Source organism: Hordeum vulgare, chromosome 7H (assembly GCF_904849725.1).
Source record: "Hordeum vulgare subsp. vulgare chromosome 7H, MorexV3_pseudomolecules_assembly, whole genome shotgun sequence".
Classification (NCBI taxonomy): Eukaryota; Viridiplantae; Streptophyta; class Magnoliopsida; order Poales; family Poaceae; genus Hordeum; species Hordeum vulgare.
In genome coordinates this window covers 336353092-336425180 of record NC_058524.1, presented here as the reverse complement: position 1 = coordinate 336425180, position 72089 = coordinate 336353092, and the positions used below count along the sequence as shown (strand labels likewise).

General features: G+C 46.6%; 1 pseudogene; it reads right to left on the bottom strand.

Annotated features, from left to right (window-relative positions):
- Window positions 1-33862: 33862 nt before the first annotated feature.
- On the bottom strand, window positions 33863-58592 carry LOC123408845 (annotated as a pseudogene).
- Window positions 58593-72089: the final 13497 nt, after the last annotated feature.

Genomic DNA, 72089 nt, shown 5'->3' with positions numbered 1-72089 from the left:
TGAAGCGGCTTGGACCGACATTACTCGTACGCTTACGAGAGACTGGTTTCATCGCTACGAGTAACCCCGTTGCTCAAAGATGACTGGCAAGTGTAGGTTTCTCCAACTTTAGTTGAATCGGATTTGACCGAGGATGTCCTTGGATGAGGTTAAATAGCAACTCATATATCTCCGTTGTGGTGTTTGCGTAAGTAAGATGCGATCCTACTAGATACCCGTGGTCACCACGTAAAACATGCAACAACAAAATTAGAGGACGTCTAACTTGTTTTTGCAGGGTATGCTTGCGATGTGATATGGCCAACGATGTGATGTGATATATTGGATGTATGAGATGATCATGTTGTAATATATAATATCGACTTGCACGTCGATGGTACAGCAACCGGCAGGAGCCATAGGGTTGTCTTTATACTAATGTTTGTCCTTGCAGATGCGTTTATTATTTTGCTAGGATGTAGCTTTAGTAGTAATAGCATGAGTAGCACGACAACCTCGATGGAAACACGTTGATGGAGATCATGGTGTGGCGCCGGTGACAAGAAGATCATGCCGGTGCTTTTGGTGATGGAGATCAAGAAGCACACAATGATGGCCATATCATGTCACTTATGAATTGCATGTGATGTTAATCCTTTTATGCACCTTATTTTGCTTAGAACGACGGTAGCATTATGAGGTGATCTCTCACTAAAATTTCAAGACGAAATTGTGTTCTCCCCGACTATGCACCGTTGCTACAGTTCGTCGTTTCGAGACACCACGTGATGATCGGGTGTGATAGACTCAACGTTCACATACAACGGGTGCAAAACAGTTGCGCACGCGGAACACTCGGGTTAAGCTTGACGAGCCTAGCATGTGCAGACATGGCCTCGGAACACATGAGACCGAAAGGTCGATCATGAATCATATAGATGCTTACCACTGAAACTATGCTCAACTCACGTGATGATCGGACTTGAGCTAGTGTAAGTGGATCATGAACCACTCAAATGACTAGAGAGATGTACTTTTTGAGTGGGAGTTTAGCGAATAATTTGATTAAGTTAAACTCTAATTATCTTGAACATAGTCTAAGTCCACTTTGAATATATTTGTGTTGTAGATCATGGCTCACGCGACAGTCACCCTGAATTTTAATACGTTCCTAGAGAAAGCTAAGTTGAAAGATGATGGAAGAAACTTTGTAGACTGGGCTCGTAATCTTAAGCTAATCTTACAAGATGGGAAGAAGGATTATGTCCTTAATGCAGCGCTAGGAGATGAACCACCCGCTACGGCTGATCAGGATGTTAAGAACGCTTGGTTAGCATGTAAGGAGGACTACTCAGTAGTTCAATGTGCAGTCTTGTATGGCTTAGAACCGGGACTTCAACGTCCCTTTCAGCGTCATGGAGCATTTGAGATGTTCCAGGAGTTGAAGTTTATCTTTGAGAAGAACACCCGGATCGAGAGGTATGAGACCTCCTATAAATTCTATGCTTGCAAGATGGAGGAGAACTCGTTTGTTAGTGAACATGTGCTCAAAATGTCTGGGTACTCAAACCGTCTAGCTGAGCTAGGGATTGAACTCCCGCAAGAGGCTATCACTGACACAATCCTTCAATCGCTGCCGCCAAGCTATAAAGGCTTTGTGTTGAACTACAACATGCAAGGGATGAACAAGTCTCCCGGCAAGTTGTTAGCGATGCTGAAAGTCGCAGAGTCTGAACTCCGTAAAGAGCATCAAGTGTTGATGGTGAATAAGACCACTAGTTTCAAGAGAAACGGCAAAGGCAAGAAGGGTAATTCAAATAAGAGCGGCAAGCCTGTTGCCAATCCGACGAAGAAACCCAAAGTTGGACCTAAGCCTGAAACAGAGTGTTACTATTGCAAGGGTATGGGTCACTGGAAGCGCAATTGCCCCAAGTATCTGGCAGATAAGAAGGCGGCCAAAGAAAAATCAGGTATATTTGATATACATGTTATTGATGTGTACTTAACCGGCTCTCGTAGTAGTGCCTGGGTATTCGATACCGGTTCTATTGCTCATATTTGCAACTCGAAACAGGAACTGCGGAATAGACGAAGGCTGGCGAAAGATGAAGTGACGATGCGCGTAGGAAATGGTTCCAAGGTTGATGCAATCGCCGTCGGCACAGTTTCACTTCAGTTACCATCAGGATTAGTTATGAACTTGAATCATTGTTATTTAGTGCCTGCGTTGAGCATGAACATTATATCTGGATCTTTTTTATTGCGAGACGGTTACTCTTTTAAGTTAGAGAATAATGGTTGTTCTATTTCTATGAGTAACATCTTTTATGGTCATGCACCCAATGTGAGAGGATTGTTCATATTGAATCTTGATAGCGATACACACATACATAACATTGAGACCAAAAGAGTTAGAGTTAACAATGATAGCGCCATATTTTTGTGGCACTGCCGCTTAGGTCATATTGGTGTAAAGCGCATGAAGAAACTCCATGCCGATGGACTTTTGGAGTCACTTGACTTTGATTCACTTGACACGTGTGAACCATGCCTCATGGGCAAGATGACTAAGACTCCGTTCTCCGGAATAATGGAGCGTGCAAGTGACTTGTTGGAAATCATACATACTGATGTGTGTGGTCCGATGAGCGTGGAGGCACGCGGCGGATATCGTTATTTTCTCACCTTCACTGACGATTTAAGAAGATATGGTTATGTCTACTTGATGAAGCACAAGTCTGAAACATTTGAAAAGTTCAAGCAATTTCAGAGTGAAGTTGAAAATCATAGTAACAAGAAGATCAAGTTCCTACGGTCTCATCGTGGGGGTGAATATCTGAGTTTCGAGTTTGGTGCTCACTTAAGACAATGTGGGATTGTTTCATAGTTGACACCGTCTGGAACACGACAGCGTAATATTGTGTCCGAATGTCGTAATCGTACTGTATTAGAGATGGTGCGATCTATGATGTCTCTTACCGATTTGCCGTTATCGTTTTGGGGTTATGCATTAGAAACAACTGCATTCACTTTAAATAGGGCACCATCAAAATCCGTTGAGACGATGCCATACGAACTGTGGTATGGCAAAAGGCCAAAGTTGTCGTTTCTTAAAGTTTGGGGATGTGATGCTTGTGTCAAAAAAGCTTCACCCTGAAAAGTTGGAACCCAAAGCGGAAAAGTGCGTCTTCATAGGTTACCCAAAAGAGCCAGTTGGGTACACCTTCTATCTCAAATCCGAGGGCAAAGTGTTTGTTGCTAAAAATGGAGCTTTTCTTGAGAAGGAGTTTCTCTCGAGAGAATTGAGTGGGAGGAAGATAGAACTTGACGAGGTTATCGAACCTCTCATCCCTCTGGATGGTGGCGCAGGGCAAGGGGAAACCTCTGTCGTTGCGACGCCGGTTGAGGAGGAAGTTAATGATGATGATCATGAAACTCCGGTTCAAGTTTCTGTCGAACCACGTAGGTCGACGAGACCACGTGCTGCTACAGAGTGGTACTGTAATCCCGTCTTGTCAATCATGTTGTTGGACAACAATGAACCTGCAAATTATTAAGAAGCGATGGTGGGCCCAGATTCCAACAAATGGCTAGAAGCCATGAAGTCCGAGATAGGATCCATGTATGAGAACAAAGTGTGGACTTTGGAGGTACTGCCTGAGGGCCGCAAGGCTATTCAGAACAAATGGATCTATAAGAGGAAGACGGACGCTGACGGCAATGTGACCGTTTATAAAGCTCGACTTTTGGCAAAGGGTTTTTCACAAGTTCAAGGAGTTGACTACGATGAGACATCCTCACCCGTAGCGATGCTTAAGTCCGTCAGAATCATGTTAGCAATAGCTGCATTTTTCGATTATGAAATCTGGCAGATGGATGTCAAAACGGCATTCCTTAACGGTTTCCTTAAGGAAGAATTGTATATGATGCAACCCGAAGGTTTTGTCGATCCTAAGAATGCTAACAAGGTGTGCAAGCTCCAGCGATCCATTTATGGACTGGTGCAAGCATCTCGGAGTTGGAACAAACGCTTTGATAAGGTGATCAAAGCATTTGGGTTTATACAAGTGGTTGGAGAATCTTGTATTTACAAGAAAGTGAGTGGGAGCTCTGTGGTGTTTCTAATATTATATGTGGATGACATATTGCTGATTGGAAACAACGTGGAGTTTTTGGAGAGCATAAAGGATTACTTGAATAAAAGTTTCTCTATGAAGGACCTAGGAGAAGCTGCTTACATTCTAGGCATTAAGATCTACAGGGATAGATCAAAACGCCTGATAGAACTATCAGAAAGCACATACCTTGATAAAGTTTTGAAGAGGTTCAAAATGGAACAGTCCAAGAAAGGGTTCTTGCCAGTTTTACAAGGTACGAGATTGAGTAAGACTCAGTGCCCAGCAACTGATGAAGATAGAGAGCATATGCGCTCCGTCCCCTATGCTTCAGCCATAGGTTCTATCATGTATGCAATGTTGTGCACTAGACCGGACGTTAGCCTGGCCATAAGTATGGCAGGTATGTTCCAGAGTAATCCAGGAGTGGATCACTGGACAGCGGTCAAGAATATCCTGAAGTACCTGAAAAGGACTAAGGAGATGTTTCTCGTGTATGGAGGTGACGAAGAGCTCGTCGTACATCGATGCAAGCTTTGACAAAGATCCGGACGACTCTAAGTCGCAAACCGGATACGTATTTATTCTTAATGGGGGTGCGGTAAGCTGGTGCAGTTCCAAGCAAAGCGTCGTAGCAGATTCTACATGTGAAGCGGAGTACATGGCTGCCTCGGAGGCGGCTAAGGAGGGTGTCTGGATGAAGCAATTCATGACGGATATTGGATTGGTGCCGAGCGCATTGAATCCAATAACCTTGTTCTGTGACAACTCGGGTGCCATTGCCTTAGCAAAGGAACCATGGTTTCACAAGAAGTCCAGACACATCAAACGACGCTTCAACCTCATCCGCGACTACGTCGAAGGGGAGGACGTAAATATATGCAGAGCCGCTGACTAAACCTCTTCCACGGGCTAAGCATGATCAACACCAGAACTGTATGGGTGTTAGATTTATTACAATGTAATTCGCATGATGATGTGAGGACTAGATTATTGACTCTAGTGCAAGTGGGAGATTGTTGGAATTATGCCCTAGAGGCAATAATAAATATAGTTACTATTATAATTCCTCTATCAAGATAATCGTTTATTATCCATGTTATAATTGTATTGCCTGAAGACTCATTTACATGTGTGGATACATAGACAAAACACTGTCCCTAGCAAGCCTCTAGTTGGCTAGCCAGTTGATCAAAGATAGTTAGTGTCTTCTGATTATGAACAAGGTGTTGTTGCTTGATAACTGGATCACGTCATTAGGAGAATCACGTGATGGACTAGACCCAAGCTAATAGACGTAGCATGTTGATCGTGTCATTTTGTTGCTACTGTTTTCTGCGTGTCAAGTATTTGTTCCTATGACCATGAGATCATATAACTCACTAACACCGGAGGAATACTTTGTGTGTATCAAACGTCGCAACGTAACTGGGTGACTATAAAGATGCTCTACAGGTATCTCCGAAGGTGTTCGTTGAGTTAGTATGGATCAAGACTGGGATTTGTCACTCCGTGTGACGGAGAGGTATCTCAGGGACCACTCGGTAATACAACATCACACACAAGCCTTGCAAGCAATGTAACTTAGTGTAAGTTGCGGGATCTTGTATTACGGGACGAGTACAGAGACTTGCCGGTAAGCGAGATTGAAATAGGTATGCGGATACTGACGATCGAATCTCGGGCAAGTAACATACCGAAGGACAAAAGGAATGACATACGTGATTATATGAATCCTTGGCACTGAGGTTCAAACAAATAAGATCTTCGTAGAATATGTAGAATCCAATATGGGCATCCAGGTGCCGCTATTGGATATTGACCGAGGAGTCTCTCGGGTCATGTCTACATAGTTCTCGAACCCGCAGGGTCTGCAAACTTAAGGTTCGACGTGGTTTTATGCGTATTTGAGTTATATGGTTGGTTACCGAATGTTGTTCGGAGTACTGGATGAGATCACGGACATCACGAGGGTTTCCGGAATGGTCCGGAAACGAAGATTGATATATAGGATGACCTCATTTAGTTACCGGAAGGTTTTCGGAGTTATCGGGAATGTACCGGGAATGACGAATGGGTTCCGGGAGTTCACCGGGGGGGCAACCCACCCCGGGGAAGCCCGTAGGCCTTGAGGGTGGTGCACCATCCCTTAGTGGGCTGGTGGGACAACCCAAAAGGGCCCTATGCGCATTGGAAGAAAAACCAAAAAAAGGAGGTGGGAAGGGAAGGAAGGACTCCCACCCACCAAACCAAGTCCAACTCGGTTTGGCGGGGAGACCTTCCCCGCTTGGCTCGGACGACCCCCTTGGGGCTCCTTGAGCCCCAAGGCAAGGTCCCCTCTCTCCCACCTATATATACGGAGGTTTTAGGGCTGATTGGAGACGACTTTTCCACGGCAGCCCGACCACATACCTCCACGGTTTTTCCTCTAGATCGCGTTTCTGCGGAGCTCGGGCGGAGCCCTGCTGAGACGAGATCATCACCAACCTCCCGAGCGCTGTCACACTGCCGGAGAACTCTTCTACCTCTCCGTCTCTCTTGCTGGATCAAGAAGGCCGAGATCATCGTCGAGCTGTATGTGTGCTGAACGCGGAGGTGCCGTCCGTTTGGTACTAGATCGTGGGACTGATCGCGGTATTGTTCGCGGGGCGGATCGAGGGACGTGAGGACGTTCCACTACATCAACCGCGTTCACTAACGCTTCTGTTGTACGGTCTACAAGGGTACGTAGATCACTCATCCCCTCTCGTCGATGGACATCACCATGATAGGTCTTTGTGCGCGTAGGAATTTTTTTTGTTTCCCATGCGACGTTCCCCAACATTATTTTCCTCAATAGAATGACCTGTAGATCCGTGAACTTTGTCTTGGCATTAGAAACATGTTTATCCTCGGTTAGGAATATCCTAAGGAAATTTTAGAATCGCACCCCGCCCTTAATGTTGTGACAAGTCACAAATCCCCTTTAGACATGCTCTCAGCTGCTGGGCGGCGAGTCACCATTTCGTAGGTCCTGACGACCCGCCAATCCTTCTTATGCAAATATCCGTCCCCCTCCTTTTAAGCTTGCAATCCTGGGTTTCATCTCCAAGTGCAACTGGTTGCCAACAGAAGTTGATGACGCCTACCTTGCGAACTTTGTGAATGTGGGCAATCTTGCACCTAAAGAAATGATCGGCTGGCGAATCGCCCTAGGAGAGCAATGTCCACAACCCGCCAAATGGGAAGTAGTCGTTTTTGCTGATCACCACGAGCGAGGCTTCACACCGCCCGACTCAAAGTTTTTCAGGGATGCCTTGCATTTCTTCCACCTCCATCCCCAAGACTTAGGCCCAAACTCCATCAGCAACCTTTGCAAGTTCCAAGCGTTTCACGAGGCTTACTAGCAAATATAGCCTACTGTACTTTTGTTCCGGAAGTTCTTTTATGTGAACCGCCAAACAGAGTTTGCCAAAGGGCCTTGTCTAGGGCTAGGGGGAGTCAACATTCAACGACGACGAGAATGCGGCTTCCTCGCTGTTACATTGCCAAATGATCCCAAGGGTTGGGCAAAAACTTGGTTTTACTGCCACGACATTTCTCCACCCAAGGACAACCCCTTACCAGGTTTCAGGGAGGAACGTTTGCCCAAGGATTACAAGTTGTGTGAAAAGCTAACCGAAGAGGAAGTAGCTTCGTTTTTCCTTGTCTTTGCAAAGTTCAGGGCTAATCCGCTGCTGGGTGGAGTAGAGAATCATGCCTTTGAGTCGCCGAAACGGCTTAATGTGTGAACTCAATGCTTCTATAACCTGTGGCTTGAAGAAGAAGATATCATTGAAATTGTGAAGAGGGTAAGTGGCGAGCCTGTTGAGAACTACTCCAAAATCGGGCTAAAGCCTTTGTGCGTTTCTAACCTGGCTCCAAAGGAAAAACATCCCAACTCTCCCTTCTAGCTTTTTAATATACTCAGGCTTGTTTCTGATCTAGGCTTTAATTATGTCAAGAAGAGGGGTTCAACCTTCTGGAACCGAAGGCCCAAGACAGTCATCACGAAAACGACCAAACCTGCCCCCAAAAAAAACAAAGGCAAGGCCACTCCAAAGGAGTCATCCGCTGTGGGTGAGTCTTGGGTCGCCGAAGAACCATCAGAGGTAAATGCTCTTTGTCTTTACTGCTTTAATCCGACTTGTACTCATGCTTTGTTTCTTATATTTATAGGATGATGACTTTGAAAGCCAAGATGAAGACGTCGAGGTAATTTCCATTTCTTCCGACTCAAACTCTTCTCCTCCCAAGCCGGCAAGGTGAAACTGTTGGGAAGTTTCCCTTCCTCACGTGGATGCTCATCTGGATCCCAATTTCCTTTTGAAGAAGGCGAGTTTTACGCCCAAATGTCATACTCGAAGCCACTCTAGGGACCTCTTGTCTGGCTTGCCCGAGAAAACAACTAGTCACAAACTATTCTCGCGATTTACCCAATCTTTCAATCCGTCACCCGAGATGTTTCACCTCCTTCATCTCGCGACTCACCTGCCTCAACTCTTCCCCCATTGATCCGTCTTCAGGGGTAAGTTCCTTCATTAACATGTTCCTTCGGGTGTTAATGTTTCTATTTTAACATTTGTACCATCGTTCCTTAGGGCTCAAGCAAAGAAGAGGAAAACCGGCGAGTCATCTTCTGTTCCCAAGACGGCTTAAATGTTTGGAATGAGTACCTCCATCCCAAAATCTCATGACGAGCTAGCTGAGACTCACGCCAATGCCTTTTATGAATTCCCTGACATCCGGGAGGAGCTTCCAAGTCCTCAAAAGGATTTAACTGAAGACCTCAATCCGCCCAGTTCTCATAAGGCGACTGAGGATGTCATACCTGACCCGGATCCAGTCGTTGTCACTGGTAACGGTTATTCTAAGCCTGCAACCGTGGTTTTTACCAAGCATGCACCAGAAGACGCCCAAGTCTTTGCAGAAAAGGACATAACCACACTGAAGCTTCCCAATTATGAGAAATTGGAGTTTGATGAACTGTACTCTGGTTTTGTGAGCCGCATGGAGACAAGCCATGAAATGCAAAAGAGCTTGGTTAACATGATGCAAAGAAAACATGCGGTATGATACCTTTTAACCTTCTTGACATGTCCTCCCATTAGCCCTCCAAAGGATGAGTCATCCATGACGAATCGTGCTTTGTGTAACCATTCAACCTGTAGCCCCCAAGGGCCGGGTCATCTTTTTAAAGATGAACCGGGTCTTTAGTTTGTACTTGAAACAAAAGCTTCAACATGTAGCCCCCAAGGGCCGGGTCATCTTTTTAAAGATGAGCCGGGTCTTTAGCTTATACTTGAGGAAAAGCTTCAACCTGTAGCCCCCAAGGGCCGGGTCATCTTTTAAAAGATGAGCCGGGTCTTTATCTTATACTTGAAGAAGAGCTTCAACTTGTAGCCCCCAAGGGCCGGGTCATCTTTTTAAAGATGAGCCGGGTCTTTAGCTTATACTTGAAGAAAAGCTTTAACTTGTAGCCCCCAAGGGTCGGGTCATATTTTTAAAGATGAGCCGGGTCTTTGGCTTATACTTGAAGAAAAGCTTCAACCTATAGCCCCCATGGGCCGGATCAACTTTTTAAACATGAGTCGGGTCTTGCTTAAAGGTATTACCTTAGAAAAAATGAATTGTACATTGGCCCCCAAGTGTTAGGGATGTTGTTTGCATTGGTCCTGAAACTTGCTTTCCCTGATGTTTTTGCAGGAATCATTGACTCGGGCCGACTCAACCATGGTTGGCTTGAAACAAAGCCTGGCTGAACATCAGGATGCTTGAGCTAAATTTGAAGAGAGGCTTCGCCTTGAACTGGCTGACGTGGAAAATATGAAGGCAGAGCACAAAAAGTTTGAAGACACGGCCCACACTGAGCAAGCTACCTTACTCAAAAGGGCAGAACAAGCCAAAGAGAAAATAAAGGTCGCCGTGCAAGAGTTCTTCGGATTAAAACATCATATCTCAAAGATTCCCCATGCTGTGTTCGGTAAGTATCGATTATTCCCTTCTGAAGGCGTGTTGTACGACTTCCGGCGACTTATGATCGTGCCTCTTTATTGCGGGTCCTCGAGCCACCACTCTTCAGAATGATTGTATTTTGAATCTCAAGGCAATCTATACTTCGACGGAGTAGTTGTACACTGGTGGCGTGATGACTATGAAGGCCGTCATGGGTAACAAAGAGCCCGTAACATCCAACAAGCATATGTTGGGCTGTCTGTCCATGATGCCAACCTAAATAGAGGAGCTGAAGAGGTTAGCCGCCCGCAAAGGAATGCTAACCGCCTTAAGCTGGTGCTTGGCCTATGCTCCAGAGCTTAAGCCGGAAGAAATATCTCGGGGATTTCCACAACTGAAAGATGATGGGTCAGAATTTACCGAAGAGGATTACCAGCGCCGTGTAAAAGAATCTCGCTTCGCGGCGACTCAACGGGCAGCCGGCCTGGATTTAGGTAAATATCAGGCGGCTTAAAATGAGCACAGCAAACGGGTTACTCCTCCTTCATATGAAATCATTGTCTTGACTCCGCAACGCCGTAAACATCCTTTTGTCTCTCATGCCGCTCCGTCCACCATCTTGACTGACGAGGACGAGTTACATGCCTTGACCAATTGCAATTGGAAATTAGGTGACTTACAGACCCAAGATGGCGAAAGCTCGAGGCAGGATAATCCGGACGCGGCTTGAGTCAGGAGTGATGTGAAGCTCACCCGCGGAATTTTTTTTGATCATCCAAGGTCGGGTTATGTCACCTGATATGGCCTTTTAAGCCATGCAATAGGCTAGAGATTGAAACAATATTATGATATAACTGTACCTTGTGCTGACTTTGAAGTCTCACCCTTTCATTAATATGAATCGCCTTGCGAGGTGCTTTTCCATGTTTGATATATAATCTCTTTCCCTGTTTATCAGAGAAGAGAAAATAAGCTGGCTCAATGAGTCGTGGTGGTTTAGAATGGAGTTTTTATGGAACTCTTTGGCTATGCTTGCAAAGATACTTTGTAGTCATAAAGGTTGTTGGCTCAACGAGCCATGACAGGGTAGGACGAGTTTGCAAGACTCTATTGCTACTCCAAGAAGGTTTTTGCAACAGCCTGAGTAGTTTTGACCAGCTGATCAGGCGTGAGTCAAGCTTCAGTGAAGCAGGTTCAGTGAACCCATGGTTTGTCTATTTTCCATATGCCGACTCCTGCTAGCACCCTTCATGTTTTAACCTACACAAGTTCAGGGTCCAAAAAGTGGATTGACTCGCCAAGAGTACATGGGACCATAGGGCGAGTCGCCAAACACACAGTCCAGTATAACCATTGTAATGCGTTAATTTTTCGCTAGCCAAGAGGGTATTCAGGCTGAACTCAATGAGCAGAAGCCCCCAAGTGACCTATGATTAGGGAAAAGCCACACATAGGATTACAGAACCGTTTACGCTCTTACTCGAAAACAACTTGGGAGCTAGTAGCGCCCAAGTAAGTCGGCTTAATTATCGAAAGAATATAGAGTGCCTATTTTTGAACCGTGCAACATGGCAACTTTGGTCCTCTTTGGCGTACCAGCATCTAGTTTTGAAATAATCGCAGCATGGCAACTTATGCTCTTTGATGCTGATAGCGCCTATGCTTGGACGACTTATGAAACAATAAAGACTCGTGCTCTCAAGAGGCTGAAATGGTAGAGACCCCAAAGTTCGTGCGTGCGGACTTTATTTCTTTATATATATAAAAAGAGATTACAATGACTAAATTCTGTACACGTATAAGGAGCTAGTGGCTCTAAGTGTAGTAAGGCCGTAAGTGGGCAATGTCCCAAGGCCGGGTTGTTTCAATATCTCTGTTTGGTCTACCTGGGCGAAGATCCACCGGGTAATAGGAACCATTGTGAAGATTCTTGCTGACGACAAAAGGTCCGTCCCACGGAGGGGACAACTTATGCATACAAGTATGGTCCTGAATCAACTGGACCACCATGTCGCTTTCCTGAAAGACTCGGGTTTTGACTCGGCGGCTATGATAGCGTCGCAAGTCTTGTTGGTAAATCGCCTATTGTGATGCTACCTTGTCGCGTTCCTCCTCCAAGGTATCCAACGAATCTTGACGCGCTAGCTCATTGCCTTTCTCTACATAAGCGGCAACTCGTGGCGAGTCGTGGCTGATGTCACTTGGTAACAGCGCCTAAGCTCCATAGACCAAGAAAAAGGGCGTGTAACCAGTAGATCAATTATTGGTAGTCCTGATGCTCCATAAAACCAAAGGCAGCTCTTCAACCAAACATCCTAGAGTACGTTCCATAGGCACCATAAGACGGGGCTTGATCCCCTACCAAATTTGTTGATTCGCCCTTTCCGCCTGTCCGTTAGATTGGGGGTGTGCAACTGCAGAGACATCAAGCCGGATGTGCTCTTTCTCGCAAAATTCTTGCATGGCGCCTTTGGATAGATTAGTACCATTATCAGTAATAATACTATAAGGATACCCGAAGCGAAATATCAACTTCTTGAGGAACTTGACGGCCGTGTCTGCATCGCAGCTGCTGACTGGCTCTACTTCAACCCACTTGGTAAACATGTCAACCGCCACCAATAGGTGAGTCTTTTGTTAGATGACATCTTGAAGGGGCCAACCATGTCCAGTCCTCATACCGCAAAAGACCATGTAATTGGGATCATCGCAGTTCCTAAGCCGGCACATGCATCTGACGCCCAAATTTTTGGCATTCGTCACATCTGCGTACCATGTCCTCAACATATGCATGGGCTATTAACCAGTAAAATTCATGCCTGAAGGCTTTGGATACAAAAGAGCGTGACCCGGCGTGATGACCACAATCACCTAAAGGCTTTGGATACCAAAGAATCGCACACCCTTCTTCAGAGGAGATGCACCTTTGAAAGATTCCAGAATTGCTTCGCTTGTGCAACTCACCTTTATATATAACCATGGATTTGCATCGCCGGATAATATGGCGGGCCAGCAACTCATCAGTAGGTAACTCGCCTCGCGCCACATATGCCACGTAAGGGACCGCCCAATCCAGAGTGGCACGGAGAGCGGCCAGAAGTTCAGACTCGGGGTCAGGAACCGCTATATCCTCCTTTAAAGGCAATTTCACGGATGGGTTATGCAAAATATCCAAAATGACGTTAGGGGGAACCGGCTTACCTTGCGACCCGAGTCGTGAAAGAGCATCAGCTGCCTCATTGAGTCGACGATCAATATGATCAACCTAAAAACCATGAAAGTGACCCGCCACGTCTGACATGGCACGCGTGTAAGCCGCCATCAAAGGGTCTCTGGAATCCCATGTGCGAGAGACTTGTTGTGCCACCAGATCTGAGTCGCCCAAGCATCCGACTAGACTGATATTCATCCCTTTGGCGATTCTAAGCCCATGGAGAAAATCCTCGTATTCCACCGCATTGTTGGTACACGAGAACATGAGTCATAGGACATAGCAAAACTTGACACCGTGAGTCGAGGTTACTACCGCGCCAGCCCCCGAGCCTTCCAGCTGCCTAGACCCGTCAAAATGGATAGTCCAATATGTGTGGTCAGGTTTGTCTTCTGGAATTTGCAGCTCGGTCCAATCATTGATGAAATCCACTAAGGCCTGAGACTTGATGGACGTGCGGGGCGTATATTTCACATCATGGGGACCAAGCTCAATACCCACTTAGCAATCCGCCCAGTTGCTTCACGATTTTGTATGATGTTGCTGAGCGGCGCGGAGCTGACTACCATGATCGGATGCTCCTAGAAATAGTGCTTTAGTTTCCGACTCGCCATGAAGATCCCAAAAACCAACTTCTGCCAATGCGGATAACGCAGTTTGGAGAGGGTCAAGACTTCGCTGACAAAGTATACCGGCCTTTGGACCGGATATTCCTTTCTTTCTTCCCTGCGCTCGACGACCACTTCTATGCTTACTGCATTAAAGTTGGCAGCAATGTACAGGAGCATAGGCTCTTTGTTAACACGAGCAGCTAAGACAAGCGGCTCAACAGTTGTTTCTTCAAGGCCTCGAAAGCTTCATTGGCTTCACCCGTCCAGATGAAACATTTTGTTTTCTTGAGCAGTTGATAAAGAGGAATGGCCTTCTCCCCAAGGCGACTTATGAAACGGCTTAGATCCGCAATATGACCCGCCATGCGCTGAACTTGGTTGACGTTAGACGGCTTGCCAAGTGAAGAAACGCCTTGATTTTGTCCGGGTTAGCCTCAATGCCTCGTTCCGACATCAAGAAGCCAAATAACTTCCCCGCAGGAACTCCAAAAACACATTTGGTCGGGTTAAGCCTCATCTGATATACGCGAAGCTTGTCAAAAGTCTTCTTATGGTCCTCCAAGAGTGACTCTTTATTCTGGGATTTCACCTCTATGTCATCAACGTAGGCATGAACATTGCACCCAATTTGACTGTGCAGACAATTCAAGATGCAGCGTTTATAAGTCGCCCCCGCGCTCTTGAGCCCGAACGGCATGGATACATAGCAAAATAACCGAAAGGGAGTTATAAATGACGTCTTCTCCTAATCCTCCAATGCCATTTTAATCTGGTGATATCCTGAGTAAGCATCCAAGAGACACAGTCGCTCGCAACCCGACGTAGAGTCAATGATTTGATCAATACGAGGGAGGGCGAAAGGATCTTTCGGACAGGCCTTGTTGAGGTCAGTGTAGTCAATGCACATGCGGAAGGTACCATTCTTCTTGAGTACGAGAACCGGATTGGCCAACCACACAGGATGAAAAACCTCAACAATGAATTCGGCAGCCAAAAGCTGGGCGACATCCTCCCCAATCGCTTTACAACTTTCTTCATTAAACTGGCAAAGATACTACCGAACCGGCTTCATCTTATGATCAATGTTAAGGTGGTGCTCAACGAATTCTATCAGCACACCCAGCATATCATAAGGTTTCCATGCAAAGATGTCCCGATTCTCACGGATGAATTCAGTGAGCGCACTTTCCTATTTGGGATCGAGACCTGTCCCAATGGTGAATTGCTTGGAAGAGTCACCGGGCGTGAAATCCACCAACTTAGTGTCATCTGTCAGCTTGAACTTGAGGGGCATCTCTCAATCAATCGTGGGTTTATTGGCCGGTGTCTTATCCGCCGGGTCAACATTGGCCTGATGAAACTTGAGTTCCTTAGGTGCCCAATTTGACTCAGCATAAGTTGCGTCTCCCTCTTCGCATTCTTGAGCTATCTTCTGATCTCCACTGATTGTGATAGTTCCTTTAGGGACCGACATCTTGAGCTTGAGGTAGACATAACATGGGCGGACCAAAAAGCGTGTGGTAAGGACTCTTGATCTTGACCACCTCAAACATGAGGGACTCGCTCCAGTAGTTAGACTCTGTGCCAAAGGACACATTAAGCTTGATCTGCCCAACAAGGTATGCCAACTTACCCGGGACAATGCCGTGGAAAACCGTGGAGGATGGCATCAAATCCCCTTCCGAAAAATTCATCCGTCGAAAAGTATCGAAGTATAAGATGTTGATGCTGCTGCCTCCGTCCATGAGAACTTTGGAGAGGGTATAGCCCCCCACCTGTTGCGCCACGACCAAAGCTAAGTTGCCAGGGACATCAACCCGTGGCCGGTGATCCTCCCTACTCCAAATAATGGGTTGCTCGGCCCAGTTGAGGTATCTGGGGAGCGCCGGCTCAATAACGCTGAAAGTTTTGTGCGTGACTTTTTGGTCCCTTTTGCAAGTACTGGTGGTAAACACGTGATACTACCCGCCGTACAACTGCTGAGGATTGTTCTGAAAACCGCCATTGTTATTCTGCTGTTGGGAGTGTCCTTGTGGAAGTTGCTGCTGAAAAACGACCTGCGCATTATATTGTTGACTGTTTTGGACCTGATACTGCCCAACATTAGTGTGCGACCCCCCGTGCAGGCCTGGGTTAGGAAAACCACAAACGGGTTTCTCTGTGAGCCACCCATACCGAACTGATCCGGGTGTCCGCCATGATTGTCTCCTTGCCCTTTTTGAGCGCTTCGGCACGAAACTCCTGCATCACATAACAATCTTCCCAAGAATGGTGGAAGAACCTTCTGCGGTGGTATGTTGTGGGCAGGGTCCCTTGAGCATCTCATGATAGTTGTGTGGCTTTTTCCCGCTGAAGCCCCTTTTCTTCTAACACTGGTTCCCGTTCCCAACGTTAGTATTGGCAACAAAATCAGTGGCGCCTTCCTGCTTCCTTTTCTTCCCTTGTCCCGCGGGGTTATATTTGCCTCACCCCTGGAACTGAGGGTGGCCTTTGGATGACTCGCCCCTCCTGGAGGTGCTGATTTTGTCATCATCCTTCCCGGGATCCTTGGTATCGTTTGACTCGGCATACCTAGTCAGAGTGTCCATCAATTCCCCCATGTCTTGCACCATGCGCTTGAGTCGCCCAAGTTTCAACACCAGAGGCTCGTAATGGCAGTTTTTCTCCAACATCAGCACGTCCTGAGCTGCCGAAATGCCATCTGATGAGTGGATCACCTCTGCAACCCGCAGCGTCTAGTGATGGTATGACTCACCTGGGCGCTGGACACACTGTTGCAAGTCGACGATAGTCATCGGGCGCTTGCAAGTCCCTCAGAAGTTTTTAACAAAACGTTCCTTTAACTCGGCCCAGGTGTTGATGGAGTTGGGCAGCGGGTTCTTCAGCCAAGTGCGCGCCGTCCCTTCAAGCATCAATGTAAAATACTTGGCACACACTGCCTCATTCACATCAAGCATATCCATTGCAAGCTCATACCTTTCAATCCATGCCCCCAGCTCTAGATCCGGCGTGTAATTGGGAACTTTGCATGTGCCTTTGAAATCCTTCGGCATACGCCCGTTGCGGAATGCGGATGATAGACAAGGTATCCCAATGTTCCTGCCACCTGACTCGGCCTGCGTGGGGGAAGGCAACACATAAGCCGGATAACCTTGACCCACCGCGGCCGCCGTCTCCATCAGGCGGGCGGCTCAAGATGCATCCACGAGGTCTTGAGCCCGTGTGTTGGGTATTCCGGGCGGATTGATCAGCGGAGGATGCCATTGTTCACTACTAGACATTGCGGTTGGTTCATGATGACGACTCCTGGTGTGACTTGCCTGGGTGTGGAGTGTAGCTGCTCATGGCTATATGAATACTTTGCCTTTTGGACTACCACCATTTTCAACATCTCAATGGCGTTCCTTGCCACTACCTCAGTCGGAGAATTTTCGTGGATGGGGAGAGATTCAAGGTTACGGGTTGCTACTAACACGTTGTCAACGGGGTTTGAGAAGTGACCCAGTGGCGTCTGGAAGCGCGGTGCTTGAGCCGGCGCTGGCTGAGTTGCCTGTGGGTTGGGCGGCGGCTGAGCCAGGTCAACACGCTGGGAGACTTGCCACGGCCGGTTAGGCTCCATCCTAGGCGTATGTGCTCTACCGTAGAGTCGAGTTGGATTCAGATCGGCTGCCAGACGGTTGTGATGCCTCCTCTGGTGAATCGCATCAGAATCCCGCTGTTGTCGTTCAAGCCGTGTGGGGACCCCGACTAGCAAGTCGAGTTCGCCGTGCCAAGTGACCCCAAGGATCAATGTTCACTGAACACAGATACTGAATAATAGAGTCTTACATCCAAGTACCGAAATTATTACATCAAACTACCAGAAGGTCGGGTTCAAGAGCGAGGCCTAAATCCAAATTAAACAGATACATCGAGTAGCGGAAACTCGTAAGGGGCTAAGCGGTGCCCATGCCATCAAGCCTACACCGATAGGCATTCTGACTTGGAAGCGTCCTAGATCGCAGGTTCGTCTCCGATGGCGTACTCGTCACCAAACTCCGGTCCTTCCATGTCTGGTCAATAATATAACTAGTGGCAAGCCAATGAGTACTTTGAATGTACTCGCAAACAGCCCATGATATGAACAAGGAAAGTGGAGGATAACAATATCATGCATCTTTAGTGTAACTCATCTGGGTGGAATGATTATGTATATGCAACAAGTTAAAGAATTACTCTTGAAGAACAGGTTACAGATATCAACATATCTGCTAAGGGTTGAAGACACCGGGTTCACCCTATATGCCAAGTCACTGAACTTAGTCATATCAATTCCTCAAGTAACTCCGGTTATTAACATCATTCACCGAACTCACACACACACACTTGGTTTATGCGGAAACGCTGGACGTAGTTTAAGCAGCACCACCCAACTATCCTTGACCGTGGACACGGCTATTCGAATAGTTTGACACTCTGCAGAGGTAGTACGCTGGAGCCACGAGAAACAGGAAACTTCCGTGTCATCCACGACTCGCGGTATATCACATATACCCGAGGTAAGTACCCGATCATCATCTTTCCCCTGACGATACTAGACAAAGAGGTCCACTGGATTGGTACCCAGCCCACATGTTGTACGTCTTACAAGCACCGACTCTGGACCGTATCAACCATGCAGGGACCAACGGTGTGCCTGGAACTCATAATAATGGCATAGTCGTCCTACCTGGCATGACCCCATCACGAGAGTGACACCGATCACTCTCGCCACTAGTAATGTGGCTCTTTGCTAGTACCGACCAGAGTAATCAACAAAGCCACGTCCCATAAAAGGGGTATCGTGGTCGTACTGGTAAGGTTGGGACGGTCGACACATCATAAATCTAATCCATTTCCGAAACCATACTCACACAAAAACACCGGTGCATCACTTCACCAAAAGTGATCACCAACTCATCATCACCCTCAGGCATTAGTCGCACCAGACGGGGTTTTTATAAACTCTTTATTTAACTCATCGTCATGCTTGTGATAATATGCTCTATCTTTTCTTGTCAACATGGTAATAACATGACCCTCAAGGGGTAGGGTCAAGCTCAATGCAATGATCTTACTCTACTAGTCAACATGACAGTAGCATGATCCTCATAAGTGGTAGGGTCAAGCTCATCATGTTTGTGCTCCGAGGAGCCACATGAATAACATCATCAACTTGCAAGGGCTTTGAAGAAGCCTCCGGTGCCATCACCACAATGATGAACCAGCATCGTGATCACATGCAACGGGAAAATACCAACTATACTAGCATGCAACAATACTTGTGCTCAAGCCATGGTCAAAGGGCTGCTTGCCTTGGTCAGCTAGGTATCCGGGGTCTTCGAGGTCTTCGGCTCCGGATCCTCCGTCACTCGGTAACTCTATCGTCGAGAAAGGAATAAATAAATAATAGCTCACACCAAAACAGGTCTCAAGGTGCTTTTAAAACATGTTGCAAAGCTTAAATAAATTCAGTTTATTATTTTGGAAAATGTTTCCTATGGTTTTTATTAGCTAAGCATATTTATTTAAAAGCAAACAGGAGCAAACAAATGCTTTTAATATCATTTGATTATACCAAAACAGATTCTGTTTTTGATAAATGTCAAACTCTACAGAATCAATTACTACAAATTTTTAGAAAAATTGTTGGTGGAAGAATCATATTTTTCTACTAGCTAAATATTTTTATAAAAATCATTTAAGCTGCAGGTTAAAAAATAAAAGAAAAAGGCCAGGGGGTAGACCCAGTCGGTCCAGCGAGCAGACCGGCCACCAGGCGCGCGCGGGCCAGGTTCAAACCTGACCTACGGGCCCCTGGGGTCAGTGTCAACGGCTGCGCGCGCTGGCTGCCCCAGGACACCGACAGGTGGGCTCCACCTATCGGGTCCTTCTCCTACCTCCAGCCAGAGAGGTGGAGACGAACGCCGGCGAGGCTACCGTTGCCCTCAGGCCAATCTAGGAGCGGGAATGGGTCCCTCATTCCTCCGCCTACCTGCTCGTGGTCGGGACGTCACCGGAGGTGGTCTGGGTCGCCGGCGACGAGGTGATCGTGGCGGAAAGGTTTCGGGTTGGCGTCGAGCTAGTGGCTAGGGGCACGGATTCGCTCGGGGAAGTTGGGGGAAATGGTCCTGGCGTCAAGGGGAGTGCAATGGGAGGTCGGGCGATGCAGGAGCCGGCGTGTAGCCGGAGATCGACCGGAGCTCCGAGGCGGAGGGGCCTCGGTCGATCTCGAGCACCGGGGCTCTGCGAGCTCGATTGGGCGGCTAGTGGGAGTCTGGTGGTTGTGCTGAAACTGCCTGGGGGGTGCTGGGGTGCCGGGGGACCTATTTATAGTCCAGCGGCGGTGAGCCAACTCGGGCGCGCCGGTGCCTCACCGTGGCGCGCGTGCGAGCACAGTGAGGTGCTGGCCGTGAAACCACGGGTTTGGGACGTGGTTTAGGACCTCCTGGTGCATGGGCCACAGAGGGAAAGCGAGTGGGGTCGAGCCGCACCGACCGTCCAAGCTCGGCCGCGTCGGGAGCGCGCAGGCACGCGTTCCCTGAGCTCTTGCGCGAGGAGAGGGGGCCCCTGATGGTAGCTTTGCACAGAGTGGGTGTCGGGGGAGCGTTTGGACATTACTGGGGGGTTGGAACTGGCCGGGGCAACGTCCCCTTGCTGGAGGTTCTCTGTAGCGCGTCCAGAGCGTGCTTTTGACATGCCACGGCATGCTGGGGCGCTCTGGGGCCCTTTGGACGTGTCCTCCATGTCCTGAGTGTTGCTGGGAGTGTGCCTAGCCGTTGTGTGTTAGTGGGAGCACGAGCTGGTCAAAGGAGGCAAGGAACACGAGTGTTGCCAGCACTGGCCTGCGGCTCAAATTGAAGATCTTGCCACTAGTGCTTGGAGTTGGGGAGGGGCTGGTTGACTGGGTGCTCAGGGTGTTCTGGGGCTCTAACTCACCAAGTTTGGGGCTTTGACATTGCGTAAAACAGTGGCTAGGAGGGTTTTTACCTTCCTGTCAGTAGGTGTTCGACAGTGATTTGGGGTGCTTCCACTCCACCACTGGAACTGAAACTTAACAGGTTTTCTCTTGGGGTAAAAACATGGGGTTTTACCAAATTTAGGCTCCATTGAACAAGTTTAGCTTTGTAAACTTGAAAATGCTTCAAAATGACCTGTACTGTCCTTTACAAAGGAACCGTGGCCAAACAGAGTCTCACAAATCCCATCTTTGGTGTGGAGTCCTCATTTGGGGTGTCAAACACCTCTACAAAGTTTCAGCTCCATTGGAGAAATTTTGCAATGTAGAGTTGTTCCAACTCTTCTCTGGACAGGGAGGGTTTTGGGCTCATTAGGTGCACTTCCCCACCTTGGATCAAGGTGAGATTTTATGTGAGCAACTAATATGTCTTGGGAGGGCTCCTATAATTTTATGGGAATTTATTGAGATCATTTCCTTTGGAAACATCTCAAAAAGCTAAAACAGACAGAAATGGTTTTCAGGGTTTTACTCAAATAATATTAATATAAAATAGGGTTGAAAATCTTATATATGGAAAATATATGTCCTTCTGAGCTTCCATGAATTTACTCAGAATTTTCCAAGGCAGGAAAGCAATTTTCCTTGTGGGAATATCATTCCTGGACTTAGAAACAAACATAAATATAAAATAGGAAAATAATATTTTAAATCACAAATTGATGTTTTTAATGAATGAAAATAATATTAGGATCAGATCACCAACTTTGGTTGGAAGTGCCACTTCGCTTCATGACCTAGTAGTGTATCCCAACATGATGAAGGTGATCTTGATATAAAGGGAAAAGGGGTTTTGAAGAGAGCAAAATAATAAGTTTTTCATGGGTTGAGTCATCAAGCAAGCAAGCATTCACTCATACAACGGCTGACATTGCACCCACAACATTATTTGAAAAAGTTTTAACAAGCTCTGATTTTTGCAATATAAAATACTTGTGACGAAAAACAGGGTGTGACAAGCCGTCGTCCCTCAACACTTAGCCGCTGTGTCTCCGCCGTGATCTGGGCCCATTGGGTTGCCATCCTGGCGGCTTCACCTGGAATGTCACGCTGGATTTTGGCCATCTCCTCCCTTAGTTTTGCTAACTCGGCGTTGACTTGTTCCTGACTCTCTGCCGTTACAATGATTACCGTGAGCTTGGCCATCTCTGCTACTAAATCCGCCATGGCTTGAGTTGGGGTCTTCCCTGATCCGCTGGCTTTGTTGTTACCAGCCGCGTTTGGCACAGGGGCCGCCGCTCCCGCGATGTAAATGGCGACTTGACGATGGGGTCCTTCAACGTCCTCAGAAATTGCTGCCTCGGGCAATCCCCTGAGTTGTCCTTCATGGGGAGGATAGATAGAATCTGTGTCGCCCATGGATGACTCGTCGTCCGAGTTGACAGGGGTGTTCTCGTGGATTACCGGCTCGTCCTGGAGGTCGATTCCTTTAGCTGACCTGATGCTTGGCAGGATGGGCGTCCTGGGCCGGTTCGACGGTGTCAGTGAAGGTGTCCGGCTCAGGTACGGGAGCCCCGAACTTGCCAATGAAGACGTGAATCTTGCCGAAGGGGACCCTGTATCTAGATTTGATTTAATCGGCCTCAGGCCCCAACTAGGAGGTGTCGATGTAGTACTTCCAGCGACGACTCTTAGTAATGATGCCGACTGCGTAGCTTCCAAACCCTGGAAGGGCTCCCCTTGAGAACTCAACTCCACATTGCGCAAGCCCCACGGTGGGCGCCAACTGTCGTGGTTTTGTCACGACAGATGTCCTAGTGAAAGGACTTAGTGATGGAGCCATCGCACCTTGGTGGCGACTCAAAGGGGTGAGCGGAAGCGAGACTCAGATTTACCTAGTTTCGGCCCCTCGTATGGAGGTAAAAGCCCGCGTCTTGCTTTTTGTATATTGTTGGTGGATTATATATATATATATATATATATATATATATATATATATATATATAGACTGAGATTTCAATGTCCTCAACAACATTCACTTATAGCTCTATATTCAATTTGATATTTCATCTAAGTGAATGTGATCTCACCCGACTCCCCTCTATGCTAAACTTAACCCACTCTATTCATTTCTTCATATGCGTTCTACTTGAAACTTGTTCAAAATCCTCACTTTGTCCTTGACAGCTGAGGACTTTGCAACGAAATCCTCAAAACTTAAAAAATGAATTTTTATAACGTTACACAGTAACTGGACCCACTTCCCATGATCGGATAACCACGATCTCCACCGCTTCAATCATGGGCTCCACGTGCCGTGCGTAGACGAATATGCAAGGGCAGTTCGGTCCTAAAGTTTCGGCCGAACAGGGCTATAAATAGGCCCTTACCCCCCACCCTCAGTCAAAACTCTTCGTCCTCTCACCTTCTCTCCGCTAGCGCCACCGCTAGCAATATCGTCGCCGGTGAGGAAAAGCTTCACTGGCTCGCCCTCGCCGTCGCTGAACTCATGGCAGAAGCGCAATCTCTCCCTCCGCCAACGTCGTAGCTGATTTCTGCCGCCAAGTAAGGGCGCACAAGATCTGAACCGAAGAGCTTTTCTCTTTTCTGCTCCTGTTCTTTGTTTTCTTCGCTCAGGGTAATTAAAATTTTATTTTACTACCTGTGTTGATCTATTATTTCACTTTAGACTCGCGAAATCTGTTTTTTCCTGAGAGTGTGTGTCAGCCACGCACACTCATTCCTCAAACACTTGATAAATTTCACTAAGCCACTCAAATTCTTCATAAGATTCCCCAATTGCGTAAATTCTCGAATCTGCACAACTCTGGAACCCATGATCAAAACGCTTAGTCAAATTTCTCAACCCACTGGTCAAATTCCTCAAACTTCTAAAAAATTACAATTTCTCCAACTCTGCGAACGCATATGACCTCTCCAAATTCTTCGCACCCATACTCTGTTCACAGGTACAAAATATCAGTTGATGAATCACTAGGTTCTCATCAACTTAACTCATTTGCAGCGTTCCTCGGAAAAACTTTACCAGTGTCATCAGAATCTTCATGAGTGCATATTCCGTAGCAAAAGCCTCAGTTAAAGAAAATGGAAGATGGCAGGAAGCAAAAGGGAGGAAAGAAGCTTGAAGAGAACACTTCTTTTGATATTCCTGAAGAAATATATGCTAACTACTACACTCCTGATGAGGAAATATATGGCAAAGAAACCATGGCGAAGTGCAAGATAAGGCTTCAAAAAATCGAACACAGGTGGTTTAAGGAGTGGAAGGAATACCGTTATGTAACTCCAAAATATGCAAAGAAATTCTCCCTTAAGCCACCTTGCAAGAGGCCTCCTCAGGGTGATCAACAAGCTGCTCATCCCTCAAGCGTTGAAACAATTGAGAAGTACCCTGACTAGAAAGACAAATATTTGTCTAAGCTACAGAAGAAAGTAGAAGCAGTCGTGAAGAAATTCAACGATGACTCTGTTGCAGCTGCCACTGCCGCCACCTCTTCAGCTGCTGAGGCCTTCGGTACAGCTATACCTCAGAAGAAGACTCTGCCAAAGAAATCAAAGGCCTCAGTGCCAAAAGAGAAATTGCCTCAGAAGGCTGCACCAGTGCCAAAACCTTCAACAGCACCACGGTCATCACAGGCTCAACAGCAGCAGATGATTAAGCATCAGCCTGCTCATTCAAGTTCCTCAGTGCCATCTGCGATGAGTTCTGCTACAAAGTCTTCACCACCGCTCTTGAAAACTAAAATGACTGCTGGAAGAGGCATCAAACCAAGTCCTAGCAAAGTCATCAACGTTCCTTCCGCATCAGAAGGAAGTGAATAATTTGATGATGAAACTCTTCAAGCTATCATCAGAAACAAGCATGAACGAGTTGCTCAAGTCTCTGGCAGCTCTATTCCTATTACCATGGACCCAACGGTTCTACTGGACTTCATCAACGTCTGGTATGAAGATCCAAATACTCCTATTGATGACTTGAAGCTTTCCCCTGGTGTAAGCCACATGGTTGCAACTTCCATCAATGAAGCGCAATGGAAAGAATAACAAGCCAAGCAAGCAAAGGCTGCTAAACTCAAGAAGGAGAAATTTCTCAAGCAAAATCTCCTCAAGCTGACGCCTGAAGCTCTTGTATCAACTCAGGCTGAACTGAAAACCTTGATAGATGAGTACACAATTCTATTTGATCATCAAAGTGTCAAGGTCAATTTCATCAGGGCTGCAACTGTTGTAGTTGATGAATACAACAAGAAGGCTATTCCTCCTATGCAGCAAAACCTACCTGAGTCTAGCTACACGGTTCAACTCATAGAAGAAGATGAAGCTGATGAACCTGCTGCTGAGGAAATTCCTCAAGATACTCCAGCTGAAGAATCTGCTCTAGCCGACGAAACTGTTCCAACTGAAGAAAATGCTTCAACTGAGGAAACTGCCAGGACTGTGTCTGCACCAGCTCCTGATGAAACTATTCCTTCACCTCAACCCTCAAAGGTGAAGAATATTATTCTGACTACATCAGAGATGAAGAAGACCAAAGCTGCTGAGAAAGAAGCAAACAAGAGAAAAGCTTCAATGACCTCAGAATCCTGAGCGGCCAAGCGCCCAAAGGTCACTCAAACAATGTCTTTAACTGCCCCTGTGGATGCTACACCTCTGAATGTAGCTCCATCCTACTCACTGGTTCCCTTTAGAGTTGACTATGTTATTCCTGAAGATGATGAGGAAATGGAGGATGCTGAAGCTGAAGAAATCATGGATGAGGAAATACAAATTGATGATATTCCTCAACCTACCAACCTCAAAAGACCTTTGATGAAATTGTGGGTGATGATGAAACTGGGTGGACCATTCCAGTTATTCATGATGACTTCTGGGAAGAAACTCATCGCTCACCAAGGTCAACTCAAATCCCTCGTACTCCTGCTACAATAGAAATCCTCACAGGATCTGATGGGAAGATCTTCCATGAGGAATCTCCTCAAGAATCAGCTGCATCAGGTGAAGATAATGCAACGACTAATGCTACAACTTCCTCCTCCAACAAGAAAATTACTCAAGGTGAGGAAAATCCTCAACCTGATGAAAATGCTCAGAATGAAGAAAATGCTCCTGCCCCAAATACTAAAACTGCTATTGTTGTGGTAAACACAGAAACTGCAATGATAGTAGCTCCTCCTCAACTGCCACAGAATCAGCCTTTCTCCAAAAGTCGAAAGTTTCAAAAGGAGGTATTTTATGAAAAACGTATGTACTTCACTGGTGCAAATCCTTATGATATGCTTCGCATCAGGCACCGGAAGTTCTGGACGAGGAACCAGCTCAACTACTATGCTTCGGTGCTCCGTGGGAGGAACAAGATATTTCAGCACAAGCATATTCCTCACTGTGACATGGAAGAAATTCCTTGCTTCAGTCCAATCCTCAACGTTCTTCACGAAGCTGGATTACTGCCTCTCTACACTGACATTGGTGACTGGAACTGTGACATCATTCTTCTGTTCTACACGACACTGCACATCTCTGGAGACCCAAAGGATGTCAACACATGGGTTTTGGATTGGATGACTCAGCGCATGGACTACAAAGCACCTGCCACTGAACTGCTTCAAGCTCTTCCAGTCCCAATTCCCTCAGAGAATGCGGTGTTGATGTATGATGAACGTGAGCTGCCAAACAGACTGATTAAAGTCCTCATGAAGCCTTTGTCCAAGGACCAACCTCCAAGGACTCGCTTTTTGGTTCAAGACTTGAAGTATGAACCACGAACAGTCTAGAGAATCCTGGCCAATGTCATCGCTCCCATCAAAGGGCATGACGATGAAGAAGATGTCGTAGGCATCGTGAAGAATATCCTTTTCAATGTCATCCATGGCATACCTATGAATCTTCATGACTTCTTCCTGAGGACTTTGGCTAATAATGCACCGTCGCCGGTTGAAATGAAGATTTATGCCCTATGGATCATGAGATTCATCAGAAGAAGGTCAGGCATCAAGTACCATGTTGATTTTCCTAATCACATCGGATATCTGCCGCCAATCAAAGTCATCAAGCAAACATTTGAGCCTGTTGAAGGCAAAGGAAAATATGTGATTGATGAAGGAAATTGGCTCCTTGATGGCCAGTTCCGCCAAGCAGAGTCATATTCTTCATATGATGACACTTCTGCCCAATATCCACCAAGCCCAACTTCCCCAAGAGTGATGAATAACAGAGAGCTACTCCTTAGTCTTCATCAGAAGGTCGATCGCAATCACAAATGGGTGAAATGTCAATTCAGTACCATTGTGAAAACCCTCAACGAGACTCAGAATGAAGTGATGAAACATCACTATTATCTTCATGAGGTGTTTGATCGTACCTGGGCCACCTTGGCTCATCTGAAGACTCAAGAGGAACTTGAGGAATTGGAGTTTACTCAGGACTTTGACTGGTCGTAGCCTCCCAAGAAGAAATTCAAGCCAATTCCACTTCCTGACCTTGAGGACAGTTCCTTTTCTTCATTCCGCACTGCTAAGTCAGATGAAGAACCAAAAGACACTTCAACTGGTCCAAGGAAGAATCCTGTCGCCAAGAATCGTCATGCCTCTTCATCAGCCAAGAAGTGAAAGTCTTCATGGGGTGTTAGTCCTTAGTTTTGTCCCTTTTCGTCACTTGATGACAATGGGGGAGAAATTTGAGTTAGTCTTCAAACGGGATCTATTTTGGGGCTTATGAACATTATTAATTTACAAACTATTGGTTCTTCTGAAGTGTTTTATGTAATGAGTTGTAACTTAAGCCCGATTGTACTCTGACTCTTTTGAACGTTTTTCTTCGCATGCTTAATTCCTCGAAATATATTAATGTAGGCATGTTGAAATTCATGAGATACCACTTCTCATCATGCATTCTCAAATTCCTCATTTTATATGTCAAACGTATGCATGATTTACAAGATACAGGGGGAGATCTCCATGATATAAATCATCAATGTGCATCTGTTGTGAAAAGCAAAATTCACCAAAATATGCACATCTTGTGGGGGAGTCTCTCAGTATCTTGATTTCAAATTCCTCAAACTCAGTATTTACACTTCATATTTTTATCCCCGTTGAAAACATAACCTTATTGTCATCAACCACCAAAAAGGGGGAGAATGTAAGTGCATCTAGTGGCCTTAGTGATTTTGGTGGTTTGTATACTTATAGGTTAAGTAACTAATGTGTTTATAAGTGTACACATGCTCTATAAGTCCCTGAGGAGTTCGAGTTATACGATGAATATCGACCCCTAAAAATGTATGTCTTCGTCTGAAGAAATTGGTCTAAGTTTGAAGACTTCGATCGCGTAAAAGTTGCGATGAAATTGATATTCCTCATGAAGATATTGAAGATGAGGAATTTCGTGTGTCCCGAAGAAAAACTACCTGAAGACATCGAAGCGTGAAGACTTACTCTTTTTGTTTCATTTTCTTTACTCTTGAATCTTAGGAATGCCATACTGTTAAAGGGGGTCGAGGTAATACTACGAAATGTATTTCCTCATGATGGTCAACCCAAGCCTAAACCTACAAAAGACTCAAAGTGAGGAATATGAGAGACATGAGGACTTTCACAGTTGAAAGTTCCGATCATTGCCGCTATACGCGCCACCTCACCGATCTTATCCACTCCAACGGTCACAATATTTAAGGGCATTTATGTCAAATCATGTCGGGATGCTCCCAAGCTATAAATAGCCACCCCCACAACCACTAGTTGGTTGTTGCTCCGCGAGAAACTGATACTTGTCATTTAGAGCAACCCAAATTCCTCAGAGGCTTCGAGAGTAAATCATCAAGTGAGGAAATACCCCAAACACCAAACCACAAAACAAAAACAAAGTGATTGAGCATCACTGAAGAAATTGTTCCTGTGTGGAACTAAAGCCTTTTACCTTTGAGGAGTGTGCATCCTCGAGACGGTTAGGCGTCATGGTCTAGAGCAATCTAGCAGTCAATTGTTGATCGCCGGGTGACCGGGTTTGTGAGGGTTTGAAAGTCTGCCCTGAAGACTTACCACGAGTTTTGGGCGAGGACTGTGTGTCCTTAGCTCAAGGAGAATACGGTAGGGACTGTGTGCCCGGGAGTGTGTGTCCTTTGGTTTCAATGCCAAACTTCTCCAAACTAGACATACGACTGTCACAACAGTTGGAACTGGGTCATCAACAACTGTCTTCATCGTGATACGGGTTCTATTTCTTCAATTCTTTGAATTCCTCAATATTGTATATTGAAGACTTTCATTCTCACTGTTCAAAGAATTTGCTGAAGACTTTCTCTGAATTTCCCCAACCTCAAATTCTTCATACGAGTTAATCTTCACCTGCTTATTCCGTGTTCGCATACTGTGTAAACCGATTCTCATAATCTTCATCAAGTAAACTGCTGCTATAATCGTTGCACCTCTGATCCTGTGCTATTTTTGATGCACGTTATTGAGCAGTGAGGGATTTCCTCAATAGGAATTTCCTTAGTGATGAAATTCTAGAAATCATCTATTCACCCCCCTCTAGTCTATATAATGCACTTTCACTTTTGATCTTGAGTACCTCAAACGTCAATGAATGGCTTCTGTAATTGGAATCATCATCGAAAGCCACATTCACCTTAATCCGCCCAATAGGGTACGCCGACTTGCCCGAAACAATGCCGTGGAAGACCGTGGTTGTGGGCATTAAGCCCTTTTCATCGAAATTCATCCGCCGGAAGCTGTCATAGTATGAAATGATGATACTGCTACCTCCGTCCATGAGGCCCTTAGAAAGCGTGTACCCACCAACGTGAGGTGCCACCACTAACGCCAAGTCGCCAGTGTTATCAATTTGGGGTAGGTGATCGGCCTTGCTCCATGTTACAGGCTGCTCTGGACAATTTAAGTATTTGGGAACTGTTGGTTCAGCCATACTGATAGTCCTCTGCCATAGCTTCTTGTCCCTCTTGCAAGTGCTTAGGTTTGCTCTGAAACCCGCGCTGATTGTTCGGCTGCTGGAACTCGCCCCGGTCATTATACTATTGTCCACGTGGGCCTGATGACTGTCCACCATTACGATGTGAGTCACCTCGCCCATGAGCCATTGGGTTAGGAAAATCACCGATCGAAGAGCCACGTGACCCTCCCTGGCCAAATTGATCCTGTTGGGCGCCTTCACCGCCTCCTTGGTGAACCCGAGACGCCTGAAGGCGAAAATCCTCCATCACAAAACAGTTTTCCAAAGAACGAGTAGACGGGGCACCTGGGGTACTGTGGTCGGGTCAAGGTCCCTTGAGAAGCTCCTCGTAATTGTACGGCTTCCTCCCGATAAAGCCTCGGTCTTGAAAACTGCCCTCATACATGTTCCGTCGTTGATTTCCTGACCCGACATTGGTGTTAGCAACAAAGTTGGAGATGTCATCCTGCTGCCTCCTCTTTCCTTGACCTCCTTGGTTATTATTGCATCCAGAATGTTGGAAGTGGACCTTGCCTCCATCTCCTCTTTTAGCTTCATTGACCTTCTCGTCGTTAGAGACGGCGTTCTTCATTCCGTCCGACTCAGCATACGTAGTGAGGGTGTTCATCAACTCACCCTTATCCTGCACCTTTCGCTTGAGGCGGCCAAGCTTCAATACCAGGGGCTGGAAAAGAAAATTCTTTTCCAAGATCAACATGGCCTGAGCCACCGTAATGTCATCTGAGGAATTGACGATTTTTCCAACCCGCCGGGTCCAATGGTGGGAGGATTCATCGGCCCGCTGAACACAGTGTTGGAGATCTACAATGGTCATCGGGCACTTGCAAGTTCCTCGAAAGTTCTTGCCGAAGCGCTCCTTGAGCTCCGCCCAAGTGTTGATGGAGTTGGCTCGAAGGTTCTTCAACCACGTGCGAGCCGGCACTTCCAACATCACGGTGAAGTACTTGGCGCAGATCGCAACACTAGCATCGAGCATGTCCATAGCCAGCTCATAACTCTCAACCCACGCCCCCGGTTCAAGATCAGGAGTATAGTTAGGCACCTTACGGGGAACTTTGAAGTCTTTGGGCATGCGCTCATTGCGCAAAGTGAAATATAGGCAAGCGACCCCGACATTCCTTCCTTGTCCACCGTATCTCGGAGCTGGTTGAGCATAAGCCAAAACTCCTTGACCCGCCAGGGCCGCTGCTGCCTCCACCTCGGCCCGACGGGCGGCTCGGGCAGCGTTGATATGCGCATGTGCATTGGATGCTGGCGGCTCTAATAGATTGATCTGAGGTTGGTGTCGACGAGCGTCGTTGGAAACCGCCGGAGGGTTATCTGGGTGACTCTTCGTGTATCTAGCATGTGGCTTGGAGTGCAGGCGATCACTATTGTTCGAGAACTGAGCCTACTGGACTACAAAGTCTTTAACATCTCTATGGTGTTTCGCGCTTCCACCTCTAGGGTGGTATTCCAACGAATAGGGAGAGACTCCAAGTGGCGGATCGCAGCCAGCACGTTATCCACCGGATTGGAGAAGTGGCCCTTAGGTGTGTGGAAGTGCTGAGCCGCCTGCGGGTTCAACGGAGGTTGCATCGGGTGCTCGACGATCTCCCCATGTGGATCGCAGTCTCCTGGCGGGTTACGATCCGCGCGGTCGTTTGCGGGCTGCTGAACAGGTGGGTTGGATTGATGTTGGGTGGGATGCGACTCTGGCGCCTCCTCCCATAAACGGCTTTCCACGTCACTCGCCGGTGCTCAAGTCGCGATGCCTCCAATTTCATACGCTCATCCTCTTCGTCGATCTGGCTTGTCGATCCATCACCCGGGTCTTCTCCGCATTGACCTGGCACTGTATCTGGGCCATGTCTTCACGAAGTTTAGCCAATTCGGTGTTAACTTCCGCTTGGTTGTCAGTCGTCATGACTACCACCATGAGTTTTGACATCTCATCCATCAGATCTGACATGGCCTGAGATGGGGTCTTGCCTGACCCGATGGTCCTAATTGCGTTTGCCGCATTTGGCTAGTCCTGAGCCATCGTGGCTCCTGCGATATAGATGGAGACTTAGCGGGGGGGTTCATGTGGTCCTTCGGAGATCGCCACCTTAGGAAAATCACCCAGCCGTCCTTCTTAGAGAGGGAAAATTGAATCGGTATCTCCAATCGACGACTCGTCGTCAGAGTTGACACGGGTGTCACCGCTAGCTTCCGGCTCCTCCAGGAGCGTGGCTCCTTGCATGAAGCTGACGAAGACACGATTCTGACTGATTTGACACATACCGGGTTGGGCGAGCCGAGCCGGCTCGACGATGTCGGTGTAGATGTCCATCTCGGGAACCGGTGTTCCGATCTTGCTGATGAAGACGTGGATATTGCGAAAGGGGATGCGGTATCCGGATTCGATTGAACCGACCTAGGGACCCCAGCTTGAATTGTCGATGTAGTACTTTCCGCAGCGACTCTTTGTCATGAGGCCGACCGCATAGCTCCCGAACCCTGGAAGGGTTCCATTCGAGAACTCAACTCCACCGTGTCTAGGCCCCAAGGTGGGCGCCAAGTGTCATGGTTTAGTCACGGCAGATGTCCCCATAAAAGGACTTAGTGGTGAAGCCATCGCAACCATGTGGCGACTCAAAGGGGTTGATCGGGAAACGGTAGACGAGTTTACCCAGGTTCAGCCCCTCAGATTGAGGTAAAAGCCCACGTACTGCTATGTGTGTCTTGTTTTGGGAATCGATTACAAGGGGGCAGATTCCCCTGACCTAGCTCTCGATCAATGTTAACTTAACCCTCTCAACCCTAAAGACTCGCCTTTATATACAGGTCGAGGATCTAGGTTTACAAGAGTCCAACTCTCATTACAATTCATGAGTTGGTCTACCTCTAACTCACCTTGTCTCTTACGCAAGGAAACTTTAGGTGACTCTTTCCTAATGTGGGCTGCAAGTTCCCTTCGTCGAGTCTTGGGCCAACCGTCCCTTCGTAGCGTACGTGTGGTGCCTTCCGCTTCTCAGATAACGACCCATCTTGATCATCGAGATAGATTCGCCATTATTCTGACCCAGCCTCATAGGGCGGGTCTTATAACGGGATAAGATCCCCAACACAGTAGGTTGATGGAATGTCCTTTCATCATCTTTTCATCTTCGGGGTTAGGCATCAGGGTGTGTCTGAGAATTGAGTTTGTAGTAGGAATGCCTTCTTGCAGAAAGTACACCGAACCCATCTTGTGACTAGCGAAGTACTTGTGTGGAATTGTATTTTACATATTGGCCATTGAGTTTTGACTCTGCTTCACTTCTGAGAACACATCTATATCTCGATCTTCCTGCTTGGGGCACCAATGATAGTAGCCCATTCATCAATTGTGGCTTCATACTTGTAACCATCAGTCATCCAGACTAAAGAACCATCTCCATAGAAATGGACAGTTGCATAGAATTGCATGATCAAGTTGTCATTCCATGGGGTCATCTCTTTGCCAACAAACCTTTTAATGTCCACTAGCCTGAAGTTTTCTTGGACATAGGGAAATAAATTCTGATTTTCCTTGATATATGCCCAGTCGACATAGCTCATATCATTGACATCAGGACTATTGTCAAACATGAAAGCCTCATAAAAATCTTGTTGTTCCTTGGTGTGAAACCTTGGATCAACAATAGTTCTTCTCCTAACAGCATATGGATCATTAGCTCACCACTTTCTTCGCCCGACATCCTTCCTCTTCTTCATATCTTCTGCTATTGGATGAGCAGCATTATGAATAAGCAGGGTTGGTCTGAGCTTCCTAAGAATTGGCGCATTCTCATCTTCTACCTCCTCTGGAGCATGGGCACTGGATGCAGGGCCTTTGCTCTTGGCAGCTACATTTATGTCCTTGGTAGTCCTTCTGGGATCTACAACCTTCTTTGCTTTGGCAAGAGGCTTAGGAGCATATTTCATAGCATAATCCATTAGCTTCTTCTTCTTGGGAGGAACTTGCATCTCCTCAGGAGCTTCTTCCTCAGCAGCTTTTGGGTTTTCATACATTGAAGTCTTTCTCCCCAACAACATGAACACTTCTCTTCCTGCGCCTCTTCACACCATCGTTCTTGCCACGTACATCACTGGTCTGAGCTTTGCTCTTCCTGGCGTATTCGGTTGCTCTCAGATCAGTAGGGGTAGCCGTTACTTTCCTGTCAGCCTTCCATGGAGGAGCTGAAGTTTCCTTTGGCATACAGTTTGAGTCCTCTTCATCATAATTTAGCTTGTTCCTTTGCGTGATGGCAACCATAGGCAAACCATGGGAGCTAGGAGAAGTTGGGTTAGAGGCATACTTCTCAAGACTAGTGCGTGAGTCCATCTCTACTCTCTGCTCTATGAAGTCATTTTGACTATCTTTTGAACCACACATATCTGACACGCAAGCAGAAACTCAGCAGCAAACAGCAAAACCTCTGAAGTTGATATAGGAAAGACAAAAAAGATGAGCATCACAAAAATTCAGATGGTTTTGAAAATTTGAACACATAAATCCTTAGTTTAAACTTTCTGAAGAACACATATCGGTGGAACCGGGTTTGAACTTTTCGAGTCACTCAGACACATGAACTACTTAACGGACACTTGGTCATCATTTCGGTGGAACCAAAAACGAGAACTCAGTCTCATCGAGTTCATTCTCAGTATCCCTAGGTGCCAAATCGGTAGCACCGAGTTCTCAAACTCGGAAGCACTGAGCTTGGGTCTGTGGACGGTTAACCCTAAAAATTTCTTAGGTGTCTAATATATGGATTCATCTGGTGTATGGAGAGGATGGACACGGTGGCTTCTGGATAAATCTTCCCATTTCGTAAGAATTAGATGGAGGAATGCAAAGGAGATATGAACAATACCCTAACTCGGTGGTGGACTGGCTACGACGGCGACAACGGTCAGGAATACGTCGGCGGCGGCGATTCCCAGCGACGGAGACGCTCGGGAATTCAAGGGCGGCGACCAAGGGTCTAGAGGAAGCGTAGGATTTTGGGATGAAACGACTTTCTTGAAGTGAAATCAAAGGTTCGGTCCACTGGAATATATACCCATTCGTTGTCAGTGTCACCGGGATTATGAAATCAGCGTCACCGAGTTCCTCTACTGTAAGTTGACAGGGAAACTCGATGGAACCGAATTCATGATTCCATAGTACCGTGATGGAAAACCTAGATCAATTCTGGAATTATGTGGAACTGAGTTTGTGAAGTTGGTTTCACCGAGTTCATTCACACATAGGTTTTGGAGGTCAACCATTGACGATACATTACTCTAAGTGCACCTTCAGACAGAGGGATCGACAACTGCGTGTTCATGTTTTGTGATGAATCAAGAATAGAACTTGAGATGAGATAGCATAGATAGCTAGAGAAGGGTTCTAGGCATTCTTGTCCATCCAATTGGCAAAAGATAAATCAAGAGCCAAATAACAACAATTGGATGTCCTCGGATGATCAAACACAGGCAGACCAACATGCTCACAGAATAAGAATGATAGAGAAAAACATGTTGAGCATGCACAAACATCCTAGCAGCTATAAAGCACTTGGGAGACGACAAAGTCATCTATATATGAGAATATTGACATCAGAGCCAAGTAAGAGTACTTGATCATAGGTCATACTCATCATTAATAACAAGTGGGGTTACCACTTTTACATAAGCATTGATGTGTTCATATCTTTCGGAGATGCTTATACTCAAGTCTCAGAGTAAAGCTCCCCCTTTATATGACATCCCCACTCAGAGGGATCAACTAACCTTGGGTTTTCTTGTAGAAGACTTCAAGTAGATGAAGTAGTGGTGGATGCTCAATGATGATGAACATCATCTTGAGTTGGGAGAAATCCTTGTTGTTTTCATAATCTTCTCACCTACATGGGTTAGTCCCAAAGGAAGAGGAACATATGCAAGAATATCTATGGACATGGAGTGAAACACAAATGGTATGATGTCCAAAGATGTATTAATTACCTTGTCGCTTGCTTACCTTTGAGGGAATGTGTGACTCCTTGAACTAATAAATATGGTTGAGGTTGACTGCAAATACTTCTTGCCAAAATAAATAAGAGCGAAATTCATTGGCGGAATCACCCCTCAAGAACATCCCTTGTTCTTCCTCTTGGGCATCCACATAAAATTGATGGGAATTCTTGGAGTTGTGGTAGCACTTATTCAGGAAGAGCTAGTAGTGTCCTTGGGAACCCACCTTGGCTTGGGGTTCTTCTTCAAATATGTCAATGTCATCTTGAAGCTTTCCCTTGCCGTTGGGGACTTGTGGTAGAAGGCCATCTTGTGAGCTTGTTCCTTTGGGAGGAGTGGGATCACACTTCTCTTCTTGGAGAACAAACTCAGGAGTAGGATATGGACCTTCTTCCCAATCATCTCCGTTGACATTGAAGTAGCCAACACCTTGTTTCTACCGATGTCCTAGTTGCTTGCGGACAATTTCCTCGAATTGTTTACTTCCGACAAGGCTCTTGAAGACACCTTTCTCTATAATCCATTTCAATATATCATTTTCTTGCTCAAGTCTGGCTAAGAGAATCGTTAGTGGAATCACTAGAGCTACTATCAACAACATTATTGGGTTTAGCTTTAGCATAGTTGTTACTAGATGAAGTAACCTTCTTGCCTTTATTACTAGTGTTCCTAGGTTTAACTTGTTGAGCAAAGTTGGACAAGAGTAATCATTTGTCTAGATAAGAAGAACTCGTCTTTCAAAGATCATCATTGATCACTTTTAAGAACTCATGCTCTTGTTCCATGTTGAGGTTCTCGAAGCATATCTTCTCATGGGTTCTTGCAAGCTCTCTATGATCTTATAGAGTAGTCTCATGAGCTAACTTAACAGTTACTAATTCTTGATATAGTCGATCAATTTCTTTCTTATCATCATCATTCGATTTCTCTTCACTAGCATGATAATTAGCAAGTTCATTTCAAGTGTAATCACTAGTTTTATCAAGAAGCAAGTCATCTTCTCCTGAAGAGTCATCCTCATCACTATTAATATTAAGATACTCAGATGTGATAACTTTGCGCCTTTAGACATGTAGCAATTTCCGACTCCCTCATTTGGTGAATCAAATAAGTTATAGGAGTTGGTGGAAACAAGTGCAATGCAGGCAACACCTTCATCTTGATTACTATTGGAGTTGGAGTGATAGCTTCTCTCGGAGTGGTCATCATACTCAGTGCCAGACACCCATTCACGAACATGAGCTTGATGTCTTCTTCTTGAACTACACTTGGTGTATTTTTCCTTCTTCTCTGATTCCTTACCTCTCCGGGAGTGTCTTCGTTCATAGTGATCTTCTCTCTCTATGAGGTGACTCATATCTTGAACTTTGTCTTCGAGGTGAATCTTCCCTTCTTTTGGAGGGAGCCGAGCACTCATTTGAGTAGTCTCCGGGCTTCCCACAATTGTAGAAGTTTCGTTCCCAACTAGAAAAATTCTTCTCTTCATGTCTCGGACTTGAGCTTCCCTCTTTGCCTCTACTCTTGTAGAACTTGTTGAACTTACTGACCATGAGGCTTGTCTCTTCACCAGTGACAAGATTATCCTTTGAAGTAGCGGGAGCATCACATGAAGCTTTATAAGCACCACTTGACTTGTTGTGCAGCTCATCTTTGTCCTTGAGTGACATCTCATGAGCAACAATCCTACCAATACCTTCAGTTGGCTTGAGATATTTGTAATTTGGCATCATTTGGATCAATTTGCACACTATGTCATACTTGCCATCGAGAGCTCTAAGTATCTTCTCGATGATGAATTTGTCGGTCATCTCTTCGCTTCCTAAGCCGGCAGTCTCATTGGTGATGAGAGCTAGCCTAGAGTACATTTCAATGACACCTTCACCATCCTTCATCTTGAACTTGTCAAGCTGACTCTGAAGCACATCCAACTTAGATTCTCTAACAAAATCAGTACCTTCGTGCATATAACCAAAGTATCCCAAATTTCTTTTGCATTCTCAAGACAACTCATTTTGTTGAATTCTTTGGGGCATAGGCAGTTGAAGATCATGTCGCAGGCTGGAGCATTAAGTTGCAACATCTTCAATTCATTAGTTGTTGCATCACAATATTCAATCAAAAGAGGTTACCTTGCATGCTAACACGAATAACAGCCCAAAAATAAGAATTAAAGCCAAAAATATGCATTTTCATTTTATGCTTCCAACTAGCAAAATTAGTGTCATCGAAATATGGACATCTATGATGATAATTTCCATCAGTAGATGCCACACTCTCCTAGGTTGTTAAACCAATGAAATGGAGACCAAACCTCTCATACCACTTGTAGGATCGAAAGTATGTCTACAGGGGGTGATTAGACTACTTGACAAGATAATTTTTTTGCCTTTTCCCAATTTTACTTGAGAGGCAACTACAATAGTTATAACCAGTAAAGTACACCCTACACATGCTATTCCAATAGTATAGTAGCAGAAAGTAAAACATGCAAGTGTTAAGTAGAGAAGTAAGGTAGGGAGATCAAACGCGGGAGGTTGACACGGCGATTTTTGGCATGGTTCCGATAGGTGGCACTATCATACGTCCATGTTAGTGGAGACTTCAACCCACAGAGGGTAACGACTGCGAGAGTCCACGGAGGGCTCCACCCACGGAGGGTCCACAAAGAAGCGGACTTGTCAATTCCACCATGGCTTTCGTCCATGGAGGACTAGATTTACTCATCATAGATCTTCATGAAGTAGACGATCTCCTAGCCCTTACAAGCATCTTAGTTCAAATCCACAACACAAAGTAGGAGGCTCCCAAGAGACACATAACCAATCTAGGAGGCACCACCCTTCAAAAGTTAATAGATGTGGTAGATCAATCAACTCCTTGCTCTTGTGCTTGTAAAGATAGTCTCCTCAACACAAATCACTCTCTCACAGAATATGCATGAGTAGGAGAGATTGATTTGGTGGAAAGTAGTTTGGGGATTGTAGAGATGAAGTTTCAAATGATAGGATTGCAATATCTTGGTCTCAACACATGATTAGGTGGTTCTCTCTTAGAAAATTGATCTGGCAATGAAGTGTCTGTTCTGAGTGCTTCACCCACGAATGAGAGGTGTATGAAAGGGTATATATAGGCAGCACCCAAAATCCAGCCGGTACACATAAAAGGGAAAACTCGTTGACACTAAAGTTGAAAACTCGGTGGTACCGATTAGCACTAAAAGTGTGAACTTTTGAGTCTCGGTGAGACCGATATACGAAATTCGGTGGCAACGAAAAGGTGACTAATGGTGAGATGGACAAACTCGGTGGCATCGATATTCGAACTCGGAAATTCCAATTTTGTGTATCTTGGCAACAGAATGTTTGTCACACTGAACTCGGTAGCACCGACTTGGTTTCTGTTGCACCGATTTGTGGGAATGGCTAGGGTTTCTATCTAAGGTCAAACTCGGTGTGTGCGATATGGAAATGTTGTTGACACTGAATTTTGCGTATATGGATCTTGACAGAGTGGATATGTGGGAAAATGACTGAGTGTTTTAGTGGCTAACTTTGAGCATTTGAGCAATCAGTTCATTTTACTATATCACCCATTTTAATGGTATTGGCTTTCCCATGGACTCAAAAGTGATTTCTCACAAATATAAAATGAAGAGTCTTCTAGCTTGATGCTTGAGCCAATATTTTTCCTTTCTAGCATCCAGGTCCATCTCCACATAAACCTTAAGCTATAGCATCTTTTGAACTTTTTCTAAAATATGCTTGGAAAACATATTAGTCCAATGATGCATATGTTGTGATCAATTATCAAAAGCCAATATTGCATTTTGGGGCCTTTCCAAAGGAACTAGCATTTTGGTAGCTAGGAAAAATTCCAAATAATTTGTGGAGCTTGTAATATCCATATATTCATCATTTCCATCAAAATATCAAGTTGCCCAATTCAAAAATTAAGAACAACATCCCGTTGCAAATTTTGTCCAGATTTCCTGTTTGCAAAGGAAGTGCTTGATTCCTTGTTTCTCTTGAGCTGAAATTTTGCAGGGTAGTTCATTATGATAAATTACCCTTGTCCACCAAAATATAGCCCATTCCATAAATCCATACTTCCTCAGCAAATTATCTAATTTTCTGTCCAGATTGGAGCACTCTGAAGGAAGTACCATTTATACTTATGCAAATGGTATTAACCTTTTACAGTGACTCCATATGCCTAAATCATTAATATCCTCCAAATTTCAGCCACTACCATCTAGCCAATTGACCCCAGCATCACCTTCTTCATTTCTGGTCAGATTGCCAAGTTAATAAGGAAGTACACCCTAGACTTATTTGTTTGTGCTGAATTTTGGCCAGGATAGTGACCTTAGTGAGTGGTCAACCTCAGCCAAGGATCATGCCAAGAGGAGCATTGTGGTGGCCACTTCATAGATCAAACACTTGTTGTTGGATTCTTGTTGAGCAAGGAGTGGTCACACCATTGCTCCTTAGTGATGTCTAGATGCATAGGTCAACTCAGAGCAGTGTGGAGAAGACCCTAGACATCCTTTGGCAGGAAGTGTGGCGTGGCAATGCCATGGACACATGGTGACCACGTGTAGAGCGTGCCAAATCCGAGCTCTATGCATTTGAGTTGTCGGGAGCGCGTCTCCAGCGGGTTCTAGCTTGTCTCGAGGTGCCGGCAAGCTCACCACTGCCTCGCGCACCCTCTAGAGCCATCCCCCCACGTCCCCTTGCTCCTGGAGGTGAGTCCCGTCGAAATCTCGCCATGGTTCCCGGAGCTTCTCCAGGCGTCGTGAGAACCTCTCCCCGGATCTATTTAAGAGCGTTCCCCGAGCCTCTGCCGTGAACCAGCAAGTTCTCAAATGCATCCCCAAGCTCCTGGAGATCCATAGCCCTCCAATGGTCGAGGTATCTACTGCCGATTCCCGTGACCAATTTCGGCGCCCTGGCCCTTTCCCTCCTCTCCACCCTCGCCCCTGGCCTCCCCTAAGCTGCCGTGATCCAGCACCTCCCTCCACTTCCCCAGGGAAGCCCACCGGAGCAATTCCTGTGCGGCCCGTCAGCCGCTGTATAATGGTGAGTGGCAACGACGCCACAAGCCGCTCCGCGAGACCTGGCAGCTACCACTAGGCGTGGTGAGGCTCGACCAAGCTCCTTCGCTTGTCGGCCGGCCTTCGAGAGCGATGAGGCAACAGCTACGCCGGCGCCGACCTATCGCTGCTACTGCCCCGATCAAGGGAGGAAGAAGGAGAGGTAAGGAGGAGAGAGGGAGGTCCGACGGGGCCCACTTGTAAGCCGCACAACGAGGAGGTATGTGTCGCCGACAGCTGGGCCCAATCCCTTTAAGTGGAAGCATATTTGGTAGAGTGTGCTTTCGGTTTACCGAAAGCATATATTCGGAAGTACGCCTTCTGGTTTAGCCAAGCCGGCCGAAGCCATTAAATAGTGAACGCTCACCCGTTAAGCGCTGAAATGGACAGATTTTGTTTGTTTTATAGCTTAACGAATGAACGCTCATAACTCTGCGTCCATAGTCCGATTGAGGTAAAACCAATGCCCACGCTTTCGTCTCGGTGAGCACGTTTCGATAGTATGATTTTCATAATGTGTTTGCACAGTAAAAATGACTATTCTGCCCTTTTCCCCTTATTGAGCCCTCCGAGATTTGCCGATATGGGACGGCCTTGACTTGGTATGATTGCATGCTCTTTCACCGGTACCTCCAAATACGGATGGTTATGCACGCGTGCTACCCTGATCAGGTAGGCGGTGATAACCCTGTGAGCGAGTTAAGTTGTTTGTGCCGGCGTCCCTGTTTGGGACGGTTTAGTTTGGCCACGACAGTGGCAGGTGTCATGTGGACGCAGGGACATCCAGGGCAGGACTCCTGGGCAGGATGAATGCCGGTGGTACGATGGAAGAGTAACGGGTCAGGCAAGTTTCGTTGGAGCAACACTGGTCCACTCGAACGAGATTACAGGGTCAGTGCTCCATAGTGTGGGTAAAGTGTGCAACCTCTACAGAGTGTGAAACCTATTCGAATAGCCGAGTCCACAGTATTGGACGGCCCGACTATACCTCAGTAGGTGGTCAACCATATCAATGTTAGTAATGATGGAAGAACTCATCCTATGTGAACAACGGAGGATGTCGATAACATGATATGTTAGCCAAGAGATGGCTACATGATGAGTAGTCATATAAATATGTGATTTGGAGGTGATTTTAATCCATTCAGGTTGGATTACGAGTATATCGAGGGTTGTGGAACAACCTAGAAGAGAGTAAGTTGGTATCTAGTAACCCTAAGTAATTTAAGCACCTGTTGTGATCTTTGCCATGCTAGTTAGGTAGATTACATGTTTAATCCACGCCATACTATACGTTATTCATGTTTTCCTATTAATTCCAGGCCATGCCTAGAATCATTATTATATAATTGTAGGTATAACTTTGTTATCTGCTTGTTTGGATGCTATGCATTTGGTTGTCTTGCCAGTACATTCAAAGTACTCACCTGGCCTTGCACGTGGCCAGTTGGAGGAGAAGACTCGTTGTTCTAGATCGTAACCCAGCCAGTCCTGCGAGTTATGGTGCCCAACCAAAGATGTTGTTGTCGTTGATTCAAGACCTCTAATGCCATTTAGTTAGATTTGGAGTTGTGTAATATTGTTGTAAGCAAAAATATTGTAATACTCCATTATATTAATAAAGACATTTTTGCCTGGAATTGTTGTATCATGTCTTTGGCGTGCGTCCGGTCTTATCCTGGGACGGGTGTGCGTCGGTGCTCTATCGGGGTGCCACCAAAAGCACCCATTGGAGCAATTGTGCTTCAAATGATCGTTGTTCATTTTCCTCGAGTACTATACCTATGCCCTTCTATTCGTATTGTGTTGCATGTTTTCGTCACATGGGGTTCCTGTCCGGGTTGGCGCAAGGCGCAAGTGTCGAAGGGGGAGCGAGCCCCTCGGCGACAGACGATCATCGCCCCAGGCAAGGCCTCTCATCGGTATCGGTGCGGTCCTCCCCCTCCTTCGAGCCTAATGAGCGACGAGAGGCGAAACGACGGCATATCTCGACAAGGGACCCTATCATGCAGAGTGTTCCATCGCACACAACCAAAAAAGGAGCAGCAAGGGTTTCCTAGAGGGAAAGAACAGAACAATACTCAAGATATGGTAGTTTGAACTTATCTCCTTGGGGGAAGCCCGCTAGACGGTGCCATGGTTCTTTGTCCTTCGCTTTGCAATGTCTCCTATTCACCTAGAGGAAAAACATACAGAGCAAAGGTGAGGCTCCGTCCTCTTGAGAAGACGGGACACCAAGTCACAAGGACTACAAGCCCATCTAGCACTCTTAATAATTGGTAACCTAGGGCATTAGTGATATCATAACACAAGTAAATGCGAAATGCATGATGCATATGCAAATGATGACATGATGCAATGCCTAGCCTTATTTATGCACATGGTCTATGTATGGCTATGTACAAAGTGTTACATGCAACTTCGGCAAGGCTTGTACAAAAGGTGGTTGCCGGGGACTGGGCCCGACAACCGTGCCTTAGGGGTAGAACTTACGAAGATGCTCAATATTCCATGAGTTAAGCACCTTGGAGCCATCTTCGGTCTCCAGCTGGACTATGCTAGGCCTGGTGACTCGTACTACCCGTAAGGGCCTTCCCACTTTGGCCTCAACTTGTTGGGACCCTTGGTGGACTAAGCGCGCCTAAGGACAAGGTCGCCTTCCTCAAAGCTCCGGGCGTGGACACTGTGCCTATGGTAGCGGCACATGGCTTGCTGGTAGCGTGCAACACACGTAGCAGCCCGGAGACGTTCTTCCTAGAGGAGCGTGGCATCACCATACCGCAGCGGCGGTTGCTCCACTTCATCATAGGCAAGCACTTTAGGTGAATCGTATATGAGTTTGGCGGGGATAATTACTTCTTACTCATATACTAGGGACAAAGGTGTGTGGCCGTTAGCTTGATTTGGTATCATTCTGAGGGACCAAAGAACCACTGGCGGCTCATCAATCCAGCACTTGTCATATCTACGCCGTCCATCGAAACTTCTCGTACTATGGGCTTGCACCACTTCAGCATTCATCCTCTCGAGTTGCCCGTTGCTCCTTGAGTTTTCAACAGAGGCAAAGGAGACCTTGCTTCCAAGTCTTTGGACGTATTACATGAACGCTTAGCTCGTGAATTGGGTGTCATTTCTGTGATTACTTTGTTGGGTGCTCTGAAGCGGCACACCAATCCCTTCATGAACTTCATAGCTGACTACACGGTCACCTTTCTTACTGCCTCTACTTCAGGCCATTTCGTCAAATTTTCGATTGCTACATACAAGAACTCGAAACCCCGGGCAGCGCGGGGGAAGGTTCCGAGGATATTGAGCCCCCATATCGAGAAGGTCCAGGATAGAGGGGTCGTCTGGAGGGCTTACGCTGGCTGATGTATGTTCTTGGCATGGAACTGACAGTCTTCACAGTTGGTGACTAGCTGAGTCACATCTTGGAGTGCTCTAGGCCAATAGAAACCCTGGCGGAAAGCTTTCCCAGCAAGGGCCCTTGATCCTATGTGCGACCCACACATGCCTCCATGGATCTCTCCCAACAGCCTCAGTACTTCTTCCTGGAAGATGCACCTTAATTTCACACCGTTGGGTCTTCTTCTATACAGAGTGTCATCAACAAATGGTACATACTAGACCGACGGTCTACTCTTTTGGCATCTTCTTGTTCTTCGGCAAGTTCTCCGGTCTGAAGGAATTGGACGATGTGTTGTGCCCAAACCAGAGCATGTGGCTCCACACAAAGGACTAAAGGCACTTCCGTGTCCGCGAAAGCGCTTGCCTCTACCGCGAGTACCTGGGGTTCTGCGGGAGGGAGTAGCTCTCCAGGCAAAACAGAAATGCCTCCGACAACTTCTCTACAAGGGTCTTCTGGAAGCTCTACCGGGAAATGCTTGTCGGAGTTCAGTTTTTGTTCTCTTCCTGACCATCGTCGAGGGGGACATGAGAGATTGAGGTGAAGGAAAATCACCCCTAGTTCCACAGGAAGCCTCTACGCGGCACGCTTGGACAAGTGATCGGCGATGTTGTTTTTGCAAGTGGCACATGTTCTAACTGCAACCCGTCAAAGTGTTCTTCCAACTTCCTCACTTCCTCTACGTATGCCTCCATCAACGGGCTCTCATAATCCTTATTGGCCTTTTTCACCAATGCGATTATGAGTCCCGCGAGGAGCCCTTCATACTAAGTGGTGTTGTTGGTCACTTCTTCCCAGGGGAAGTTTATTTAGACCACATACTTGAGGTGCTCTCTGGTGGGGGCGATGAGGAGCACACCTGCCCCGGCACCGTAGAGTGAGAAGGCATCGTCATAGTACAGGATTGTCGGTGCACTAGAGACTGTGGTCCCTTGTGCCCCAGACTTGTGCACGGGCATCAGCAACACCCCTAACAGTTGTGCACCGGGAAGAACAACAGAAAGGCAATCCAAGACCCACCAAGGCCACACCCATCCCTATCTTCGTGGGGCGTAGGGTACAAGGGCTTGAGATGCAAGGTCCAGGCAAGCCTTCCTTGCCGGAAGATCCCCAAGGCCCCGGTAATCCCATTTCGCTGGGAAGACTCTCGATGATTAGCAAGACCCCGACAAGCCCCCCTTTGCCGGGAAGGCTCGCACAGAATCGTGAGGCCTCGGCAAGCCCTCCTTGACGGGAAAGTGTTCAAGCCCCCGTAAAGCCCTCCTTGCCGGGAAGGTGACCAAGTCATCCGACAGAGGCTCCAGGCCAATAAGCCCCTTTCGCTCGCCGGATGTCTTCACCCGTTTCTACCACAATCCGACTGCTCCAGCACATCCCTCATCTGCCACCACAAATCCAGGTGTCGATTCACCAGGGTATGTGTCACGCCACCTTGCGGCAGGTCAGGAGCCAGACAAGGCGTAGAGAAGTGAATACTATTCACTATTCACCCCGTGAGCACACTATTGGTGACCCCTTTGCCTATAAAAGAAGGCCCAAGGCTCATTCTTAAGGGTTGTACCTTTTGGGATTGGAGACTCCCTAATCACCTACTTAGTTACTGTAGCAAATCAGCCTATAGTAAGCACATAATACAAACTAAGCAGGAGTAGGGTTTTACGCGCGAGGTTGCCCGAATCTAGGTAAAATACCTTGCTCGTGTTGATCGCTAGCTCTGCTCTCGACGCCATACCTCTCTCTCCCCACCGAACTATCAAGGGACTCCTCGAGTTTCCCATGGGTGTCGGTTTTCCCGACATCTTTGGCGCGCCAGGTAGGAGGAGTGGTGGTTGAGAGTTTTTTTGCGGATTGAAGCAAGTTCCGCGAAACATCTTGGAAAGTTGAGCGCACCACTATGGTCCCTCGAAGCAGGGCGAAGTGGTGGTCGCTCTAATTCACGACGGCCTCCTAACGCTTGCGCGGGCGCCCTGTTGCGTGAATGCAGGCTAGGGAGATGGACACCTTGGGCTCAAAGGCATAAGGCTGACGCCCCGCTCCGGGACAGTATGTTGCTATCGAGTGTGCCTGGGCGCTTCGGCAAGGACTCCGGTGTATACTCCGGACGACGCACCTCAACGAAGAGGTGCATAACCATCGAGAATGCGCCTACATGCCCCGGAACCCAGGCGCACCCTCCAGCCGAAACGCTTCCCCCCCGACAGCACCATGTCATTGCCAAAGGTGCGCTCGGGGGCTCCGTCAGCACGGCTTGGCAAAACAGGACAATGAGTTATGCTTCGGCAATCCCCCTTCTGTATGATAGTCAAGAACTGTTGGCAAGTACCTTGCCAGAGAGGAAGTTGTCGGGAAGGTATAGTCTCCTGCTTGTCGGGGACCAGACATCCCGGCAAAGGATCCAAGCGCCGCGGGGAGAAGTGTCGCGGCACGATAGATAAGTGATACATATTTCAGATGAGATTTCAGAGTAGATAGTTTGTTTCTTTTCTAGAAGATCCCAAACCTTGTTTGAGAAACCTACGCGTAGATGGAACCTTGTGAGGATCAGTGCGCCCAAATTCTCTTTTGAACTAGTTCAACGACCTGAACGGCCACAGAGCCCCTTCACACTGTTTCGAACCTGTTCAACAGACTAAGCGGCAACACATCACCATATTTCGGCTCGAGCCGCGCTCGACGATCTAACGGTTGCATTGAGTGTGGCAAGGAGCCTTGCCGGTAACGACCCCTCAAGCGAACCGCTAAGGCGTTCCTCAAAGCACTAGCTGCAGGACCAGTCATGCCGGAAAACTTACAGAAAATGCAAAAGATATATCATACAAGGGGAAGGTTCAGACGCAAAGGAACCAACATTTCATTCATTTGTTTGAAACAAACTCAGAGATATTACATGAATGATTTTTTCTACTCTGATCTATGGTACTGTCTTTTGGCGAGGGACATGCTCGTCGGACGGAAGTTCGAGAAGACAAAAAGCGGGACGACCCCCAGTGCAACCCGGACTGGTTTCTCCTGGACCAGCACTACACGGAGGACACGGGGGCAGAGGACAGGGCGACCGGAGGGGATGAAGAATCCGGAGCCCGCGATCATGCCTCCTCAAAGACGAGGCGTCGATGCCGGCTCCGACAGAGTTACCCCACCGGGAGGGGGAGAGGCGTGAGCGGGCCTTGGTGGCAGGGCGACAGTTAGTCGAAGCTCTGGGAGTTGTACTCCAACTAGACCCCCAAGATCCTGACCTGCCAATAGCGCCACTGTCGCCGCTGTCCTCCTCGTCGCTATCATTCGGCACCGCTCGAGCTCTCTTCGCAGCTGCCGCGACGCACCCCTGAGCGCCCATAAAACTTGACAGATAGCATATTATCCTCTGCTAGTTTAAACCGGAGGATATGCCCATCCTCGAGGCTGTGGGCGCGGGCGAAGGCTTTCCAGCCCCGCCCGAGCAACATGCAGCAGTGTTTCGGGTACTCCATGTGCACCTGCATAGCACCGTGGGGGCAACCGTATGCCCGCAACAACAAGACAGGGGGCTTGGCGGCCTCCATCGCCCTAGCGAAGGGGCGAGGGAGGTGCAAATGGCCCCAAGGGATGCCGTGCAGTTCCACGACAAACTCCAGCACCGTCCCGCCCGAATGCCCACCCCGCGGAGGAGACGACGGAGGTGCTGGAGTAGCACTCCGCCTCCCCCGGCCCTCGCCCCTCCGCCACTGCGGCCCCTCGCCCCTCCACGACCACGGTTGCTCGCGCCGCCCTCCGCAGCTATGACATCTGAAGTCGTGGCATGATCCGAGTGGGATCCCCTTGCCGCTCAGGGGGCCGATTGTGGCCTCCCTTGTCCCCTAGCCATGGTTAGGTGCGAGCGCCACCTGGAACTTGTGAAGATTCTGCTGATGCAAGGTGCGGGTGGTGAAAGTTTCATGAGTTGATGGATGAGCAAAACCCCCTCACAAACTTCCTAATTTATAGGGCGGGGCACGAGGGCCTAGCTCCCCTCACTCCAGAAATCGTCGCCCCTCTCACCCAATCACCCATGATCACGGGCTAACTGGGAACCGCCCCGTAGCAACAATGCATGCGGGGGCGGGCCCTGCCCCGACTGAGGCCTTTATGGCCACGAACGCCACTTTCCTGACCATTACTATGCATGCTTCATGAGTGGCAGTAACGCGTCAGGAGGTGGGGAGGCTATTGTATGCGCGCTTCTCCACCTCGCGCCCTTGATGCGCGACATGGTGGAGGGCCGTCTGCAACGGCTCCGAAGCTATAGAGTCCCCTGCCAAGGAAGCCCATGCACTACTTTGGGCATGGCCTAGAAACGCCCCGCGTGCGTGCATGGCCCAGGTCCGGGGGCTCCTGTCGGTGCACTAGAGACTGGGGTCCCTTGTGGGAACCCCGACTTACAGGTCGAGATCACCGAATGAACGTGCTCAGTGATCCCAGAGATCAATGCTCACCGAACACATAGAACTGAATAACAAGAGTCTTACATCCATACATACTGTTTCATACAATAAATGACCGTTTTGGTCAAGTCTTACATATATAGGGCCTTAAGGGCCAACACACCAAACTTGACCAATAGCGGAAATATTGGTCGAAAGCGTGAACCCCTGCCATCAGCCTTAACCTACAAGCATTCTGTCTGGGAAGGGTCCTACCTCGCAGGAACGTCACCAAGTTACTCTTAACCATATCTTGTTCTCTCATACCTGGTCAACGAAATAACAGTGGAAAGCCAATGAGTACATTGAATGTACTCGCAAACAGTCAATGATATGGATAATGTAGTTGGTAAGCTAACAAGTAATATGCAGTATTGGTGGATAGCAGCTTAATTCTAAATAAACATGATCATATATGTGCACATAAGCTAGATGGTATTTAGAAGAACAGGTTACAGATATCAATATATCTGTCAAGGGCTGAACACTCCGTTTCACCCGATATGCCAAGTCACCAAACTTGGTCATATCAACTCTTTCTCAGATAACACCATTAAACACAAACACACACACTTGGATTGTGGACATGGCTATTCGAATAGTTTTACACTCTCGAGAGGTAGTACACCGGACCCACGAGATCCAGGAAACTGCCGTGTCATCCACCACTCGTGGTATATAACATACCCGAGGTAAGTACCCGATCAATGCCTTTCCCCTGACGATACTAGACAAAGAGGTCCACTCGATTGGTACCCATCCCACATGTTGTACATCTTACGAGCACCGACTCTGGAAAGTATCAACCATGCGGGGAACAACGGTGTGCCTGGAACACGTAAAAATGGCATAGTCGCCCTACCTAGCACGACCCAATCATGAGAGTGACGACACATCACTCCCGCCACTAGTAATGTGGCTCTTTGCTAGCATCGACCAGAGTAATCAACAAAGCCCCGTCCCATAAAGGGGTAATGTGGTTGTACATGTAAGGTTGGGACGGTCGACACATCATAAATCTAATCCCATTTTGCGAAACCATACACACACAAAATACCCGGTGCACCACTTCTCCAAAAGTGGCCACCTAACTCATCATCACCCTCGGGCATTAGTGGCACCCGACGGGGTTTTCATAAACCTTTGATTTTATACCATCATTATGCTCATGCTACTATGCTTAGCTCTACTTGTCAAGATGATATTAGCGTGACCCTCTGTAAAGACTAAGATGCGGCCCTTTACTTATTTGGGTGCGAGGCCTCAAAAGGGAAAGATGCACATCTACGCGTTTTGCAAGCGAGATAATCATAACGATACAATAACTGAAAGAAACACAAGTAGGGCATACATTTGCCATCTTTTAAGGTACATAGTCATACATTCATACAGCCACACATTATTACGAACATGGAAAGGTCCAGCTACGGAGAAGGCAAACAGGAAAAGCTATGATATCTCGCATGCTGGCCCCATGATCACGACCACAGCCTCTAGTCCACCAGATAAGTCACGTACAACCTGCCACTGTCCTCATCGAACTCCCACTTCAGCTCACTGTCATCGGGAGCTCCTGCATCAGGGGTACATGTACCTGTGGGCGTTTGTAGTATACCGTGCGCCACGAGCACTCAGCAATCCGATGACCTTGGTATTGAGTCTAACTGAGTTAAATGGGTGAGGAAGGTTAAGTGTATGAGTTTGCAGCAATATAAGCTTATATGCTGGCTATCTTATGATGAACGGGGTTATCATATGGTGGCCTACGCAAGACGGTCGAAGACTAGGTTGATTACTAAGTGATCTTAAACACGTACTTACGTCAATCATAACCCCATCATGTTCTCGATCGGAGAAGCAGCTTTGAAGGAGAAAGTCACGGTTACGCACTTAGTTGGAAGTTTTATTAGAATAACTTTAAGTTGTCTAGAACCGGATGTTAACAAAATATCCATGTTTGCCACATAACCGTGGGCACGACTTTCTGAAAGATTAAACCCTACAGGGGTGCTCGAACTAGTCCATCAAAAATTACCACAGGACGCATAGTAATCCTCTACCATGAAACTCGTGATCTCTTTGGATTCCTTAGAGGAAAACCTCAACTCTGAGGAGACCCAAAATCTCACCGGAATCCCATTGCGCAAGATATATCGTTAAGGTAAGACAAATCTGGCAAGACCTCCCGACGTGTCGACGGTCCCGATAGGAGCCATGTATCTCGTTCTCAGGACAAGACGGATGAGCACTACGTACAGTGGCCGAATAGACATCCTTCGAGTTGCCCCGGGTGGCCCCACAAGTGGCTCAGTTTTGTACCAACGCTCATGAGGAGCACCCTCCCATGGGGTTGATTAGATTCCTCCGGGTAGCTATTCACTATGCTTTTTATTATTAAGTTATTATCAGATTAACACCAAAGTTGGGTCCCGCCAGACAAGTCTTAACACTATACGATTTATCGAGGGGGTCCCCATAACAACCCCGAACGTGTTAGGAGCGCTCAATTATGGAATAAATCACCGGTAGCCGAAACTAAGGCGGCAACAACGGAACAAATCACCCGACAAAAGGCTAGGCCTTCCGTTATTTACCAAGTATATAGCTGCATTAATTAAATAGCAATTAAATATAATGATATCAAATTGCCCGTGTTATCACATGGACCAGCTGGCACCTGCAACTAGCAATGCTATCAATTAGTGGTTGAGCAAGCATACTTAGCCAAACACTATTCGCTAGGAGGGATGGTGTTTGAGGTTTCATGGCAAAGTTTGATGGCCAATATATCATGTGGTAGGCAGTGGAGATGTAACGAAGGAAACATAACACTAAACATAACAAAGCTAGTAACGGTGTCAAGTTCATGATCATCTTGCCTGTGATTTCTTCAGAATAGAATTGCTCTTGTTCTTCCTGCACGAACTATCCGGAATCCACGTACTCGCTCTACGTTCCCCATGCTACCCAAAGGAAAATAACAGCAAATAAACACGAGAAAAACATAATGCAACAATCAATATGATGCATGTGTGATGAAGAGGGCATGCATCACTAATCTAGTCACTGTCATGTGCATTAGTTGAGGTGTTTATATTCTAGACATAACCTCACTTAAGTTATGTTGACATGCATGAACATGGCAGAATCATATGCATCACGAGAAAACGATGCAAAAAACCAATAAAGAACGTCGTGAATGGAGTTTGGGTTCAACCGGAAACTTCAAAACAAGTTACGAAGGTCTACGGATACAAAACAAGAACAAACACAATTATATGGCACTCACTGGTGAACCCGGGTTTCCATTTGAACAAGCCCCAAATTCCAAGTGGAATGGTGTTCAAGAACTCACAAAACCATCAACCATAGCTCACACATGCTCAAAACCAGTTTGACACACGACCTGTTTTTAACATCATCAAATCACTTTGACCACAAGATCAATAGCAGCTGCAACCATCTAATTAATTCAAACAAGACATGAAACGGAAACCAACCAACAACATTACAACCTCTAACAAGTAGCTAAGGCAAAGGATTCTCACATCAAAAGATATACAGCCCCAACCTTGGACAAGACATCCAAGATTGGGACTTAGTGAAAATTACAGATTTTCACCAGCTGCTTATGCTCTCAAGCATTTTGCAGCCTCCAAAAGGATATCTACAGGAGGTATCTGGGCATGAAATTTTCCAGAGAGCTAGACAAACAAACCATCTAACAAACATTAGTTTGTTGCTTGGGATAATTACCAACAGGAAAGCAAATACACTCATGACAACAGTGCAAGAAAATAGCACCAGATCACCACACTTAGTGAAAATTACAGCTTTTCACAATCTTTCATTTTCAGGCAAGTGCCAACTTTGACAAGGTGTAAATCTAACATGCAAATACCTATGAACAAAATATTGGCCCGAAGTTGTAGAGGGGTTCACCCGCTACCATTTCTACCATAGTAGCAGCCACAACAGAACAACACCCCACTTGTTACAAGGCTCAAAACAGGGCATGACATCTAAGCTACAACACTCAGGGAAAAAAATTACTAAGGCAGCGAGGAATCAACTGGCATAAAAATAAAGGTGCGGAAGGGGGATCGAACCCATTCCCACATGCACTCCAAGCACACACGCTACCGCCAGGCTATGCCTTCGTCTCTGAACAAAGGAGGGGGTGTTGCCCTTATGGGAAGAACCTCATGCCTCTGCAGGTACCGCGACGACCGAAACAGGGGAGGCAGACCAGCGTCCACTTCGGCGACTATCCGACAAGGTAACCTAGGATGAGGGATGTGGGGTTCCTTGGGGACCCATTTCCGGGGATAACTCGCTAGGAGGTTGCCCACGACGGCGGCGCGACGGGGATGCTGCACTGGGCCAAGCAGAGCTCGACGCTGGCGACTAACACGTGTTGAAGGGGATCCTAAGCGCGGGGGAAGAGAAGAGGAGGAGGAGGCGCTCACCATGGGGGTCTTAGACACGAGCTCGACGCCAAGAAGAGGAAGAAGAGACGGGGCGGCCTGCGACGACCTGCTGCTCCGCTCCATCTCTGATGATGTCTACATGGAGGAGACGGCAGAGGAGGGGATCCGGCTCCCTAGAGGGGGGAATGGATGGAGGGAGGATCCAGCATCCTCCCTACCACCTCGGCCTCCACGGAGGGGCTACCGGCAACGAAGGAACAACGGGGATCGCCGGCCTGTCTCTCTGCTTGAACCTCTGAACCTTACCTCTGTACAGGTTAAATGAAGGAGGGAGATGAGGCTGGCGGCGTGATGGGGAAAGAAGAGGAATCCCTACACGGAGAACGCATGCCGATGCACTAAATAGGAGTGGAAGGGACGACGGCTCGACGTCCGTGAGCCACGCCGGCGATCTCTCTCTCACGCACCACTGACGGAGAGCAAACAGGGGAGAAAATGGCGTGAGGACGAAGGAGAGGGAGATGGGCTGCGCTAGAGGGAAAGGGAAGATGGACCTTACAGGGAAACTGGGCCAACTCACTCTATTTGCTCCTAAAAGAAATAAACACATGCATATCCTTTCTTTTAAAACAACCGGTTTGAAAAGAAATTAAACCAGGAAAGGATAGGGGTTTATGAGAAGGAAAAATATTCTTTGGAAAATAACAATGAGTCCCTATTTATAAAAATAGCTGGGGCAATTTTGAGCAAAGCAAAAAAAAATCGGTTTTAGCCGATATTGGCCCTGTTTTAAATATAAAAACAAAGGAAGAATAATTCAAATAGGTGAGTGTTGTCACCCACAAATATTTAAGTAGTTTTCAAAGATGTTGAACATTTTTAATGGGCCAAACAGAAACTTAAAATCTGACTCAAGTTAGAAAGGAGAGAGGGGTTTATTTGGTCCTTGGTGCAACTAAGATTTTGAAGGTTCCTTGTTGCACCCACACCACACTCCACAAGAACATCCAAGACACATGCAACCACATCACCAGGGTGGCACAACACCAAGGACAAGACTAAGTCAAAAGGAACAAGGAAGACACCCATGATGCTTGAGATGCACAAGAAATGATAAACCATACTCCACTCCATAACATAGCCGCAACATGGCTGCCACATATGGAAAAGCTTACAAAAGGGGAAAGAAAGCACTTCGGCTGCTACAACTTTCCCACACTACAAGAGGATCTCGACCAGAGATCTAGGACTTGAAGAACTCTGGAAATTCGGAACTGAGGTGATCCTCGCGCTCCCAAGTGGCCTCTTTGTCGGAATGATGTGACCACTTCACTTTGAGAAACTTGATTGACTTATTGCGGGTCTTGCATTCAGTCACTTCAAGAACTGCAATTGGATGCTCATGGTAGGATAGGTCGTGCTGGAGGTCAATATCCTGGAGATCAAGTGTTCGCTCGGGAGTCTTGAAGCATCTCCGGAGCTGAGAGACATGAAACATGTCATGCACATTGGAGAAGTTGGAAGGAAGCTCGAACTGATATGCAAGATCGCCTCTCTTGCCAACAATTCTGAAAGGACCAACAAAACGCGGAACAAGCTTCCCTTTTATGCCTAAGCACTGAGTTTCCTTTATGGGAGACACTTTGAGATACACAAAACCATCGAGCTGAAAAGTCATGTCATGATGCTTGCTATCGTAGTAGCTCTTCTGGCGGGACTGTGCTGCTTTGAGATTATCCCGAATGACACGACACATTTCTTCTACTTCAGCAATCATGTCATTCCCAAGAATCTGACGCTCACCGGTCTCTGACCAATTGAGCGGGGTACGACACTTCCTGCCATAAATAATATCGAACGGAGCCTTGCCTAAGCTTGCCTGATAGTTGTTGTTGTATGAGAACTCGGCAAATGGTAGGAAGTCTTCCCACTTCATGCCAAACGAAATCACACAGGCTCTTAGCGTATCCTCGAGGACCTGGTTGACTCTCTCAACTTGCCCACTTGTTTGAGGATGGAAAGCTGTACTAAATCGAATCTTAGTACCCATCGCAGACTAAAATGAATCCCAGAACTTGGAAGTAAAGATGCTTCCGCGATCCAAAGATATAAGCATTATAACACCATGCAATGAGACTATCCTTAACGTATAAACCTATGCAAGCTGAGCTGCCGCGATAGACTCCTTGACTGGAAAGAAATGATCGACTTTACTCAACTTGGCGATGACAACGAAGATAACATCGTTGCCTTTCTTGGACTTCAGAAACCCGTTGACAAAATCCATCTCAATATGATTGAATTTCCACTTGGCTATGGCAAGGGATGCAAAAGACCTGATGGACGTTGATGCTCTACTTTCACTCTACGACAAACATCCCACTCATTCATGAACTAGGCAATTTCATGCTTCATGCGAGTCCACCAGAAGGTTTGCTTCAGATCCTGATACATTTTGGACCTTCCTGGATGTATCGAGAGAAGGGAATTATGGGCTTCTTCCATGATAACCTCCCTGAGCTCCCCTTTCGGAATGACAAGGCCATCATCGAAGAACAAGGTATCTCTGCCATCAACACGGAAGCACTTATATTTGGGAATGCTCTTTGACAATCCAATCTTAACTTTCTTCGCCATCCCATCAGGAAGTCGAGCTTGTCGGACTTGGTATTACAATGTAGGAGAAATCTGGAGATTAGCAAGAAATCCCTGAGGTACTGACTGTTGAGCTTCCTGAAAGATTCACAAAGATTAGTCTGGAGAGGCTTTAGAATGTGACTGTTGCAGTAAGCCTTTCTGCTCAAAGCATCTGCAATGACATTAGCTTTGCCTGGAGTGTAGTCAACACTCAGATTGTAATCTTGGATCATTTCCACCCAACGAGTTTGACGAAGATTGAGACTAGGCTAGGTGAAGATGTATTTGAAACTCTTGTGATCGGTGTAAACCTCAACATGTATGCCCAACCAGAGATGTCGCCAAGTAATGAGAGCATGTACCACTGCCGCCAACTCAAGATCATGAGTGGGATAATTCTTCTCACTTGGCTTCAACTGCCTCGAGGTAGAAGCTACCAATTTATTCTCTTGCATCAGACCTGTACCAAGACCTTGAAGAGATGCATCACAGAACATTTGATAAGACTTGGAATCATTAGGAGCAGTCAAGACTGGAGTAGAAGTGAGCTTCTCTTTGACTGTGTCGAAGGCCAACTGACACTCTGGAGACCAGACAAACTTCACACTCTTCTGAAGAAGCCTAGAGAGGGGCTTAGCAATCTTGGAGAAATTCTCTACGAATGTTCTGCAGTAGCTTGCAAACCCGAGAAAGCTTCGAAACTGCTTCACATTCTGAGGAGGTTCCCACTCAACAATGGCCCGCACCTTTGATGGATCAACTTGGATGCCCTCGGCAGAGATGATGTGCCCAAGGTACACAAATTCCTTCAACCAGAACTCACATTTGGAAAAATTAGCATAGAACTTATGCTCTCTTAGCTTATCAAGCATAAGTCAGAGATGTTCTTCATGCTCTTCCTCAGTTTCAGAAAAGACCAAAATCTCATCAAGATACAACAAGACAATTTCATTCTTGAATGGGGATAAGATATAGATCATCATCCGACAGAAGGTCGGTGGAGCATTGGCAAGACCGAAAGACATCACTATGTAATCATACGAGCCAAAGCTTGTCCTGAAGGCATTCTTGGGAACTTCCTCTTCCTAAATGTGAATCTGATGATAGCAAATCCTAAGATCAAGCCTAGAGAAGATATTAGCCCCTTTCAATTTCTCGAACAAGTCATTGATATTGGGAAGTGGATACTTGTTTCTGATCGTCTTCTTATGCAATGGACAGTAATCGACACATAGTCGGTCCGTGCCATCCTTCTTCTTGACAAAAAGAACTCCACAACCCCAAGGAGATCATCTTGGTCTGATCAGACCCAGACGCTCTTTCTCATCAAGCTGCTTGTTCAGCTCTTTCAGCTCTTCTGGACTCAATTTATACGGCCGCTTGCTTACTGGATCAGTACCGAGTTCAAGCTCAATTACGAACTCAACTTCCCAGTGCGGAGGCATTCCTGGAAGTTCTTCCGGAAAGACATCTACATATTCGCAGACCACTGGGACTTGGGAAATTGGAGAGATCTCGCCCTTCTCATTCAAGGAAAACAGACGGATCGTGTCGTCGCGCGCTGCGAGGATAATCACATCCTCCGAAAGATGAGTTAGTTTGACTTCTTTAGCTTGACAAACAAGAAATGCCTTGTTCATAGAGAGCCAATCCATCCCAAGGATCAGATCAATATCAGACATGCCAAGGACAATTGGAGAAGCCAAAAAATAATAGCCACGCATCTTGACAGAGACATGAGGAACAAACCCATTCGATGTCATTTGCATTCCCGAAGAAATGATTTTTAACGGCCTAGGAGTCTCTTCTGTCACGAGATCATGGTTTGCAACAAAAGGCCTTGAAATGAATGAATGCGATGCACCAGAATCTAATAAAACCTTTGCAGGTAAATAGTTAACCAAGAGATTACCCATTATCACATTTGTGGAGTTTTCTTCTTCTGCTGCATTCACCATATTGACTCGCGTAGAGCTAGGATTGAAATTCACCATTGCATTTCCTAGAAGCTTCACTGGAGGAGGAGGCGGAAATCGTTGCTGAGTGGTGCACTTGTTGCAGTAGTGACCCTTCTGCCCACACTTGTGACAAGTCACCTCTGACAGCGGACAAAATCGCACTTGAGGACTCCCTTGCTTCTACTGCTGAAACCTCTGCTGGAAAGCTAGGTTAGGTGGGTGGGAAGAACCACGACCACCTGATTACTTGAACTACTGAATCTGTTGAGGAGGAGGAGACACCCAATATTTCTGCTGCTTTTGGACCACCTGAGTTGAGGGCGAGGAACAGGAATCTCTGAAACACTTCCTCGAATTCTCCAATTTGAGCAAAGCTGCTTCAGCCCTGAGAGCCAAGTTATAGAACTTATCGAACTCATCGGGATCGTGCAAGGCAAGGTCCAAGTACAAGTCTTCTTTCAAACCACCTCTAAACTGATAAATCTTGCTCTTTTGATCTGGGATGTCCTGTTGAGCATACCGAGCCAGCTCATGGAACTCGATGTTGTACTTGTACACAGAAGATCCACCTTGCTTCAAGCATTGGAACTTCTCACGCATCTCTTCCACAAAGCTAGACGGAATATAGTGAGGCCTGAAATCTCTGAAGAAATCGTCCCAGCTAATTATTCTGCCGCCCCTGGAGTCCCTCAACTGTTGTCACCATTCTTTCGCCTGTACCTTGAGCTAAAATGTTGCAAACTTGACGAAGTCCTCTGGTCGCACATTACTGCACTCAAAGTGTTTGTTCATGTCACGAATCCAGTCCTCAGCATGAAATGGCTGGTCACAAGACGTGAAGGACTTCGGCTGGTTCGCCAGGAATTGATTCCGAGTTGCAAATTGATGACCACCATGGTTGAAATTGCCCTGTTGCTGATTTTTCCTCTCTTGCAATAGTTGAAGTAACATATGGGTGTTAGCATTTGTTGCAGCCATCATCGCTTGCCATGCCTCTGGAGGAGGACGTGGCGGTGGATGAGGCGGAGGATCAGCACCCTCACGACCCGGATTCTGGCGAGTTGGTGGAGCCATCCTAAAGATTGACAACACGTTAGACCAGAGATAAACATTCAAGGTAAGTTGAATCAATAGATAGAAATATCTGAACAAGAATACTTAGCGATTGCATTCGAACAATAATTAGTAAGAATGCTTCCTCAAAGTGACTGCCGACAACATCAGATTAAAGGCCACTCGCAAACCAAGTATGAGCTAGGTTTGCTCGGACCAAACGTATGACAGAGATTCCATCCGATATCTTGGTGGATATGATCGCACGGGCTCGAGCTTATAGTAGCCATCATGTACAAGGCAGTGCACATGACATACGAAGTGTCCCCAAGTTGTAGCAAGCTACAAGGACTCTTAAGACACAACGAGAACCAATGTAAGACGACCGTGAACAAACGGACCCACTGAATGTTAGACCCCAACCTCACATCATGCATCTGTTGGAAGATTGTCCTATAAGTAACTACCTGAGATCCCACCTAAGAAATCTCGAAATTTCCGGCCATGCAATCTGGTCCACGAATACAAGGAGTAATATATCACTCAACTCCTATACTAACCCGTCCAATGTATCACATCCGTCAACACATAACCACAATCTTGGAACTTCATCTATCACAGACCCTCATAATCGCAACGATACTAAGTGTGGCGATACATCGAGAACTATCTGCAGGAGTACTGGGGAAGCTGCACTCCTCTCGTCACTACTAGTATTGAAGCAATTTCAAACATCCTCCGTCCTGAGATACTAAGAAATCTGAATGATAGCGATGTGCTCAAGAATCCCCTGGAGCTCACTCCCCGGAAGAAATGAAGTCAGACAGGAGCCAGCAAGACAGAACTCCGTCAGATCGACATCATATAGATTCCAAAAATATCGGCGTGATCCTAGATTTTTTTTAGTGAGAAGAAGTCGTGAACGTCACCAAAGGATAGAAGAGGAGAAAAAAGAAACCTACTCTCCGATATAACTAAGACTCGAAATGGTTTTTGCTAGACTCGACTCAGCCAAGTTCGATCACACAAAGGCTCCTATGGTCGTAAGGCTCTGATTACCAACTTGTAACGACTAAGATGCGGCCCTTTCCTTATTTTGGGGTGAGGCCTCAAAAGGGAAAGAGGCGCATCTACCAGTTTCCCAAGCGAGATAATCATAACAATACAATAACTAAAAGAGTGACAAGAAGGGCATACACTTGCCATATGATAAGGTACATGGTCATACAGTCATACAACCACACATTATTATGAACATGGAAAAGTCCAGCTACGGACAAGATAAACAGGAAAAAGCTATGAAATCCCGCATGCTGGCCCCATGATCACGACCACGGCCCCTAGTCCTCCGGATAAGTAACTTACAGCCTGCCGCTGTCCTCATCGAACTCCCACTTCAGTTGGCTGTCATCGGGAGCTCCTGCATCAGGGGTACCAGTACCCCTGGGCATTTGTAGTAAACCGTAAGCCACGAGGACTCAGCAATCCTATGACCTTGGTATCGAGTCTAACTGAGTTAAATGGGTGAGGAAGGATAAGTGTATGAGTTTGCAGCAACCTAAGCTTATATGGTGGCTATGTTATGATGAACAGGGTTGTCATATGGTGGCCTACACAAGACGGTCGAAGACTAGGTTGATCACTAAGTGATCCTGAACACCTACTTACGTCAATCATAACCCCACCATGTTCTCGATCAGAGAAGGAGCTCTGAAGGAGACAATCACGGTTACACACTCAGTTGGTAGTATTATTAGATTTACTTTAAGTTGCCTAGAACCGAATGTTAACAAAATATCCATGTTTACCAAATAACCACAGGCATGGCTTTCCGAAAGATTAAACCCTCCAGGGGTGGTCCAAGTAGTTCATCATAAATTACAATGGGCTGCATAGTAATCATGTACCACGAAACTCATGATCTCGTCGGATTCCATAGAGGAAAACCTAAACTCTGAGGACACCCAAAGTCTCACCGGAATCCCAATGCGCAAGATATATCTCTAAGGTAAGACAAATCTGGCAACACCTCCCGACGTGTCGGCGATCCCGATAGGAGCCGCGTATCTCGTTCTCAGGACACAACGGATGAGCACTACGTACAGTGGCCGGATATACATCCCCGAGTTGCCCCGGGTGGCCTTCCAAGTGGCTCAGGTTTGGACCTACGCTCATGAGGAGCACTGGCCCATGGGGTTGATTAGATTCCTCGGGGTAGTTATTCCCTATGCTTTTTATTATTAAGTTATTACCAGATTAACACCAAAGTTGGGTCCTGCGAGACAAGTCTTAACACTATACTATTTATCAAGGGGGTCCCCATAACAACCCCGAACGTGTTTTGAGCGCTCAGTTATGGAATAAAACACCGGTGGCGAAACTAAGGCGACAATAATGGAACAAATCACCCGACAAAAGCCTAGGCCTTCCGTTATTTACCAAGTATATAGCTGCATTAGTTAAATAGCACTTAAATATAATGATATCAAATTGCCCATGTTATCACATGGACGAGCTGGCACCTGCAACTAGCAACACTATCAATTAGTGGTTGAGCAAGCCTACTTAGCCAAGCAATATTTGCTAGGAGGGATGGTGTTTGAGGTTTCATCGCAAAGATTGATGGCCTGCAACTAGCAACACTATATATCATGTTGTAGGGAGCGGAGAGGTAACGAAGGAAACATAACACTAAGCATTACAAAGCTAGAAACGGTGTCTAGGTCATGATCATCTTGCGTATGATTTCTTCAGACTCGAACTGCTCTTGTTCTTCCTGCACGAACTCTCCGGAATCCATCTACTCGCTCTCCATTCCCGATTCTACCCAAAGGAAAATAACAGCAAATAAACACGAAAAAACATAATGCAACAATCAATATGATGCATGTGTGATGAACACGGCATGCATCACTAATCTAGTCACTTTCATGTGCATTAGTTGAGTTGTTTATATTCTGGACAGAACCTCATGTTAAGTTATGTTGACATGCATGAACATGGAAGAATCATATGCATAACCAGAAAATGATGCAAAAACCTATAAAGAACGTCGTGAACGGAGTTTCGATTCAACTAGAAACTTCAGAACAAGTTATGAAGGTCTACGGATACAAAACAACAATAAACACAATTATATGGTACTCACTGGTGAACCCATGTTGCCATTTTAACAAGCCCCAAATTCCAAGTGGAATGGTGTTCAAGAACTCACAAAACTAGCAACCATAGCTCACACATGCTCAAAACCAGTTTGACACACAACCTGTTTTTAACAGCATCATTTCACTTTGACCACAAGATCTGTAGCAGCTGCAGCCCTCTAATTAATTCAAACAAGACATGAAATTAAAGCTAACCAACAGCTTTACAAGCTCTAACAAGTAGCTAAGGCAAAGGGGTCTCACATCATAAGATATAAAGCCCCAAACTTGGACGAAACAACACAGACTGGGACTTGGTGAAAATTACAGATTTTCACCAGTTGGTTATGCTCTGAAGCATTTTGGCAGCCTCCAAAAGGATATCTACAGGAGGTATCCGGGCATGAAATTTGCCAGACAGCTAGCAAAACATACCAGCTAACAAACATTAGTTTGTTGCTTTGGCTAATTACCAACAGGAAAGCAAATACACACATGACAACAGTGCAAGTAAATAACACCACATCACCAGACTTAGTGAAAATTATAGCTTTTCACAATCTATCATTTTCACCCAAGTGCCCACTTTGACAAGGTGTAAATCTAACATGCAAATACCTATGAACAAAATATTGGCCCCAAGTTGTAGAGGGGTTCACCCACTACCATTTCTACCATAGTAGCATCCACAATAGAACAACACCCCACTTGTTACAAGGCTCGAAACAGGGCATGACATCTAAGCTACAACACTTAGGGGAGAAAATACTAAGGCACTCAGGAATCAACTGGCACAAAACTAAAGGTGCGGCACGGGGGATCAGACCCATGCCAACCTGCACTCCAAGCACACACGCTACTGCTAGGCTATGCCTTCGTCTCTCAACAGAGGAGGGCGCGTTGCCCTTTTGGGCAGAACCTCATGCCTGTGCAGCTACCGCGGAAACCGGAATAGGGGAGGCACACCGGTGTCCACTCTGGCGATTATCCAACAAGGTAACCTACGACGAGGAATGCGGGGTTCCTGGGGAATTCATTCCCGAAGATAACTCGCTGGGAGGTAGCCCACGACGGCAACCCGACGGGGCTGCTCCATCGGGCCAAGCAGAGCTCGACGCCGGCCACTAACACGCGCTGAAGGGGATCCTAAGCACGGCGGAAAGGAAGAGGAGGAGGAGGCGGTCACCCTGGGGGTCTCCGATACGAGATCGACACCGAGAAGAGGAAGAAGAGACGTGGCGGCCTGCGCTGACCTGTTGCTCCGCTCTGTCTCCGACGATGTTGACATGGAGGAGACGACACAGGAGGGGATCCGGCTGCCTAGCGGCGGGAACGGATCGAGGGAGGATCCAGCATCCTCCCTACCACCTTGTGCTCTACGGAGGGGCTACCGGCGACGACGTAACGACGGGGATCGGCGGCCAGTCTCTCTGCCTGAACGTCTGAACCTTACATTGTAGAGAGGAAACAAAGGAGGGAGATGAGGCTGGCGGCGCGATGGGGAAAGAAGAGGAAACCCTACAAGGAGCACGCACACCGAGGCTCTAAATAGGGGAGGAGGGGACGGCGCCTCGACGTCCGTGAGCCACGGCGACGCTCTCTCTCTCTCACGCACAACTGACGGAAAGCAGACACGGAAGAAAACGGCGTGAGGAGGAAGGGGAGGGAGATGGGCTGCGCTAGAGGGAAAGGGAAGATGGGCCTCACAGGGAAACTGGGCCAACTCTCTCTCTCTCTACGGCTAAAAGAAATAAACACATGTATATCCTTTTTTTAAAACAACCAGTTTGTAAAGAAATAAAACTAGGAAAGGAAAGGGGTTTATGAGAAGGAAAAATATTCTTTGGAAAAAGACAATGAGTCCTCTATTTATAAAAATAGGTGGGGCAATTTTGAGCAAAGCCAAATACATTGGTTTTAATAGATATTGGCCCTGTTTTAAATATAAAAACAAAGGAAGAATAATTCAAATAGGCGAGTGTTGTCACCCACAAACATTTAAGTAGTTTTTCAAATATGTTGAACATTTTTAATGGGCCAAACAGAAATTTAAAATCTGACTCAAGTTAGAAAGGAGAGAGGGGTTTATTTGGTCCTTGGTGCAACTAAGATTTTGAAGGTTCCGTGTTGCACCCACACCACACTCCACAAGAACATCCAAGACACATTCAAGCACATCACTAGGATGGCACAACACCAAGAACAAGACTAAGCCAAAATGAACAAGCAAGATATGCATGATGCATGAGAAACACATGAAATGATAAACCATACTCCACTCCCTAACATAGCCTCAACATGGTTGCCATATGTGGAAGAGCTTACAAAAGGGGAAGGAAAGAACTTGGGTTGTTACACCCTCATAGGTGGTAGGATCATACTCAACATGCAGGTGATCCGGAGGAGCCATCGGTAACATCACTTCAATGATTTACCGATACTTATGATCACATGCAACGGAAATATTTGCTACACTAGCATGCAATATAACATATGCTCAGATATGGTCAAAGGGCTGCTTGCCTTTCCTCTCATAGTTCTCGGGGTCTTCGATGTCTTCCGGTTCAACTCCGAGTACTCCGTCTACCCGTCAACTATCGTAGGAAACAACACAGTTAGCCACACAACAAGTAGAAACAAAACTGCTACATAAATAGGAGTTTTATTTTTCTTGGACCTCTCTGGTCATAAGAAAAATACCTGAAGCTTTCTATAGGAGATTTGGGCCATCGGGGATTTTCGAAAGGACGAAAGGTGGAATACGTGATCCTTAAAGAAGCCTACAAAAATGTTTCTGTTAAAAATGAGTGGATGCACTCAATAAACAGAGAATGATTTTGGAAATATTTAGGAAGTTGTTTCACTGGAGTTGGAGGTGATATGAATATACTAGGGACTTTATAACATGGAATAAATAGCAAAAGGGAGCTATTTATTTAATGCAAGAAAAACAAGCCAGAGAAAATGTCCACCTTGGGTAAGAAATTAGGGAAGGATTTAATAGGTCTCTGGAAGTTGTAATCACCCCATTTGGAGTTGATTTGAGCCCTTTAGGGATTTCACAAGGGGGTGCTTAAAATATCCAGAATTGGGTTTAAATAAAAACACCACAGAAAGTTGCTCTGGAAAAATGTGCCATGCACATATCTGGATAGGCCTTGAAATTTTAGGAACCTGTAGAAATTTGAATCATAATATTTGTAGCAAGAATGAATTTAATATGGATTTTGGAATTTCCTGATAAAAGAAAAAAGAAGGAAAGGAGATGGCTTAACCAGATGTCACATCGGGCAACACATAGTGGCTGGCGCCATGGGCAACCCCTTGGCCAGGCCAAGGTGTCAAGCATGCAAGGCATGCGTGCCACGAAGCACTTGTGGAGTTTGAACCCAAGAGGACCAGTTTAGACTCGGTTTTGGCTGTTGTTAAGTTTGCAAAAGAAAACTTAGAGTCAAAGAAAGTGGGTCTCGAATGGGGAGTGTTGGGGAAACATTATGTCTGGTAGTGTTAGCTATGCAAGGACTATAACACTCCCAAGTTTGAGCTCAAGCAATGAAGGGTAGCTAGTACTTGCTCTACAAAACTACATTTTAGCCAGAAATCTAGATGTAGATGTGTTGTTCGTTTTCTCCACATGATCATGCCATGTCTTGGTTTGAATTGATGCCTTGGGATGCTGGGGACCCTCTGGAAAGAGGTGGGGGCTTTCTCTTAAGAAGAAGTGGGACATGAGCGGTAAAAATGGTGATCCAAGCATAAAAGTGAGATAGATACATGGGGACTCTCTCTAATAATTGACCAAAGGTCATGGAAGTACTACTAGAGGTAAAATGTAACTATATGAAGCTGTGGTAGAAAGATGAGCTCAAGGGTAAAAGTGGAAGGCGCCAAAGTAGCCATTAAAGTGAGTGCACACGAGGTGTTTGATGAGTTTCCGAGCAACCGGATGAACTTCAATGGATATGGAACTTGACAGGATCAATTAACAGATGAAAATACGCTTGGAAACCAAATTTGGGATTTGGTGGAGAAGGTTTCCAATGTAGACTTGGAAAACCCATGAAATCGGTTGAAATGGCTTTCTGCTTACAAAACTATGCAAATCAATTAACACAAATCCAATATTTTGTGTGGGGGCAATATTCGAGCATTAAAGCATGCCCAAAAAGTTTGGGGTCAATTGGAGAAACTTTATAATGTAAAGTTTCCCAAAGTAAGAAATCAACAGAGAGGGTTTGAGGGTCTTGGGACAAGTTCTTGTTTTACCCTTGATGCACCACTTGGTGTGGATGCATTATTGGAGTATGAGAACATGCCCACCAAATTCGAGCACAATTGGAGACAGTTGACAATGTAGAGTTGCTCAAATTTGGATCTGGACAGATAGGGTTTTACAATAATTAGGGGAGTCAAATCAACTTGGAGTGAGATCAAACTTGGCAGGATAATCAAACATATCATATGTGACATGCTGGAACTTTACATGATTTTATTGAGAATATTTCTTATAGAAATATTTAAAAAGCTTGAAATAGGAAGGAAGGGTTTTGAAGGGTTTTGCCCAACATTTTGAACATGCACATGTGTTGAAACTCATATATATGGACTATATATGTCCACTGAGTTTCTCAAATTTTTCTCTAATATTTTGAAAGCAATAAAAATAATTTTCCTTCATAAGAGACCATTTCAAGCCTCACAAAAAGGCATTAAAATAAAATAGAAAAATAAGTTTTAAAATAATAATATTGTGTTTTTGTGAAGCTATTTTGATAATGGGTTTTAAACAAAATAATTCATGCAAAATAAATTCCCTAATTTGAGGACTTGTAATACAAGTCACATCTAAGGGGTTTTGAAAGCTTAATTCAAAGAAATGCTTTTTGATGAAAATAATATTTGGTAAAAATAGTTTTTGGTCCAAAACACATGGCATGATCATTAGGTAGGAGTTTTGGGCTAAGGAGGTGAGCCTGGAGAGTAACAGGAATTATTGAGAATCAACAAACGCACACAAGCAAGCAAGCAAGTAATAGTCACTTCCAGCATCAGAAGAATTCACAAAAAAATTAGTTGGTCCTAAATTTTGAAATAAGTTAATTATTCAGGAAAGCTAAGCACAGGGTGTTACATCCCTTGTGCCCCACACTTGTGCACGGGCATGAGCAACACCCCTGACGGCAGTGTATCGGGAAGAACACGAGAAAGGCAATCCACGACCCACCAAGGCCATGCCCTTTCCTCTCTTCATGGGGCGTGGAGTACAAGGGCTCTAGATGCAAGGTCCCGGCAAGCCCTCCTTGCCGAGAAGATGCCCAAGGCCCCGACAAGCCCACTTCTCCGGGAAGACCCCCAAATATTAGCAAGACCCCGGCAAGCGCCCCTTTGCTGGTAAGGCTCGCACAAACTGGCGAGGCCCTCGGCAAGCCCTCCTTGCCGGGAAAGTATTCAAGCCCCCGACAAGCCCTCCTTGCCAGGAAGGTGACCAAGTCATCCGTCAGAGGCTCCAGGCGAGCAAGCCCCTTTCCCTCGCCAGCTGTCCTCCCGCATTTCTACCACAATCCGATCGCTCCAGCACATCCCTCATGTGCCAGCACAAGACCGAGGTGTCGATTCACCTCGGTACGTGCTGCGACCACGTTGCAGCATGTCAGGAGCCAGACAAGGCATTTACTGCCCCTGACACCACCGAAGAAGTACAACGGTGAATACTGTTGACTATTCACCCCACGAGCACACTGTTGGTGACCCCTTTGCCCATAAAAGGAGGCCCAAGTCTCACACTTAAGGGTTGGACCTTTTGGGATTGGAGACTCCCTGATCACTTACTAAGTTACTCTAGCAAATCACCCTACAATAAGCACATAATGAAAACTAAGCAGGAGTAGGGTTTTACGCACCAAGCGGCCCGAACCTTGGTAAAATACCTTGCCCGTGTTGATCCTAGCTCCGCTCTCGACGCCATACCTCTGTGTCCCCGCCGAACCATCAAGGGACTCCTCGATTTTCCCATAGGTGTCTGATTTCCCGATAATGACCCATTCCTTGGGTGTTTCCCTGCTGGGTAGAGTGGTTTCCTGGGCTTCTTTGTCTGGTGTTGGCGTCCATTCGGCAAGGAACTCCGCTAGTGCTCTGCTCTGGATGGTGGAAGTGCTTTCGTACTTCAGCCCAAAACTCCAGCGCTCACTTGACTATCCTTCCCGTAGCTTCGGGGTTCCTCAAGATGCACTGTAGTGGGAAGCGGGTGACAACCCTGATCTGACGAGCTTGGAAGTAGTGGTGTAGCTTCCTCGAGGCCATGATGAGGCCGAGGATCAGCTTTTGCACTCCAGAGTACCAGGATGTAGCCCCCTGTAACAGGGACCTGAGAAAGTACACTGTCCGCTGCACTACCTTCTTCTTCGCGAACTCCTTGGAGCCCTCATTGCTAGCCCGTGGGATTTCTACTGAGCTAGTGTTGGGCATTGCCGCAGATATTTTGGCTTCATCCCCGGTAGCATCTGCCGCAACAACACCTTTTCCAACACCACACAAACTCACTCACGCACACTTGGTTTATGCGGAAATATCAGGACGTAGTTTAAGCAGGATTACACTACTGTCCTTGACCGTGGACACGGCTATTCGTATTGTTCACACTCTGTAGAGGTTGCGCGCTGTACCCACGAGAACCGGGAAATTTCAGTGTCATCCACGACTCGCGGTATATCACATATACCCGAGGTAAGTACCCGATCATTATATTTCCCCAGGAGGTACTAAACAAGGAGGCGCACTCGATTGGTACCCAACCCACATGTTGTACGTCTTACGAGCACCGACTCTGGACAATATCAACCATGCGGGGACCAACGGTGTGCCTGGAATTCATAAAAATGGCATAGTCGCCCTTCCTGGCACGACCCCATCACAAGAGTGACGAAAATCACTCCCGCCACTAGTAATGTGGTTCTTTGCTAGTACCGACCACAGTAATCAACAAAGCCCCATCCCATAAAGGGGTAACGTGGTCGCACAGGTGAGGTTGGGACGGTCGACACATGATAAATCTAATCCCATTTCCGAAACCATACTCACACAAAACACCGGTGCACCACTTCATCAAAAGTGGCCACCCATCTCATCATCACCCTCGAGCATTAGTGGAACCCGACGGGGTTTTTTACAAACCTTTGATTTAACTCATCATCATGCTCATGCAATGGTTCTCTAACTCTACTAGTCAACATGATAGTAGCATGATCCTCATAGATGGTAGGATCAAGCCATATGTATAACAACATCATCATGCAAGTGCTTCGAAGAAGCCTTCGGTACGATCACACCAATGATGAACCGGCACTATGATCACATGCAACGGAAAAGTACTTGTTATTCTAGCATGCATCAATTTATATGCTCAAGTCATGGTCAAAGGGCTGCTTGCCTTTCTCGCGTAGATCCTCGGGGTCTTCGAGGTCTTTCGCTCCAACTCCAAATACTCCGTCTACCATCAACTGAATCTTTGCCAAGGGGTTTGGATCATCAGGGGTGTTTGAATGGAGGAAAGGAGGCATCGGTGATTATTGAAGAAGCTCACAGAATTCATTCTGTTAAAAATGAGTGGAGGCACCTATTTAACAAAGAATGATTTTAGAAATTTTTAGGAAGTGGTTTCAGTGGATTTGGAGTTGAAATGAATTTACTAGGAATTTCCTAATGTGGAATAAATAGCAAAGGGGGCTTTTCATTTAATGCAACAGAAATAAGTCACACAAAAATGTTGACCAGGGTTCTAAAAATAGGGAATGATTTAAGAAGGGTCTGGAAATTTGAATCACTCCAATTGGAGTGGATTTGAAGCCTATGGGATTTTTGAAAGATGGGGTTAATAATATCTAGATTTGGATTTTAATTAACACACCACATAAACAAGTCTTGGAAAAATCTGCAAAGCACATGCGTGGATAGAGTTTGAATTTAGGAACCTGCGGAAATTTGAACCAAGTGATTTGGAGTTAGAATGATTTTATAATGGAATTTATAAGATAGGACTAAAAGGAAAAAGGAGAAGGGTACTTATCCCTCGAGCTATCTAGCGCCAGGGGCGGCAGATAAGCAAATGGTTCGGCCTGTTGGCTCGGCCTAGCGCACAGGGCCACGCAGGAGGCGTACTCCTTCGGATGCGCATTGGCTCGGCGAAGGCGCAAAGCGCTAGTGCGCTTTCACTCATACGCCGAGCCCGTCTCGCTGGTCGCTTACCGAGGGGACCCGCCCGACTCCTCTCTCCCCTGCCTTTCTTCTACCTCGCGACGGGGAGATGGGGCCGCCGGCCGCCGGGGCTCTGGCCGCGTGCTGGTTCCGCCACCGAACAGCTGCTGGGGGCGGGTGCCCTACTGCCAACTGAGCCTGGGAGGTGTCCCTGGAGGCCGAGAGGATGCCCGGGCGAGAGGACCGCCAAGAGGGATGGCTAATGGCTCCGTCCACCGCGGAGGGCACGATGCTGACTTCGGGGAGGAGCCATAACGTGTCCATCAGGACGGGGAAGCTGCGGGGCTCGCGGAAGGGAAGACTTGAGGCCGGAAGGAGCCGGCTGGCTCGGACGCAAGGGGGGGCCGAGGCGGTGCCATGGCCGTGGAGGGAGGAAGAGGAGGGCCTGCGAGCTCCACCTGCGGGGTCACGGGGGCTTGAGGGAACTAGGAGGGTCCAGGGAAGAAGGAAGGAGGCACCAGGGGCTCGAGGAGGCCATAAATGAAGGGGCGGCCGAGAGTAAGCTTGGGAGCTCCCGGAGCTCCAAGGGCGCGGTGAAGACACGCGTCCCTGGGGCGTCTTGGAGGCTAGCTAGTGTCGGGAGGAGGTTGGACCAGTCAATTGGGATACCCAGGTGCTCAGAGACGTGCTGCAACTGTCGAAAGAGGTCTGGAAGGAGGAGACAAGGCGCAGAGCGCCCATACTACAGGCCAAAGTGGTGGTCACCACAACCACCTGTGCCTACAGGGCCCAAATGACTAGTCAAACCTGTCTGGGAGGTGGGGCATGCTACCTGGAAGGTGAGTGAGGAGTTTGGTCCCTAGTGGAGTTGATTTGAACAGGTTTTGACTGGGGTTAATCTTGCAGCAGAAATCTTAGGGCTACTAATGAGGGCACTAACAGCAGAGATAATGTGGAACAATCATGTCTAGCAGTCTTAGGCATGGAAGGACTTCATTACTACAAAGTTTCAGCCCAAACAAAGTAGGGTAGCTACTACTTGCTGTTCAAAGCCATGATTCAGCCAGAAATCCATTTGAAGAAGTGCTCCTCATTTCCTCCACATGAGCATGCTATATCTTTGATCCGAATGAAGCTTTGGCATAGGATAGATGCTCTAAAAAGAGTTGGGAACCTTGGGTTAAGCAGAAGAATGGGAAGAAGGGTAAAACAGTGCTGCCAAGGGTGAAAATGAGAGAAAGTTACAAAGGGGCCTTCTCCAATAATTGACCAGTGGCCATGGGAAAGTTACTGGAGGTAGAATGTGACTATGTGAGGCTGTGGTAGAAAGTTGAGATCAAGGGTAAAAGTGGAAGGGTCAAAAGAAGCCAAATTAGTGAGTGCACACAAGGTGTTTGATGTGTGGTTAGGCTATGAGATGGATTCCAATGGCTATGAAACTTTACAGGACCCAATAATAGATGAAAATAGGCTTGCACACCAAATTTGGGATTTGCTGGATAAGTTTTCCAATCTAGACTTGGAAAACCGTAGAAATGGGCAGAAATGGGTTTCTTCTGCGAACCCTATTCAAATAAATTCCCACAAATCCAATATTTGGTGTAGGGGCATAATTTGAGCATTAAGGCATGCACAAAAAGTTTGAGGATAATTGGAGAAACTTTATAATGTAAAGTTTACCAAAGTCAGAAATCAACGGAGAGGGTTTTATGGGTCTTAGGACAAGTTCCTCTATTCTCCTTGATGCACCACTTGGTGTGGATACCTTATTGGAGTATTGCAACATGTACACCAAATTTGAGCACAATTGGAGACACTTCCCAATGTAGAGTTGCTCAAATTTGATTCTGGACAGATAGGGTTTTAGAGTGATTAGGGAAACCAAATCAACTTGGATTAAAAT